The sequence below is a fragment of the Meriones unguiculatus genome, chromosome X (genome assembly GCF_030254825.1).
Source record: "Meriones unguiculatus strain TT.TT164.6M chromosome X, Bangor_MerUng_6.1, whole genome shotgun sequence".
NCBI classification, from domain to species: Eukaryota; Metazoa; Chordata; class Mammalia; order Rodentia; family Muridae; genus Meriones; species Meriones unguiculatus.
The window spans coordinates 109,629,744-109,701,832 of NC_083369.1; the positions used below are offsets into that span (position 1 = coordinate 109,629,744).

The 72,089-nt window shown below is 38.3% G+C and overlaps 1 pseudogene; it reads right to left on the minus strand.

Annotated features, from left to right (window-relative positions):
* Nucleotides 1-1,707: 1,707 nt before the first annotated feature.
* Nucleotides 1,708-53,860, minus strand: LOC110543295 (transcription factor Dp-1-like; annotated as a pseudogene).
* Between the last annotated feature and the right edge of the window lie 18,229 nt (nt 53,861-72,089).

Consider the following 72,089-nt stretch of genomic DNA (forward strand, 5'->3'; position numbering starts at 1 on the left):
AGACCTATAAGATAGGAGAAACATACCATAATCTGTACAACTAAATAAGTTAAACAAGAAGGAGGACTCGGGGTAAGAAGATCAATCCTTCCTTAGAAAGACAAATGGGATGAACATTGTAAGTAGGAAAAAATGAGAAGCAGGATAGGAGCCTACCATAGAGGGGCTCTACGTAGCAGTGTATCAAAGCAGATTCTAAGACTCATGGCCAAACTTTGGGCAGAGTGCAGGGAATCATATGAAAGAAGAGAGAGTTAGTATATCCTGGAGAGAGTAAGACCTCCACAATGACCAAATATATCTGGGCACAGGGTATTGTTTGAGACTGATTCTTTAACCAGGGACCATGCATGGATATAACCTAGCACCCCTGCTTGGATGTAGCCCATGGTATCTCTGTATCCAAGTTGGCACCCTAGTAAGCTGAACAGGGACTGTTTCTGGCATGAACTCTGTGGTTATCTCTTGGACCTCCTCACCCCCCTTGGGAGGAGCAGCGTAGTTAGGCCACAGAGGAGGACATTGAAGCCAGTCCTGGTGAGACCTGATCAGCTAGTGTCAGATGGAAGGGGAGGAGGACCTACCCTATCAGTGGAATTAGAGATGGGAAGGGCGTAAATGAGGGAGGGAGGGTGGGTTTGGGTGGGAATGAGGGAGGTGGCTAGAGCTGGGATACAAAGTAAACAAACTGTAATTAATATTAAAAAATAAAAATTTAATTAAAAATAACTATTAAGAATGACTTACACATTTGAGTTTAAAACTGTTAATATGTTCTATGTTTAATTTCACTTTTTGATTGATTACAGGAAGATGTTTATGAAACAAATATATTTGTTTCAGTACATGTCTTTAAATGGTAAACTTATAAGTATGTAAAAAACTCTTTCATAAAAAATTTCCAAACATAGCCTGTAAGAAATCAGGCAAATTTATCAAAGGCAAAGTTTCTAGATGTTTTTCATAGCTACAACAGCATAGCAGTAAACTTCTTTCAAAAAAAAAAGGCAAACAAACAAGAAAAACTGCTTTGCAATTCGTTGCTGCAATACAGAAAAAGTGTACAAGCTTGTTAGAATTACAATTGTCAATATAATTTAAGGAAAATAAAGTCATAATAAGACTTGAGGCACTTGACATTTAAAAAATAGAGCTTTGCTATTGGGTTAGTTCTTTAGATGCTGCAAGATTAATAAATGGAGAACTTCACCCTAAAGCATGGCTCTCAAATAAGTTGGTGCTGGACAGACAAGGCAGGGTAGCATTTTTTATTTTCACAGGTGTGGGTGCAGTGCAGTTCCCTAAGCAACCCCAGCAACAACTGTTAGGGACAAAATAAACTTCAAACTTTAAAGAGAAAGAAGGAAAGAAGAGAGAAAGATACACACACATGCACAGGGAGAAAGAGACAGAGATAGAGAGACAGGGAGAGACAGATACAGAGTGAGAGACAAAGAATACACAAAATCCTAAAAAATAAATACAGGCTCTGTATCAGCACACTGGTTTCAAAACACAAGCGCAGTGTGGCTCAAACCTCAGGCACAATCCTTACTGGAGCTGCACATCTAACTCCACAACTCATTGGTATTTTCTTGGGAGTAGGCCAAAAAGAAGAGAAAGCCCCACTTTAAATGTTTCTCTTCTTTAGACATTTTTTCTCCTGATGCTGAACTTGAAGGAGAGAGGGGTCTATAGGTTGAGTAATCATTCCTCCTCCTTGATCTCATTAAGGTGATCAATATCCCCATGGGAGGAAACAGGGGTGTCTACCTGGAGCCACTGTTCTGAGACCCATTGTAGTTTGTGATCAGCATCCTGTCTGAACCGTTCCTCAGATCACTGTCAGAAAGCCTTGTGCCATTGAAGTTACAACCTGTTGTCATGACAAATACTCTACCAATGGATCCCTGAGCAATTTCTGCACATATGGTTCTAGAGATTTTGGTAACAAACTACTTCCTGTCTTGATATCTTTAGTAGAACAAGTGCCTGATTCCAGCCTGCACGCCATACCCATGCACTTGAGGACCTCATTATCAACATATATTTAAAGCATGTTCTCACAGTTAAACAGATACTCAAATTTGTCATTGGAGATGCTGCAGTCAATGACACTCTTCCAGCTGATGTTAACCGTTATGAAGGGCATATGGATGACAGAGGTGTGGGAAGATGGCCTGCAGGCCTTTTGCTCAGCTTGGTGGTTACTCTGCATCAAGTTCTTGAAGGTAATTTGCTACAGGATGAGGTCCTGGAGCTTTGACTGCTTCTGTTTGATCCTCTTCCACCTCCACTGCCTCTGTACCTCAGAGTAAAGGGCTGGAAAAAATGTTTTTCAAGGAAATGGACTCAGAATACAAGCTGGGGAGGAGATCCTAATATCTAATAAAATATACTTTCAACCTAAATTAATAAAAAAAAAAGATGAGGAGGGACACTTCATTCTCATCAAAGGAAAATTTCACCAGGAGGACATCACAAATTTGAACATCTATGCCGCAAATACAAGAACACCTACATTCATAAATGAAACATTATTAAAGTTGAAATCACACATTGATCCCAACACCTTAATACTGGGAGAGTCTTTCTAAATGAGATTAATACTTGAATTAGTGAACTGCATAAATTAAACAGTCATCACTACTTTACCAACACACTATTCAACACACTGAAGGCTAAAATATTATAAAAAGCTGAGAAAGGGAGAACTCACTCATTACTTCAGTGCCTTAGAACTAGGAAATAGAGCTTCTGCTCTCAGACTTAAATTAGGAGTGGTACATACACTCTCACTTCTGTGTTTCATATTTTGGAAAATAGGTTGAAAATATGGCTGGCTATTTCTTGAATCTTCAGATCGAAAACAGTATAACCTGCACTTCTCAGACTCCATAGTCATATAAGCCATCTCCACAACATTCTTAAAATATATCCCATGGCAATTCAGTGTCCAAGTGGGTTCCATAGTAATGGAACAGGGACTGTCTCTGACATGAACTGACTGGCCTGCTCTTTGATCACCTCCCCCTGAGGGGGAACCAGGCTTACCAGACCAGAGGAAGACAATGCAGCCACTCTTGATGAGACCTGATAGACTAGGTTCAGAAGGAAGGGGAGGAGGACCTCCCCCATCAGTGGACTTGGGAAGGGACATGGGTGGAGAAGGGGGAGGGAGGTTAGGATTGGGAGGGGAGGAGAGAGGGAGCTACAGGGGGGATACAAAGTGAATAAACTGTAATTAATAAAAGTAAATAAATAAAAAACAACCAAATAAAAAATATGTCTTTCTTTTTTCAACAGTTTTGTATGCTTAAATTATTTCATATATAAATCATTTATGTATAAAGCATGCACATAGTTTATGCATGAACATGAATATAGTGTACATTAATGAACATGTAACATGATTCACATACACAAGTGGGTGCATATATATGGGGGCTAGAGATTGGTATTTGATATATTTCTCTTTTATTCTCTACCCCATCTTTTGCGACAGACTCTCTAAACCTGTTGTTCATTGATTAGCAAGAGAAGCCAATAGACGTTGATGATCTGCTTATCTATCTCTCCACTGCACTAGCATTATACGCAAACACCATCACACTTGGATTTTTTAATTTTTTATTTCTTACAATTTATTCACTTTCTATTCTACTTGTAGCCCCCTCCGTCAGCACCTCCCAATCCTGTCCTTCTTCCCTCTTCTCCGCCACCCCCCTCTGCCAGTCCACTGATAGGGAAGGTCTTCCTCCCTTTTCATCTGACTCTAGCCTATCAGGACTCATCAATACTGGCTGCCTTGACTACTTCTGTGGCTTGATAAGGATGCTCCCCACTCAGGGGAAGGTGATCAAAGAACCAGCCACTGAGTTCATGTCAGAGACAGCCCCTTTTCCCCTTACTATGGAACCACTTGGAGACTGAACTGCCATGGGCTACATCTGTGCAGAGGTTCTAGGTTATCTCCATGCATGGTCCTTGGTTGGATTATCAGACTCAGAAAGGACCCCTGGGCCCATAATTTTTGGTTATGTTGCTCTCCTTGTAGAGCTTCTGCCCCCTCCAGATCTTTCTATTTCCCCCTTTGTTCATAAGATTCCCTGCACTCTGACCAAAGTTTGGCCATGAGTCTCAGCATTTGCTTCAATGCCCTGGTGGGTAAAGTCTTTCAGAAGCCCTCTGCAGTAGGCTCCTGCCCAATTACTTATCTCTTACCAGGATAAGTATGTGGGAAATCCAAGAGTAAAAGTAGATACTTCTTTCTGCACAAGGTAGTGCTTTACCTCAGTTCAGCAGGTCAGCATAGGGAAGACACCAAGGCTCCCAATGCCTGAGGGCTGATCTCTATGTACCCAAACTTCCAAGCCTTATATGATTACCTGAGTAAGTGTTGTCAGTTTGAAACTATTTCTAGGAGGGCACACAAACTTCTTGGCTATAACTAATCATGTACAAACAGAACATTCCATTTCTTACTAAAGTTGAATTCACTGTCATGGAAAGTTCTTAGAACTTTGTAAATCAATATATAACGCTTGCCTAAGGACAAACTGCTAATCAGTCCCCTTAGAAGGCCCAAATTTCAGTAAAGGGCAGTCTAAAATAAAAAACTTCCTTAGAAAATCATAACATAAGAGAAAAGAAAAAAATTAAAAAGGAAATTATGCACAAATGACTATAAGCTCATGTTACCAGGACTATAGTGGGAGTATGCACTGAGTGACAAAAGTGAAATGTAACTAATTCTGTGTGGAATACTTAGAGAAAAGTCACAGAAAGGAAATAGTATTTAAGCTACACCTTCAGGGTTCAGTGGATGTTCAGAAGTCATGCAGAGAAAGAAGAATACATGTATTGTGAATTTCTGACCTGTGTGTCTGTATATGTGTTTGGGTGTGGGAATTTATATTTTAAAATTGTAATTAATGTTATTTTATTTCATACACCAAAACTATACATTTCTGGGTTGCATTATGATATTTTAATATATGTGTAAAATGTATAGCAGATGGAAAATATTAAATAATATTCTTTGTATGTGTTGAATAAATTTAAAGCATAAAATGAAAAGTAAATAAGGTGATAAGTATTTTTATTAGTTTGATTAACCATTTTACATTGTATGTAATGAATTTTAATTCTTGTTTGTTTGCTTCATTTTTCTATACAAATTTGGGATGATACTTTGCCACTGAAATTTTATCTAAGCTATAAACTCTTCACTGATGAGTTTTATCTCTAGTATAAGGCTTTAGCTTTCTCAATGTGTTATTTTATTTCTTTGATAATTTCATACATGTACACAATGTATTTTGATCCCATTCACTACAACTTCTGACCCCAAATCCTCTCATATTCATTCTCCATTTTCCCTGTTTTCTCAATTTCATGTCCTCTTTTCATTTGTTCTATAACCTACTATGTCCAGTTGGTTCTGCCCTTATACTCAATGATCATAGATCCAACTACTGGATAAGTAGTCAACATATAAAAAGTCACACTCTTAAAGAAAACTAACCCTACGTTCCATAGCAGCCATCACCTGTCAGTAGTTCCTCTGCTATGAGCATGGACTTGTGAGCCTTTCCCCTTTCTGTGATAGAATGTTGACTAGCTTGATTTTTTTTGTAGGTGATGTAAAGAAAAACAAGAGCTGCTATGAGTTTATACATACAATTATGCTATTGTATCCAGAAGACACTGTTTTCTTCTGGCCTTCCCTAACCTCTGCTGGTTCTTACAGTCTTTATGCCTCTGCTTTTGTAATTGTCCCTGAGACATAAGGGACAAGAAATGGTATAGGTGAGCATTGTAGCTGAGCACTCCACAGATACATATTTCTTCATTTTGATCAGTTGTGAGTTTTTATGTTAACCTCCTTCCCTTTGCCAGAGAAATTTCTCAGATGATGTCTGAGAACCACATTAATCTATGTATAGACTGTTGTGAGTTTAGTAGTAGGCCACTTCTGGGACTTATAAGCTTCCCAACCATTGGGTTTTAGTCAACTTTTCAGTACCAGTTACTCATTTCTTTCTGTGGAGTGAACCTTAAATGCAGTAAGAAAGAAGTTAGTGTCCCATAACACTTGTACCACTATTGTACCCATGGGCATATCTTCCCATAACAGTTGTTATTTCAGTTCACAAGATTTAGAGCTTAGTAAGACTGCTGATAACATATCCCTCCAGTATCCAGTATAACAACTTCCAGTGCTTTGAAAGTTAGCCACCAGGCAAGAAGACACCTACCAAGTACCAACTTAATTTCTATATGTCCCATGACCAAGCTGTAACATATTTTCAGTAATAATGTCTTATTATCAAGTTCTAGCAGGAAACCCAAAACAAGAGCAATAGCCTACATTGTTTTGTGTGTTTCCAGTACACCTCTGACAAACACTTTGAAAGGAGGTATACCATATCTGGCGCAAGGATTTTTAAATGGATTCTAGGAGGAGTATCATGCCCCCTATAGAGTAACTCTAGTTATAACTATTTGTGACCATTTTATCTTTCCCTTCCCCCAACCACACCTCTCTTGTGTGTTCATGTGTATGTGTTTAGGAAGCTTACAAAATATGTTTCCATATGTCTTTTTCAAACCTTCCTTCACCACCTCCTCTGTCCTCTTGTTTCAGCTCTTTCCTAGGTGAAACCACTCTCCCTGTTATTTCTTATTTCTTCTTTTTATTACTAAGCTATACCCCTAACTGGTTCCTTTCTTCATTCTTCTCAGGAGGGAAGCTAGTTTACCCAGAAGATGTTTGATATTTCCCCCCTTTCCTGTCTATTCTGAGCTCTAGCATGCTTTAAATGGATTAAATGCTTTAATTAGTCAGGAGACTTTCCTCTTATTTTTGCTTATATTTTTTTACTTTTCCATACCTGCATTCTTTATGACTCCTTTAAATCTCAGAGGAAGTCTAGTGACAGAAAAAGAACATTCCTCAGGGAAAAGTACATTTGAAAAATCAGGGCCAACTTCCATTTTAATTGGGGAAAAGAAAAACTTATCTTCTAGTAAGAAATTTTAAGTTTATATGGTTCGTCATTTGTTTAAATAAGTAATTAAAATTATTTTTTAATACTTGTATTTGGGTAATATGATACCCAGGAAGATAAAGTGATATATCCATGATATCACAGTCAGTTGATGTTAGTGCCAAGACTTAAAACCAATTCTTTTTTTTTTCCTCCAGGATTATTTTAATAACACAACTTTCAGTGTTGTAATACTTAAATTTATTTACCTACTTAAAAATTCTTCCAAAATCTATCTGTACTAAATAGTTGAAATGTAAAAATTATCTGAATATTTGTAAGCCATTAATATCAGTGTTTCTTCAACTTGACAAGACATTATTCTTCTGGTTATAACTTCAACAAATTTTCTATCTGTCCAGTTAAAAATAGAATGATTTTATTTATTAAACTCTTTCAGTTTTGAGGCCCCATTTACACAGTGCGCACTATCTGTGAAATGTTTTTTGAATGAACGAACAAAGGTATGGTATATTTTTTATATTACTTTCAGAGTTGACAAATGATTTTTCAGAGCTCTCATACATTCCATTTTTACAACAAATATGTACTTCCTCCCATTCCTATATATCTCTGGAGTGAGGCTATCACAAAACTAATGCCACCTTAGTATCCTAACTTTTGAGGAAGACTACAGTAAGTTAGAGCATGTAGAAAAGAGAGGCCCTGTGAAGAAAAGGTATTATACACATCCAAAAGGTAAAATAAGAGCCAATATGTGGGGCTGGAGAGACGGCTTAGTGGTTAAGCACACTGACTCTTCTTCTAGATGGACCTGGGTTCAATTCCCAGCACCTACATGGCAGCTCACAATAGTCTGTAACTCCAAGATCTGGCACCCATAGACATACATACAGGCCAAATGCCACACACATATAATAAAAATAAATAAGTAATTTTTAAAAAGAACCAACCTGTTAAATTTTAAGGAAATGTGTTTCATTGAGGTAAAAGTAATTTACCCATTATTCAGGGGTAAGAAGATAGTGGTGGGAAACACAGACACCCATGTCCCAAGATTTAGTCTGAATTTTGTCTTTTTAGTATGAAATTGAGCATGACCATCAAAGACTGCAGCAAATGACCTACTTAAGCCTCCACTTTAAGGCCTCATGTTTTAAATCGTTGGCCTTCAACAGCAGGTGTTATTTTAAGAGGTACTGTTTTACAGGCTTTGAAGGTTATGCCCATTTTCACTTTCTATATCATGCTCTTTTTGGTGCGTAGTAACATGAATGCCTCTACCACATGTTTTTGAGACCATAATCTGAACATCTCCACTATGCCTTCCTTAATGAAAATGTGAGCCAAAATAAATATTTTCTCCTTTAAATTGCTTGTGTCAGGTTCTGTGATCACAAAGATGGTGAAAAATATAATAAAGGGCTCTATGTTGATTTTAGACCAAATTAATTGTTATAGTAAACGTACATCCATTCATAAATAGTATTTTTTTGAATATGAAAAATATTTTATTTCAATAGGTACATCTCAACATCTCTATTATTCTCAAATAGCTCATTTTATCTGGTTTAAATATATACAACTGTACATTTCCCTGATTCTCCATTGAACCTACTAACTTTTATTTATTTTTAAAGGTAGCCATGCAGTATTCATAAAATACAGTTATGACGTGGATATTGGTCTAAAACAAAGTTAGTTCATTTTAGTCTTTTTTTGAGGAACCATAATACTGACTTTAAAGGCTAGTATCAATTTGTATTTATACTAGCGGTATATAAGGCTTCCTTTCCTGTCTGTATTCTTGCTAAAATTTGCTGTTTTTCTATTGTCTTGATGGCAATCACTCAGCCTGGAGTGTGATGAAATTTCAGTGTAGATTTAATTTGCATCTCTTTAATAGCTATAGATGTGGAATATTAAAATCAAATTTATTAGCCACTTACTTTTCTTCATTTGAAATGTGTATTCAGTTTATTTACAAATTTATTGAATGAATTAGCTTCCCTTTTAAAATTTAACATTTTAAATTTTTCATTTTAATGGATAATAACCTTCCATGAGATTACTATCTGGTAATTATTTTGTTCAATTTTTGTATGCTATCTCTTCATTCTCTTGAATATGTCCTTAGTTGTGCATATACTTTTTAATTTGATGCAATTCTATTTATGAAATACTTCTATTATTTTATTTTTGTCTCATTTACTTATTTTATTCACTTTATATTCTTGTAGCTCCTTCCCTACTCCCCTCTGAGCTCTACACTTTCTCCCTCCCTCTTACCTCCTTCCTATTTCCCATCCATCAGTCAAAGCTCCTAAGTTTCATCAGGCATGAGCATGACCTCTTCCTCTGTGGCTTGGCAAGGCACTCCCACCAGAGGAAAATGGTTTAAAGGCCTGCAAGTGAGTACATTTCCAATGCAGTCTCCACTTCCTTTATAGGACTACCTATTTTAAGCCGAATCTTCCCTTTTGCTCTGTCTTTGTAAGGGGCTTAGGTCCAGTTCATGCATGGTCCTTGGTTGATGCTTCAGTTTCAGTAAACTCCTCTGGGCCCTAGTTAGTTGGCTTTGTTGTTTTTCTTGTGGTGCTTCTGTAACTCACAGGTCATTTTCTCTTTCCTCCCACTATTCCCCAAGACTCTCTACTCATCAACCAATGTTTGGCTATAAGTCACAGCTTCTGTTTTGAGGCACTGCCAGCTAGAGTCTCTCAGAGGACATCTCTGACAGGCTTCTCTCTGCAAGCTTAGCAGAGTAACTTTCATAGTGTCAGGGTTGGCACTCTCCCATAGGATGGGTCTTTAGTTGGGTCAGACACTGGTTGGGCATTCCCTCAACCTCTGCTTTATCTGCTCTATCTTTATCCCTGAACATCTCATAGGAAGGATAAATTTTACATCAAAGGTTTGTGAGTGTGTTGGTGTTGCCCGCTCTGTACGAGAAGGCTAGTCTAGGTAGATGTCCTCTTCAGTCTCTATGGTCTCTACTACTAGGACTCTCTACTTGAATTACCTTCATTTCCTCCCATGAGCCTACCCAGACTTAGGTCTTCTGCTTGTCACAGAGATGTCACTACCCTAGTTTCTCTTTTCTCCTTCTGTCCTCTCTCCTTGCTCTCCTAAGGTCTGATCTCCACTTGATCTCTGTGCCATGCTCCTACCATGTTCCTTCTCTTCAGCCATTACCTCTGTCTATTTTGTCTCCCTTTCTAAGTGAGATTTATGCATCCTTACTCAGAACTTCCTTATTAATTATCTTCTTTGGATCTGTGCATCTTAGTATACTTATCTTATAAGCATGCTTATCTTGTACTATATGGATAAAACCCACTTAAAACCCACTTAAGTGAGTACATACCATATGCATCTTTTCAGTTAAAAAAGAGGCACTGCAAGAATTTTTTTTCATTTCACGTTAGCATAATGCAGCAATCAATGTGGTTTACCTTAATCAGGAAGTTCTTTTCTAGTTCCATCCATTTGCTTGTAAATTTCAAGATTTCTTTGTTTTTTAATAGCGAAGTAGTATTCCATTGTGCAAATGTACCAGAATTTATGTATAAATTCTTTGTTGAGAGACAACTAGGTTGTTTCCAGATTCTGGCTATTACAGATAAAGCTGCTGTGAACATAGTTAAGTAAGTGTCCTTGTTGTATGGCAGCACATCTTTTGATTATATACCCAGGAGTTGTATAGCTGGATCTTGAGATAAAATTATTCCCATTTTTCTAAGAAAGCACCAAATTGATTTTCAAAGTGGTTGTACAAGTTTACACTCCCTCCAGCAATGGAGGTGTATTCTCCTTTCTCCACACCCTCACCATCATGTGCTGTCCCTTGAGAATTTGATCTTAGCCATTCTGACTGGTGTAAGAAGGAATCTCAGAGTTGTTTTGATTTGCATTTCCCTGATGACTTAGGAAGTTGAACATTTCTTTATGTGCTTATCAGCCTATGTTAAGAAATCTCTGTTTGAGCAATAGTAATAAAAACTGCATGGTACTGGCATAAAAACAGAATGGTGGATAAATGGAATTGAATAAAAGACCCATAAATAAACCCACACACCTATGGATACTTGATTTTTGACAAAGAAGCCAAAACTATACAATGGAAAAAAGAAAGCATCTTCATCAAATGGTGCTGGTCTAACTGGATGTCTACATGTAGAAAAATGCAAATAGACCCATATTTATCACCCAGCACAAAACTAAAGTCCACGTGGATCAAAGAGCTTAATATAAAATCAGATACACTTAACCTGTTAGAAGAAAAAGTAGGGAAGAGCTTTAAAATCATTGGCACAGGAGACAACTTCTTGAACAGAACACCAATAGCACAGGCTCTAACATCAACTACCAATAAATGAGGCTTCATGAATCTGAAAAGCTTCAGTAAAGAAAGGACACTATCATCAGGACAAAACAACAGCCTATGGATTGGGAAAGGATCTTCATCAACCCTGTATTTGACAGAAGGCTTATACCCAGAATATATAAAGAACTAAAGAAGTTAAAAAGCAAATTTCATAATTTCTTTGGTTTTAATTTGTGAGTAGTATTTCATTGTGTAAATGTGCCACTATTTCTGTATCCATTCTTCAGTGGAGGGACATGTAGGTTGTTTCTAGATTTTAGCTATTACAAATAAATCTACTATGAAGATAGTTGAACAAATTCCATTGTTGAATGCTGGAGCATCTTTAGGGTATATGACCAGGAGTGGTATAGCTGGATCTTGAGGTAACACTATTCAGATCATACTGAATGAGGTAATCCAGAAGCAGAAAGATAGACATGGTAAATATGAACTTATAAATGGGTATTAACCATATACTATAGGATAAACATTCTAAACTCTATAGTCCTAAAGAAGCTCAACAACAAGAAGGACCCTAGGGAAGTTGCTTAATCCTCATTCAGAAGGGAAAAACAAGATAGACATCAGAAGTGGGAGAAGACAAGGAACAGGAAAGGAGCCGACCACATAAGGCCTCTAACAGACTCAACCCAGCAGGATATAGAAGCAGATACTGAGACTCATAGCCAAACTTTTGACAGAGTGCAGGTATTCCTAAGAAAGAAGGGAGAGATTGAAAGAGCTGGAGGAGAGAGGAGCACCACAAGGAACCAAGAGTGCCAAAAAAATCTGTGCCCGGGGAGGGGAGGGTTCCTGCAGAGACTGATGAATTAACCAAGGACTATGCATGGAGAGGACCTAGACCCCCTGTTCAGATTTAGCCCTGGGGCAGCTCAGTCTCCATGTGGGCTCATAGTAAAGGGAGCAGGTACAGTCTCTGTCATGAACTTGGTTGCCTTCTCTTTGATTAACTCCTTGGTTGTGAGATGGCCTTACTAGACCACAGAGAAAGAGAATCCGGAGAGTCCTGATGAGATATGATAGGTTAAGGTCAGATAGTAGGGGAGGAGGACCTCCCTTATCAGTGGACTAGGGAAGGGACATAGGGAGGGAAGAGGGAGGAAGAATAGCACCAGGATGAGATAAGGAAGGGGGTTACAGCAGGGATGCAAAGTGAATAAAGTGCAATAAATAATAATAAATATAAAAAAAGAATTTTCTGCTTAGGTTGGTATACCATTTTTTAATTGGGTTATTTTGTTTATTCTAGTTTATTTCTTGAGTTCATTATATTTTGGATATTAGCCTTTGTAAGAAGAAGGATTGGGGGAGCCAAGATGGCAGCGCCGGGAGAGCACCTCCTTTGAGAAGCAGGACAGCACTCGCCGTGCAGAGACCAGGAGACTGAACTCTGGGCCCTGAAACTACATCAATCATGTTTCCCAGGTGAGGGGAGGCTCCCACGGTGTGGGAATCGGTTGGGTCCACTCACGGCTACCCAGCCAGAACCTGGAAGAAATCCCGGGTAACGCGGGCTTTGTGTCTCCAGGCTGGAGCCGCAAGCGTCCGTGTCCCAATCACTTTCCCAGGCTGATCCGTGAGCACAAGGGTGCCTGAGGCTGGGAGTCCTAGCAGCGGGGGGACCCCACTGGGAAGCAAAGTTGCCAGACTGATCACGGGTCACCCAGTCTATCCCCGGAAGGTCTCTAGGACGGCGGGTACCCACCGCCAACACAACTGAGGTCCTGCTGCACAGAGATCTGCACGCTCAGCTCAGCGGTACAGACAACCTGTGCGCCCCAGTACAACAGGGACTGAGAACCCCTGTCCAGAGAGGACCCCATAGGGAAGGAAGAAACCGTGCTGCTGGGGTCACCTAGGGAAAGTCTAGCAGCCTGCAGATCGCAGACAGGTGAGTACGCCCAGCCATCACAGATCTGGACCCAAACAGGGAGCACAGAGTGATCGGAAACTCAGCTTCCGCAAACTAGCAGGCGAATGCACGCTCCACCAGCCCAGAGGCCTGCATTGTACCAAATACACCTTACAGGCAGAACTGTGCGCCCCAAGACACCAGAGCAGTACTCACCCGCCACAAATTACCTCTTGGGTTCTGGGGCACAGAGACCCAACCTCAAACCTACAAAAGACCAAGAACCCTGAGATCAACCCCCCAGATACTGCTCCAAGGGGCAACCAGTTATTCCTAACAAAACCAACCAAACCACGGGACACACAGGTTACAGCAGTTGATCACTAAATTTACAGCAAGAAACCCAGAAGGAGGGCAACTGTCTCCAGGAATTCTCCCAGTGAGAGGAGGGCCCTCTCGACTAATCAGGACCACAGTTACTACCCAGGTCTCTAGGCCTGAGGTGAGCTGTAGCAACTCCTGAAAAACACAGGACATCCAGTGACTATACCCAAAAAGCTGGAAAGGCTTCCTTCAGGAAAAACCATCTTCCTGCCAAAAGGATTCTCTCCATTACAAGAGTCCAGGAACAACCAGAAACTAAATTCAAACAACTAAGATAGCCCAAAGGGTAGAGGACAGCGTAAAAGTCCAACCAACAAAATCCAGAGCAATATGGCATCTCCAGAACCCAGTTATCCAGGGGCAAATAGCCCTAGACACCCCAGCATAAATGAAATTCAAGGAGTTGACCTAACATCTATGCTCATGAAGAAGATAACAGAGGAAACAAATAAAATATGAAAAGAATTAGAGGAAGATAAAAACAAACAGATCATGGCTATCCGTAAAGAAATGGAGGAAATTAAAGACAAGGAGATTATGGCCATCAGTGAAGAAATACAGGAAGCTGCAGCCAAACAGTATGTGGCCTTTAGAGAGGAAATGCTTAAATCACTGAATGAAATAAAAGAAATAGTGGATTGTTCAAACAAACAGCTGAAGGAATTGACGGAAAAACATGAAAATACAGTCAGACAGGGGAAGGAAACCAACAAAATAGCTCAAGACCTGAAGATAGAATTGGAAAAATTAAAAAAAAAAAACACAAATGGAAGAAATTGTGGAGAGAAAGAACTTAGGGAAGAAAGCAGGAACTACAGAGGTTAGCATAACCAATAGGATACAAGAAATGGAAGAAAGAATCTCAGATGTGGAAGATACAATGGAAGAAATAGATGTATCTGTCAAAGAAAATGTTAAATCTAAAAAATTCCTGAAACAGACCATCCAAGAAATTCAAGACAACATAAAAAGACAAAACCTAAGAATAATAGGAATAGAGGAAAAAGAAGATTCCCTGCACCAAGGCCCAGAAAATATTTTCAACAAAATCATTGAAGAAAATTTCGCCAACTTAAAGGAGAGACCAATAAGAATACAAGAGGCCTATAGAACACCCAATAAATTAGACCAGAAAAGAAAATCCTCCTGCCACATAATAATCAAAACTGTAAGTATACAGAACAAAGAAAAAATACTAAAAGCTACAAGAGAAAAAGGCCAAGTAACATATAATGGCAAACCCATTAGAATCACACCTGACTTTTCAACAGAGACTATGAAAGCCAGAAGGGCCTGGACTGATATCATGCAGACCCTAAGAGAACACAGATTTCAGCCCAGGCTACTATACCCTGCAAAACTCTCAGTCCTCATAGACGGAGAAAACAAGACATTCAATGACAAAAACAAATTTCAACAATACCTACAAACAAATCCAGCATTACAGAAGACATTGGAAGGGAAATTACAACCCAAGAAAGCTAGCTACATTCAAGAAAACACAGAAAATAAATAACCCCACTACAGTTAAACAAAAAGCAACCAAGCACACAAACTTATGACCACAGCCAACATCAAATTCAAAGGATCTAACAGCCACTGGTCATTAATCTCTCTCAATATCAATGGACTTAATTCTCCAATAAAAAGACACAGACTAACAGAATGGATGCATAAACAAAACCCAGCAATCTGTTGTAGACAAGAAACACACCTAAGTCAAAAAGATAGACATTACCTGAGGGGAAAGGGATGGAAGACAGATTTTCAAGCAAATGGACGCAAGAAGCAAGCAGGAGTAGCCATTCTAATATCTGATAAAATAGTCTTTCAACCAAAATTAATCAAAAGAGATGGGGAAGGACACTTCATACTCATCAAGGGAAAATTCCACCAAGAAGACATCACAATCCTGAACATCTATGCCCCAAATACAAGGGCACCCACATTTGTGAAAGAAATGTTGATAAAACTTAAACCACACATAGATCCCCACACACTAATAGTGGGAGACTTCAAAACCCCACTCTCAACAAAGGACAGGTCAACTAAACAGAAATTAAACAAAGAAACAATATCTCTAACAGAGGTCATGAATCAAATGGACCTAACAGACATTTACAGAACCTTACACCCAAACACAAAAGAGTTTACCTTCTTCTCAGCACCTCATGGAACCTTCTCCAAAATAGACCATATAGTGGGTCACAAAGCAAGCCTCAACAGATACAAGAAGATTGAAATAATCCCTTGTATCCTGTCTGATCACCATGGAATAAAGCTGGACCTCAGTAACAACAAAAATAGCAAAAAGCGTACACATACATGGAAACTGAACAACTTGCTACTAAAAGACAGCTGGGTCAGGGAAGAAATAAAGAAAGAAATTAAAATCTTCCTAGAACTCAATGAAAACGAAGACACAACATACCCAAACTTGTGGGACACAATGAACGCAGTGCTAAGAGGAAAATTCATAGCACTAAGTGCCTTCAAGAAGAAATTCGAGACAGCTCATTCAAGCAACTTAATGGCTCACTTAAAAACCCTAGAAAAAGAAGAAGCAGATACACCAAGAAGGAGCAGATGGCTGGAAATAATCAAACTCAGGGCTGAAATCAATTAGAAACAAATAAAACAATTCAAAGAATCAATGAAACCAAGAGCTGGTTCTTTGGGAAAATCAACAAGATAGACAAACCCTTAGCCAAGCTAACTAAAAGGCAGCGAGACACCATTCAAATCAACAAAATCAGAAATGAAAAGGGGGACATAACTACAGACACTGAGGAAATCCAAGCAATCATTAGGACTTACTTCAAAACTCTATATGCCACAAAATTTGGAAATTTAAATGAAATAGACAATTTTCTTGATTGATTCCACTTACCAAAGCTAAATCAGGACCAGGTAAATCGATTAAATAGTCCTATATCCCCCAAGAATATAGAAGCAGTCATCGAAAGTCTCCCATCCAAAAAAAGCCCAGGACCTGATGGTTTCAGCGCAGAATTCTACCAAACATTCAAAAAAGAGAGAACTCCAGTTCTCTTCAAACTATTCCACAAAATCGAAACAGAAGCAACATTACCAAACTCATTTTAGGAAGCCACAGTCACCTTGGTACCTAAACCTCACAAAGACCCAACAAAAAAAGAGAACTTCAGGCCAATCTCCGTTATGAACATTGATGCAAAAATACTCAACAAAATACTCGCAAACTGAATACAAGAACACATCAAAGATATCATCCACCATGACCAAGTAGGCTTCATTCTCAGATATGCAGGGGTGGTTCAATATACGGAAATCCATCAATGTGATCCACCATATTAACAAACTGAAAGAAAAAAACCACATGATAATCTCCCTAGATGCTGAAAAAGCATTTGACAAAATCCAACATCCATTCATGTTTAAAGTATTGGAGAGATCAGGGATACAAGGCACATATCTAAACATAGTAAAGGCGATATACAGCAAACCTATAGCCAACATCAAACTGAATGGAGAGAAACTTAAAGCAATCCCACTGAAATCAGGGACAAGACAAGGCTGCCCACTCTCTCCATATCTCTTCAACATAGTGTTGGAAGTCCTTGCTAGAGCAATAAGACAGTTGAAGGAGATCAAGGGAATACAAATTGGAAAGGAAAAAGTCAAATTATGACTATTTGCAGAGGATATGATAGTATACGTGAGTGACCCCAAAAATTCTACCAGGGAACTCCTACAGCTGATAAACACCTTCAGCAAAGTGGCTGGATACAAAATTAACTAAAAAAAAAAAAAAAAAAAACATTAGCCCTCCTATATACAAAAGACAAAAGGGCTGAGAAAGAAATTAGGGAAACAACACCCTTCACAATAGCCACAAATGACATAAGGTACCTCGGAGTAACCCTAACCAAGGAAGTCAAAGACTTGTATGAAAAAAATTTCAAGTCTCTAAAGAAAGAATTAGAAGAAGATATGAGAAGATGGAAAGATCTCCCATGCTCATGGCTTGGTAGGATTAACATAGTAAAAATGGCCATTTTACCAAAAGCAATCTACAGATTCAATGCAATTCCCATCAAATTACCAACAAAATTCTTTAGAGACCTGGAAAGAAAAATTCTCAACTTCATATGGAATAACAAGAAACCCAGAATTGCTAAAACAATCCTCTACAATAAAAGATCTTCTGGAGGTATCTCCATCCCTGATCTTAGTTGTACTATAGAGCAACAGTTTAAAAAGTGCATGGTACTGGCATAATAACAGAATGGCGGATCAATGGAACCGAACAGAGGACCCAGAAATAAACCCACACACTTATGGACACCTGATCTTTGACAAAGGCGCCAAAATCATACAATGGAAAAAAGATAGCATCTTCAACAAATGGTGCTGGTCCAACTGGATGTCTACATGTAGAAAAATGAAAATAGATCCATACTTATCACCCTGCACAAAACTGAAGTCCACGTGGATCAAAGACCTCAACATAAAACCTGACACATTAAATCGGCTTGAAATAAAAGTGGGGAATACCCTAGAACTCATTGGTACAGGAGAAAACTTCCTGAACAGAACACCAAAAGCACAGGCTCTAAGAGCAACAATCAATAAATGGGACCTCATGAAACTGAAGAGCTTCTGCAAAGCAAAGGACACCGTCATCAAAACAAAGCGACCACATACAGATTGGGAAAGAATCTTCACCAACCCTTTATCTGACAGAAGACTCATATCCAGTATATATAAAGAAGTAAAGAAGCTGAAAAGCAGCAAACCAAGTAATCCACTTAAAAAATGGGGAACAGAGCTAAACAGAGAATTCTCTGTAGAGGAATACCGAATGGCAGAGAAGCACTTAAAGAAATGCTCAACCTCACTAGCCATTAGGGAAATGCAAATCAAAACAACCCTGAGACTTCACCTTACACCCAGTAGAATTGCCAAGATCAAAAACTAAACTGACAACACATGCTGGAGAGGTTGTGGAGAAAGGGGATCCCTTCTCCACTGCTGGTGGGAATGTAAACTTGTACAACCACTCTGGAAATCAATCTGGCGCTTTCTCAGACAACTAGGAATAGCGCTTCCTCAAGATCCAGCCATACCCCTCCTAGGCATATATCCAAAAGAGGCTCAAGTACAAAAAAAGGACATTTGCTCAACCATGTTTGTAGCAGCTTTATTTGTAATAGCCAGAAGGTGGAAACAGCCCAGATGCCCCTCAACTGAAAAATGGATGCAGAAATTGTGGTACATCTACACAATGGAATATTACTCAGCAATGAAAAATAAGGAAATCATGAAATTTGCAGGTAAATGGTGGGATCTGGAAAGGATCATCCTGAGTGAGTTGTCCCAGAAGCAAAAAGACACACATGGTATATACTCACTCATATAGACATACAACATAGGACAAACCCACTATAACCTGTGCCTCTAAAGAAACTAAGCAAGAGAGAGGACCCTAACTAAAATGTCCAATCCCCATCCAGAAAGGCAAAGAGGATGGACATCATAAGAAGAAGAAAACAGGAAACAACCTAGGAACCTGCTACAGAGGTTCTCTGAAACCCTCTGCCCTACAGACTATCAAAGCAGATGCTGTGCCTGATGGGCAAGTGTTGGGCAGAGTGAATGGAATTTTATGTAAGAAGTGGGAAATAGTAAGAGCTGGAGAGGACAGGGTCTCCAGAAGTAGAGCAACAGAACAAGAAAATTTGAACACAGGGAACTTCCCAGAGACTCATACTCCAACCAAGGTCTATTCTTGGAGATAACCCAGAACCCCTGCACAGATGTAGCCCAGGGCAGTTCAGAGTCCAATTGGGTTACATAGTAATGTGAAGAGGGACTGCCTCTGACATAATCTGATTGGCCTGCTCTTTGATCACCTCCCCCTGGGGGGGAGCAGCCTCACCAGGCCATAGTAGAGGACAATGCAGCCACTTTTGATGTGAACTGATGGACTAAGATCAGAAAGGAGAGGAGAACCTCCCCTATCAGTGGACTTGGGGAGTGGCATGCATGCAGAGGGAGGAGAGAGGGTGGGATTGGGAGGGGAGGAGGAAGGGGCTTATAGGGGGATGCAGCGGGAGGAGGGAGGGTGGGATTGGGAGTGGAGGAGGGAGGGGCTTATAGGGGGATGCAGAGGGAGGAGGGAGGGTGGGACTGGGAGGGGAGGAGGGAGGGGCTTATAGGGGGATGCAGAATGAATAAAGTGTAATTGAGGAAAAATTTTAAAAAATGGGGGGATAATAATTTAAGAACCTTAAATGACTTTCAAAAGTGGAGGAAAACATGGAGTTAGTCAATTTACATGGAGCATGTCTCGCCCCTGGGGGCAATGGTCTCCTGAACCTACTCAGACCTCGGACACCACCACTGCTAGTTCTAGAACTTATGCAAGATGTTCCAACGAGGGGGTTAAGGCTTCTCATAATATTCCCTATAAGCCCACACCTGTTTGTTTATATCCCCCATTTTTATTCATTATTAGCCAGATAGAGCCAAGTAATTGTGGTAATGATACTTGCTTTTTTGCCCAATGTTGGAATGCTAGTAAATTTAGGTATGCCCTGGTTACTCACATGCCTCGCTGGGTGCCTGTGCCCGTTGATGCCCCTCACGCTATGACTCTCTTCAGACAGAAAAGGGATCTTGGAACTACAGCTGCCACTGTTACTGCCATCTCATTGGCGGCTGTTGGAGCTACCACCAGGGCATTAGCCATGAGTCATACTGTGCAGACTGCTCAGACCCTGAATAATCTTTTAGCCAATGTAGCTCATGCCTTAGATGTACAAAAAGGAATTAATGCTCAACTAAAAGGAGGCTTGATGGTGTTCAATCAGAGGATTGACCTCGTGCAGGAGCAAATTGATACCCTATGGCAAATGGCTCAACCGGGCTGTCAATGAAAGTATGCTGGACTTTGTGTCACTAGCATACAACATGAGAATTTTTCCTGTGCTGCAAATCTGTCTAAACAATTGTCGAGCTATATTTTAAGTAATTGGACTGGAGAATTCTATACTACGATGGAGCAGCTGAGAGTGGCCATTATCACAGTAAATTCTACCAGAGTGGACGCAGGACTAGCCACAGGATTATCACCATGGATTGCTGCAGCCATGAATCATCTGAAGGAATGGGTGGGCATGGGAGTATTAGCAGGCCTTCTGGTGTTGGTCTCCTTGGTTTGCCTGTGGTGTATATGCAAGATTAGAGTCTCACAACAGCGTAATGCAGCCATGATCATTCAGGCCTTTACAGCCATTGAAGCAGGACAGTCTCCCCAAGCATGGTTGGCTACCATAAAAAGCTAAAATGTTATGCTCAGGATGTGAGGCTAAGCACTGCACTCAGGGTCAGCCGCTTTGGACCCAGAGAAGAGCATGTCTGATTGCATGGGGGTTGATGCCCCAGGTCCCGCCTCTGAGAAAAAGGTATTGGACGGGTCTGATGCTCTTTGGGTGGATGACACCTAAATGAACATCGGTACAAAGTCCCAATTTATTTCTAATATCAGAGATCAGACCTCTACTCTTGCCTGAGGTGTGTAAAACAAAAAGGGGTACTGTAGAGAGCTGCATAATGCCCCACCTTAAAGATGGAGCTGGTTTCCGCCTTCCACCTTCCCGATGGTGAGTGCTCTCTGTCACAAACAACTCCACATTTGGCAAAGGCTGAGGATCTGGCTTGCTTCCATGTATGTGGACCTATCTGCATTGCCCACATGGCATGCTATTGTTGGCTACCCAGAGGCTATTTAAGCTGTGGACTGGCTTTCCCCAGTGTCTGATGATTGTTCAAGGTTCCTGAATAAACTGCATTGAAAATAAAAATAATAAAAAAAAAATAAGAAGGATTGGCCAATATATTTTTCCAATCTGTAGATTATCTTTTTGTTCAATTGAGAGTGTCCTTTGCCTTACAGAAGCTTTTCAGTTTCTAGAGGTCCCATTTATTAATTGTTGATCTTATAGCATGTGCTGTTGATATTCTGATCAGGAAATTGTCTTCTGTGCGAATGAGTTCTGGGCTCTTTTCCACTCTCTCTTCTAATAGATTTATTGTGTCTGGTGTTATATTGTTGTCTTTGATCCACTCGAATTTGAGTTTTGTTCAGAGGGATAAATTTGTATCTATTTGAATTTTTCTACATGTAGACATCCAGATAATCCAGATAGTCCAGAACCATTTGTTGAAGCTGCTATCTTCTTTCCATTGTATAGTTTTGGCTTATAAAAAAAATCAACCTACCATAGGTGTGTAGGTTAATTTCTGGGTCTTCTATTCAATTCCATTGATCAGTCAATTCATATTCCATTACCAACAATTTTTTTTTTTTTTTTTTTAATATTGCTCTGTAGTATATCTTTATGCCAGGGATTGTGATACCTACAGAAGGTCTTTTATTGTATAAGATTGCTTTATGTGTTCTGTTTTGTTGCTGTAGTTGTTGTTCCATATGAAGATTTGAATTGTTCTTAAAGGTCTGTAAAGGACTGTGTTGGTATTTTAATGAGAATTGAATTGAATCTGTAGATTTTCTTTGGTAAGATGTCCATTTTTACTATGTTAATCTTTCTGAGCCATGAGCATGGAACATCTTTCCGTATTCTGATCTCTTCTTCAATTTCTTTCTTCAATTTCCTTTATGACAAGATGTGAAGTTCTTGTCATAGAGGTCTTTCAGTTGCTTGGCTAGAGTTACATCAAGATACTTTATATTGCTTGTGGCTATTGTGAAGGGTGTACTTTCCCTACTTTCTAGGTCAACTTGTCTATCATTTGTATCCAAGAGGGCTACTGATAATTTTGACTTAATCTTGTGTCCATCCACTTTGCTGAGGGTGTTTATCAGCTTGGGGTATCTTATATAAAGTATCATATCATGTGCAAATAGTGATACTTAAACTTCTTCCTTACCAATTTATATGCTCTTGATATACTTTAGTTGTCTTATTGCACTAGCTAGAACTTCAAATACTCTATTGAAGAGGTATGGAGAGAGTGGACAGCCTTATCTGTTCCTGATTTTAGTGGAATTACTTTGAGTTTTTCTCCATTTAATTTTATGTTGTCAATCTGCTTTCTGTATATAGCATTTATTATGTTTAAATATGGGCCTTATAGCTCTGATTTCTCTAAGACATTCATAATGAATGAATGCTGATTTTGTCAAAGACATTTTCTGCATTTAATGTTATGGTCATGTGAATTTTTTTCTTTGAATTTGTTCGTATGGTGGATTATGTTGATGGATTTTCATATGTTAAACCATCCCTTCATCCCTGGGATGAAGCCAACTTGATCATGGTCAATGGTGTACTTGATATGTTCTTGGATTCAGTTTGTGAGAATTTTATTGAGTATTTTTGTATCATTGTTCATGAGTGAAACTGGTCTAAAATTGTCTTTCTTTGTTGAGTCTTTGGGTAATTTATGTATCTGTGTGATTGTGACTTCATAGAATAAATTTCCCAATGTTCTTTCAGGTTCTATTTTGTGAAATAATTTGAGGAGTATTGGTATTAGCTCTTCTTTGAATGTCTGATAGAATTCTGTGCTAAAACCTTCTAGACCTGAGCTTTTTGTTGGTGGGGAGACTTTTGATAACTGCTTCTATTTCCTTATGGTTTATAAGACTGTTTAAACTCTTTAACTAATCTTGATGTAACTTTGGTACATGAAATCTATCCAGAAAATAATCTTAATTATTGAGAACCTTCTAAGAAAGTAATTGCCAATGAGCATACCTACAGACTTTTTCTCTACGTTTTTCTTTAGCAGTTTCAAAATCTTGGAACTTAATCGTCATTGGTCCCTTTTGAATTGACATTTATGGTATAAGAAGCAGATTTCAAATATCAATGGGTACATTAACATCAAGTTTCCAAGAATTAATCACTTCTTAAAAGACTGCTTTATTATATTATATGTATAATATCCACTGATAAGTGAGTATATATCATGTGTGTCTTTCTGCTTCTTGGACACCTCACACAGGATGATCTTTTCTATTTCCCACCATTTGTTTCCAAATTCATGATTGCTTTGTTTTTAATTGCTGAGTAGTATTACATTGTGTAAATGTACCACTATTTATTACAACTTATTGACTTTGTATCACCATCCTTCATCCCTCCCAATCCCACCTTCCCTACTTCATCTCCTCCATTCCCCTCCTCCAGTCTTCTGATAGGTGAGGTCCTCCTCCCCTTCCCTCTGACCCTATCAATCAGGTCTCATCAGGAATGGCTGCACTGTCTTCTTCTGTGGCATGGTAAGACTGCTTCCCCCTCAGGGGGTGGTGATCAAAGAGCAGGCCAATATATATATATATATTATATATATATAATATATACATATATATATATTATATATATATTCAAAAAAAGCTAGACAGGTTGACAATAGGACAGAAAGGCTAATATGTGTGAACATGAACATAACTCACAAATATTATTTTAAGTTGCCTACTGTGAAAATAAGAATATTTTCACTTCTTTCATCCGTTAGTAAATATAGATGGCTATTTCTATTGCTTAATGATTTTTTTTAAAAGAAAATTAAAGAACAATTTCCATTATAATCACATCCATTATTTGTTATGCTGGCTGGTTTGTGGTACATGTAAGTATCGTCTATTTTTACCATGCCAAACTGTTACAGAATCTCTAGCATTTTGTATTTTATCGCCAGTTAAGTTATAAGTTCATGGCTTCAAAGATTGCAGCTTATTTGTTTGTCAAGGTCTGACACTTTGGAAATAAACAAGTCTTTATGGAGAAAATTCACTTGGTATCTTCAGGACTGGCTTCCATGTCCTCCTCCGTGGACCACCAAGGCTGTTCTTCCCTCGTGACAGGGTGGAGGGAGGTAAAGGAGCCAGTCATTGAGTTTATGTCAGAAATGGTTCCTGTTTTCCTTACTAGGGAACCCATTGGATACTGAGCTACCATGGGCTACATCTGAGCAGGGGTTGGAGGTTATATCCATACATGGTCCTTGGTTGGAGAAACAGTCTCATAGAGGACACCTGTGCCCTGAAATATTTTGTCCTTGTGGAGCTCCTTTCCTCTCCAGGTCATACTAACTCCCCTTTCTTTCATATGATTCCCTGCACTTTGCCAAAGGTTTGGTTATGAGTCTCTGCATCTGCTTTGATACACTGCAAGGTAGAGTCTTTCAGAGGCCCTCTGTGATAGGCTCCTGTCCTGTTCCTTGTTTGCTCCTGCTTCCCAAGTCCATTCCATTTGTCTTTCTAAGTGAGGATTGATCATCTTACTCTGGGTCCTCTTTCTTGTTTATCTTCTTTAGGTACACATATTTTAGTATGTTTATCCTAGCTTATAGGTCTAGATAAGTGAGTATATACCATGTGTGTATTTCTCCTCCTGGGATACCTCATTCAGGATAATCTTTTCTAGTTCTCAAAATTTGCTTCCAATTTCATGATTGCCTTGTTTTTAATTGCTGAGTAATATTCTGTTGTGTAAATGTACATAATTTCTGTATCCATTCCTCAGTTGAGGGACATATGGGTTGTTTCTAGATTCTGGCTATTATGAATAAAGCTATTACCAACATGATTGAGCAAACGTCGTTGTTTTATATATGAACATATTTGGGATATATGCCTAAGGAGTGGTATAGCTGGAAATTGAGGAAGCACTATTCATAATTGTCTGAGAAAGTGCCAGATTGATTTCCAACATGGTTGTACAAGTTTACATCTCTACCAGCAATGGAGGATGGGTCCCCTTTCTCCACATCTTCTCCAGCATGTGTTGTCACTTGAGATTTTGATGTTAGCCATTTTGATTAGTGAAAAGTGAAATCTCAGGGTCATTTTAATTTGCATTTCCCTGAAGATTGAGGACTTTGAGCATTTCTTTAAGTGTTGCTCTGCAATTTGATGATCCTCTATAGAGAATTCTGTGTTTAGTTCTGTACCTCACTTTTTATTGTATTACTTGATTTGTTGATTTTTAACTTCTTTTTTTACATTGATTACATTTTATTCATTTTGTATCCCAGCTGTAGGCCCCTCCCTCATTTCCTCCCAATCCCACCCTCTCTACTTCATCTCCTTCCATGCCCCTCTCCAAGTCCACTGATAGAGGAGGTTCTCTCCCCTTCTATCTGACCCTAGCTTATCAGGTCTCATCAGGACTGGCTGCAGTGTCCTCCTCTGTGGCCTGGCAAGGCTGCTTCTCCCTCAGCAGGGGTGATCAAAGAGCTAGCCACTGAGTTCCTGTCAGAGACAGTCCTTGTTCTCCTTACTAGGGGACCCACTTGGATACAGAACTGCCATGGGTTACATCTGAGCAGGGGTTCTAGGTTATATCTATGAATGGACTTTGGTCCTTGGTTGGAGTATCAGTCTCAGAAAAGAACCCTCTGTCCAGGTATTTCGGTTCTGTTACTCTCCTTGTGGAGCTTCTGTCCACTCCAGGTGTTACTAACTTCTTAGCCATATAATATAAAATAAACATGCTGAAATCTGTACACCTAAAGAAGCTAAGCAAGAAGGAGGACCTTGGGTAAGATGAACAATCCTCACTGAGAAAGGCAAACAGGATGGATATCAGAAAAGGGAGAAAACAGAACAGGAAAAGAGCCTACTGCAGAGGGCCTCTGAAAGGCTCTACCCAGCAAAGTATTGAAGCAGATGCAGAGACTCATAGGCATACTTTGGGCAGAGTTCAGGGAATCTTATGAAAGAAGGGGGAGATGAAAGCCCTGAAATGGACAGGAGCTCCACAAGGAGAGCAACAGATCTTAATAATCTGGACACAGGAGTCTTTTCTGAGACTGATACTCCAACCAAGGACCATGCATGGAGATAACCTAGAACCCTTGCAAAAATGTAGCTCATGGCAGCTCAGTGTCCAAGTGCATGCCCTTTTAAGGGGAGCATGGACTGTCTCTAACATGAATTCAGTGGCTGACTCTTTGATCCCCTCCTCCTGAGGGGTGAATAGGCTTACCAGGCCACAGAGGTAGATAATGCAGCCAGTCCTGATGAGACCTGATGGGTTAGGGTCAGATGGAAGGGGAGAGGACTTCCCCTATCAGTGGACTAGGGGAGGTGCAATGGAGGAGAAGAGGGAGGGAAGGTAGGATTGGGAGGGTATGAGGGAGGGGTTATAGTTTGGATACAAACTGAATACACTGTAAAAAATAAAAAAATAATAATTATAAAATAAAAAATAAGAGAGTTTTTCTCCAGATTATTTTTTGTTTTTTATTTTTAATTCATTCTTTGGTCATAAACTTTTTTTTAAACATGAAAATGGACAAGTTTATTTCTATATCAACTTCCTTTTATTTCTAGTAATCATCTAGGTCAAAAACTAAGGTACTAATCCTCAAGAACTGGTTAACAGGTGTGTGTGCATCCATGGAAACATCACCAGTACTGTTGTGATTTAAGCTCCTATAACAAACGTAGCAAAGACTTGAGAGTTTGTATAGCTGGAATTATTTCTTACTATGTGGTGGAAGGAAAGCTGAGGTCAGAACATCAATTTTGTAAAGACATGCATGAGGTCTTCCTGATTTGTGCTATTTTTTTGTTAAGGTTCTTACATTTTTTATTTTAATTTTTATTAATTACACTTTATTTACTTTGTATCTCCCCATAAATCCCTTCCTCCTCCACTCCTAATCCCACCTTCCTTCCCCCTTTTCCACACATGTTCCTCCCAAGTCTGCTGATAGGGGAGGTCTTTCTCTCCTTCCTTCTGATCCTAGTCTGTCAGATCTCATCAGGAGTGGCTGCATTATCATCTTCTGTGGCCTGGTAAGGCTGTTCCCCCCTCAGTGGGAGGTGATCAAAGAGCAGGCCAATCAGATTATGTCAGAGGCAGTCCCTATGCCCATTACTATGTAACCCACATGGACACTGAATTGCCATGGGCTACATCTGTGCAGGGGTTCAAGATTATCCCCATGAATGATACTTTGTTGGAGTATGAGTCTCTGGAAAGAATTCTGAGTTCAATTTTTTTGGTTCTGTTGCTTTCCTTGTGGAGCTCCTGGCCTCTCCAAATCTTACTATTTCAAACTTCTTTCATAAGATTTCATGCACTCTGCCCAACAATTGGCCATAAGTCTCAGCATCTGCTTTGATAGTCTGCAAGGCAGAGTCTTTCAGAGGTCCTCTGTGGCAGTTTCCTAACTTGTTTCCTATTTTCTTCTTCTTCTGATGTCCACCTTCTTTGCCTTTTGGGAATGGGGATTGAGCATTTTAGCCAGACTCCTCCCTCTTGATTAGTTTCTTTAGGTGTACAGATTTTAGTAGGTTTATCCTATATTATATGTCTATATGAGTGAGTATATATGGTGTGTGTCTTTATGCTTCTGGGATAGCTCACTCAGGATGATCCTTTCCAGTTCCCACCATTTACCTGAAAATTTCATTATTTTCTTGTTTTTCATTGCTGAGTAATATTCCATTGTGTAGATGTATTATAATTTCTGTATCCATTCTTCAGTTGAGGAGCATCTTGGTTGTTTCCAGCTTCTGGCTATTAAAATAAAGCTACTACAGACATGGTTGAGCTAATGTCCTTATTGTGTACTTGAGCCTCTTTTGGATATATGCCTAGGAGTGCTATGGCTGGACCTTGAGGAAGCGCTAATCTGTGTCCCATTACTAAGACGGCAGAATTGGCTAACACAAGTACAGGTCACCCTGCCCAGCAGACAAACAGTGGACATAAATGAGCTGATGAATCTCCTATACTCTCATTTGCCCCTGTGTGCCCAAATCTGAGAGTAGAGAACAAGGGAGAACCCCTGTGCATTCTGATTAGGCCTGCTAGCAAGAGAATGCACCATCAAGTGAGTGTGTGCAGAATGCCAGAACCAGGGTTCCTCTACGCTAGCAGCCAGACATAGAATCCCTCCCACCAACATCTCACTGTAGGCAACATAGGAATCCTTGGGTCAGCATTCTCAACATTGAAGCCCATGTTCTGTGGCTATACTAGTGGAGTCTATGCAAACAATTCCTGGAGCCCATACAGATTTTAATAGCAGGAAGACAGTAGGACAGGTCTGTAGGCCACTGTGTTCAGGGGAACTGCACATGTGCAATGCACCTGCAAACAGTGCCAGCACCTGCACTCCCTCCAGAACTTAAGCTCCACCCTTCCAGGCATCTACACTCTCTGTCACCCTCTCCCTCAAGGCATACTGCCAAGCACATGCCCACACTTTTGCAAATGGGCACCCAACCTTTCTCCCTTAGCTATAGCTGAAACACCAGCATCCAATCTCAAACTGGTGGACCTCTCTCGTCTTCCTGAAGAATTCTCTAGACACCAAGGACAAAAGTACCCAGTTTGAAGTACAGACTCCAGGAACAAACAGCAAAGGTTACTGATAAGTAGATGGCTATAGGACATCCAACAAAAATCAGGACATCATGGTTTCACCAGCAACCCCCCAAAATCAATGGATATTTTTACTGGAAACACAGGAAAATGAGGTTAAAGCTATGCTTGTCCATTTATCAGAGGCACAGAAAGAAGAAATGAACAAAGCTGTCAAAGAAAAACAGTCAAATATAGCCAAACAAATAGAGGCACAGTTAAAGGCACAAGTAGTGGCATGTAGAGGCAAACAAACAAACAAAAAATAGGGGCCACCATGGAAAGACAGTAATCCACATTCAAACAGATGAAGGAAATATACAAGACATGAAAACAGAATTAGAATAAATAAAGAAAACACAAACAGAAAAGCCTGGAGATAAAGAATGTAGAGAAAAGATCAGGACACATCAAAGGTAAACATCACCAACAGAATACAAGAGATGGAAACAGACTCTCAAGCACTGAAGATACACTTGCAGAAATTGATACATCTCTCAAAGAAAAAATAAAATCAGAAAAGTTCCAAACACAAAACATCTAAGAAATCAAGGATGCCATGAAAAGACGAAATCTAAGAATAATAGGAATAGATGAAAAAGAAGATTCCAGATTCCAAGGTCCAGAAAATGTTTTCAAGATATCAACAGAATGTTTCATTCAACCTCAAAAGAATATGCCTTCTTCTCAGCATCTCTTGGAACCTTCTCCAAAATTGACCATATACTTGGTCACATAGCAAGGTTCAATCAATACAAGAAAATTGAAATAACTCATCTTATCTTATCAGATCCCCATGCATTAAAACTAGACTTCAACAAGAACAGAAACAACAGAAAACCTACAAAGTCATAGAAACTGGATGTCTTTCTACACAGTGCTGACTGGGTCAGGGAAGAAATAATGAAAAAAATAAAGACTTTCTGGCTTTCAATCTTATGGGACACAATGAAAGCAGTATGAAGATGAAAGTTCATGGCACTAAGTGCCTTCACAAAGAAATAGGTGAGATCACATACTAGTAACATAACAACACATCTGAAAGCCCTAGAACAAAAAGAAGCAAAACCAAGCTGAAGGATTAACCAGCAGGAAATAATGAACCTCAGGCCTGAAACCTATAACTTGGAAACAAAGAGAGCAGCCAATGAACTGCCTTGGGCTACATCTGTGCAGGGGTTCTAGGTTATCTCCATGCATGGTACTTGTTTGGAGTATGAGTCTCTGGAAAGACCCCTGTGCAGCCACTCCTGATGAGACCTAACAGACTAGGATGAGAGGAAGAAAAAGAAACCCTCCCCTACCAATGGATTTGGAGAGGGGCATGTGTGAAGAAGGGGGCGGAAGAGAGGGATTGGGAGGGGAGGAAGGAGGGAACAAGAGGGAGGATACAAGGTAAATAAAGTGTAATTAAAAATAAAATAAAATAAAAAAGAATCAATGAAACCAAAGTTGGGTTTTTTTTTTTGTTTTTATCTTTGTTTTTTGAGAAAATCAACAAGACAGACAAACACTTAGCTAAAAGACATACACTATCTAATTTTTAAAAAATCAGAAATGAAAAGAAAGATATTACAAAACACACAGAGGAAATCCAGAGAATCATTAAATCTTACTTCACAAACCCATACTCCACAAAATTAAAAAAAAATTAATAGATGCCACATCAAAGTTAAATCAAGATGAGGTAAACAAGTTAAATAACACTATATCCTCTAAAGATATAGAAGTTATTTAAAACCTCCCAGCCAAGAAAAAAAAAAAGCCCAAGGTCAGATGTTTTCAGTGCAGAATTTTCCTAGACATTCAAAAAGGAGCTAACACCAATAGTCCCCAAATTATCCCATAAAATAGAAACAGACGAACATTGTCAAACTCATGTTGTGAGGCCACAGTCACCCTAATACCTAACCCACACAAAGATCCAACAAAGAAAGAAAAATTCAGACCAATTTCCCTTATGAACATTGATGTAAAAATACTCAATAAATTGCTTGCAAACCAAATTGAAGAACGCATCAAAAATGTCATCTGCTATAATCAAGTAAGCTTCATCTCAGAGATGCAGGGGTGGTTCACTATATATGAAAATCCAGCAACTTAATCCACCATAAAAATAACCTGAAAAAATTATCATCTAATTAGATACCTTTAACAAAATTCAACACCCAGTCTTGTTGAAAGTCTTGGAGAGATCAGTGATACAAGGTACTTACATAAACACAATAAGGTAATTATGAGTTTACAGCCAACATCAAATTAAATGAATTCCAAATTAAAGCAACTCCACTAAAATCAGAGACATGACAAGTTTTGCCTACTCTGTATCATATCAATGTAGTACTTGAAATCCTATAAGAAAGAAAGTAAATCAAGAAGGGAGTATAGATACACTAAAAACAGTGACTCTTAACTTTTACAAAGAATTTTTTAAAGTTTATATTTTTATATCCACAGTAGAACTTCAGAAAATCAATGGAGATAGAAAATGGAAGACCTTGTAAGGAAAGGTTTCAGGAAAAAATGGAACTTCTTTGAATATCATGTCCTTGAATTCTCAGCATATAAGCAATGGTTAATAGACTCAGTAGATTGTGTATCTATGTATATGTGTAACAATGATAATGAAGATGTCATGTATTTGACAGGAGGTGAAAATTGGAGGAGTTAGAGAGAAAGAACAAGAAAAATAATGGAAATACAGTTCTCCTGTAACAAATTCTCAAAAGTAAAGAGGGGGGTGGGGAGAGAGAAAGAGAAATACAGAGAAATAAAGAAAGGAAAAAAAAAGGTTATCTGAAAGTCCCCCAAAAGTAAAACTATAATGTATTGACAAATGCTGTTCATGTAAGAGTCTATTTAAAGTACATGGTAATTTTAAATGTAGAAAAAGAAAATTTGTGGTTTTTTATTTGTTTATTTGCTTGTTTTTTTTGGCTTATGTATAAAATTTATTTCAAGATTTCCACAAATATTTTTTATATTTTCTATATCTCAGGATTTGTAAAAGTTTTGGGTTTGGTTTAAAATTTGTAAAATTGTCAACAAAAATGTTAAAATTTGATGAAAAATGATTGATGGCTAAAAAGTACAGTGTGCTTTTGTGTGACGTGTATTCAATTCACATTTAGAAAACTAAAGCTGTCAAAGGATAGTGTATATATATTTTTTTCAATGCAGTTTATTCAGGAACCTTGAACAATCCTCGGACCCTGGGAAAAGCCAGCCCACAGCTTAAATAGCCTCTGGGTAGCCAACCCAGGCGTGCCACGTGGGCAATGCAGATAGGTCCACATACATGGAAGCAAGCCAGATCCTCAGCCTTAGCCAAATGTGGAATTGTTCGTGACAGAGAGCACTCACCATCTGGAAGGTGGAAGGCAGAAACCAGCTCCATCTTTAAGGCATAGCATTCTGCAGCTCTCTACAGTTCCCCCTTTTTGTTTTAGACGCATCAGGCAAGAGTAGAGGTCTGATCTCTGATATTAGAAATAAATTGGGACTTTGTACCGATGTTCATTTAGGTGTCATCCACCCAAAGAGCATCAGACCCGTCCAATACCTTTTTCTCAGAGGCGGGACCTGGGGCATCAACCCGCATGCAATCAGACATGCTCTTCTCTGGGTCCAAAGCGGCTGACCCTGAGTGCAGTGCTTAGCCTCGCATCCTGAGCGTATCATTTTAGCTTTTTATGGTATCCAACCATGCTTGGGGAGAATGTCCTGCTTCAATGGCTGTAAAGGCCTGAATGATCATGGCTGTATCACACTGTTGTGAGACTCTAATCTTGCATATATACCACAGGCAAACCAAGGAGACCAACACCAGAAGGCCTCCCATGCCCGCCCATTCCTTCAGATGTTTCATGGCTGCAGCAATCCATGTTGATAATCCTGTGGCTAGTCCTGCGTCCACTCTGGTAGAATTTACTGTGACAATGGCCACTCTCAGCTGCTCCATCATAGTATCGAATTCTCCAGTCCAATTACCTAAAATATAGCTCGACAATTGTTTAGACAGATTTGCAGCACAGGAAAAATTCTCATGTTGTATGCTAGTGACACAAAGTCCAGCATACTTTCATTGACAGCCAGGTTGAGCGATTTGCCATAGGGTATCAATTTGCTCCTGTAAGAGGTCAATCCTCTGATTGAACACCATCAAGCTTCCTTTTAGTTGAGCATTAATTCCTTTATGTACAACTAAGGCATGAGCTACATTGGCTAAATGATTATTCAGGGTCTGAGCAGTCTGCCCAGTATGACTCATGGCTAATGCCCTGGTGGTAGCTCCAACAGCCGCCAATGAGATGGTAGTTACAATGGTGGCTGTAGTTCCAAGATCCCTTTTCTGTCTGAAGAGAGTCATAGCGTGAGGGGCATCAATGGGCACAGGCACCCAGTGAGGCATGCGAGTAACCAGGGCATACCTAAATTTACTAGCATTCCATCATTGGGCAAAAAAGCAAGTATCATTACCACAACTACTTGGCTCTATCTGGCTAATAATGAATAAAAATGGGGGATATAGACAAATAGGTGTGGGCTTATAGGAAATATTATGAGAAGCCTTAACCCCTTCGTTGGAACATCCTGCGTCAGTTCTAGAACTAGCAGTGGTGGTGTCCGAGGTCTGAGTAGGTTCAGGAGACCATTGCCCCCAGGGGCGAGACGTGCTCCATGCCAATTGACTAACTCCATGTTTTCCTCCACTTTTGAAAGTCATTTAAGGTTCTTAAATTATTTTTTTACCTTTTTTTTTAAACTTTTCATCAATTACACTTCATTCATTCTGCATCCCCCCATAAGCCCCTCCCTCCTCCCCTCCCAATCCCACCCTCCCTCCTCCCTCTGCTTGCATGCCACTCCTCAAGTCAACTAACAGGGGAGGTTCTCCTCTCCTTTCTGATCTTAGTCTGTCAGTTCACATCAAAAGTGGCTGTATTGTCCTCTACTATGGCCTGGTAAGGCTGCTCCCCCCCAGAGGGAGGTGATCAAAGAGAAGGCCAATCAGATTATGTCAGAGGCAGTCCCTCTTCACACTACTATGTAACCCAATTTGCTTGGTTTAAAATAGTCCTTGTGCCTAATATGTTATGAAGTAAATTAGCCTGAAGGCAATATTATACACAAAGAAAAATGTCATTAAGGCATTGCTAATGTAGCTTTTCTCTGTCTTCTGCTTTTGCAAAGAGCATTCTTCTTGGGAGAATTGTTCATTGGTATGTATATAATGAGCTGGGCAGAATATGCCAGGGCAGTATGATTTAACCTGAGGAGGAAAAAGTGTGACTATCAGGTTCTATGTGTGAGTGTTCTGGAATTTGCATACTGTAAATGAGTGAGAAAAATACTAGATTTTAATGTAGATAGTACTAAGAAGAGAACTTTGAGGAAATAAGGAAATGTGAAAAGAGGATTTTTAAGCTTTGTATTTGGAAATCCATCAAATTAACTACTGGATCTCTCCAGACAGCATTCAATAAAGCCAATAAAGCAACAAAAGACTTTCACTGTAATGTAATTCTTGAAACGGAAATGTTCAGAAATGATTCTCTGGCCCAATCTTGACCCTACTGAATGAGAAATTCTGTGGGGTTGGTAGGGCACAGATATCTGAGATTTTTATTTTTTGGAATAGTTTTCTTTAATTAAATTTTTATTTTTTTATATTAGTTAGTTTATTTATTTGTATCCCAGCTATAGTCCCTTCCCTCATTCCTTCTAAATCCCACCTTTCCTCCCTCATCTACTCCCTGCCACTCTCTAAGTCCAATGATAAGGGAGGTCCTCCTCCCTTTCCATCTGACCCTACCTTAGTTTTAGAGTCAAAATGACACTAAGCAGCCGATCCAGAATTCTGCAATATACCATCACCCTAAATTCCATAGTTTATATCAGGGTTCATTCTTACTACAGCTATTATTCATGATTCTTAAAAAAAAAAAAAAAAAAAACAACCAGTGTCTTTTACAATGAGAAATCTAGTTACAATACATTACCTCCTGATTTATACTTTCTGAATTTGAAGATTTGTTCTACCACTTTCTGATTCAGAGAATTGCTTCTGACAGTCTCAGCTGCTTTATTCAGAAAGAAAGAAACAGGTAAAAGTATATCTAGTTTAGAAAACAATTTTAACAGTGGAATCAGATCTACATGTATTTTTAATTAGCATAGTACTTGACACATGATGCATGCTTTTAGTAAGTTATGTATTATTAGTAGCTTTATTATTGCGAATGTCATTTCCTAAGCAATAGAACTGAGAAAAAAAAAGTATGTTGCAGTAGGGATTTATTGCTGGCAAGTCTTGTAACTAATTATGAAGGAAGGAAAGACCATTCTAAAACATGAAGTCCACTTTGAGACTGCTATTCTTCCCTGGACAGGATGATCCAAGAAGTACTCCTTCCAGAAAATGAGGTCCAGAGGTTAATACTTCAGGACACATTCAGCTAGTGATGTGAAAGTTGGATTTGTTTGTTTGTTTATTCAAAGTTGTTTTATTTAGTTGACTTCAAATGGAGCCTAACCAAAGATCTTTGTAATACATTGGTTTGATTACTTTTATTTTTACTAGTTTTAAGTGATTATTGTTAAACTTTGTAGTATTTTCCAGTTTCCCACTCCCCTGCTGTGTCTAGAATTACCTAATGCCTTGATTGCTCACCCAGATTCAACTTTTTCCCCCACCAAATTTGAGCCTAAAGTAAGCCATGAACATCCTCAGTTAAAAGAATCAAGATGTTCAAGAGGTTGCTGGAAGCTCTAAATTAAACTAGCCTTGGCTTAGTTTTTTCCTTAAGCACTCTGTTCCTTCATGGATGCACATATGTAAAAGGTCTGCTTTCTGCTGCAATCCAGCTCAGGGAAGTGCTGCAGGGATGCAGAATTTGTCACAGTACATGTTTGAATTGGCAACCTTGGCCTTTTTTGGCTTTTCTTTTTGGAATTCTAAATGGTCCTATCTCAGGAATGGTTTAGGCTATGACTGTATTTTGGGGGTGACTACTGCTTCAGATTTTGTGAGAAAAGACAGCCTTATTATTATTCCTGGCTGTATTTTTCCTACGTTTCCTGAACTCTGTCCATTTCATGCTTGCTAGGCATTGTGCTTTTCAAATGGAGAGATACTTTCTTATTCCTTTTTGTACATTCAGAAGCTAGTTCAGTTCCACACACGTTTGGCACTTAAGTTACTATTAAATGAAAGAAAGAATTATACAGAATACTAGATTTAGATCAATGAAAGATGCCATAGAAAATAAATAAGTCATTCATTGTTTTTGGTGCAGTATCACTTACATAGAGAGCCACACACATTGATTGCTACATTATGCCCACTTGAAATGAAAAAAAAAAAAATTAACTTGTTGCAGTGCCTCTTTTTCACCATAACTACGATGAAACAATGGAAAGGACCCAGAATACTTTCCTAAGTACATGGCACTCAAAAACTATTCACAAGCTCTTTGAATATGGTCAGTGTCTACCTGCTACTCATTAGATACAAATGTTCTAGTTTTTCCCTTTGTATGAACATGCATTTTTGAGAATGGAATGGAGAGGATTTCTTTGTCTATATCGAAACCTCTTTGAACTGCTTCTTGCCTCCTTAAGGTCAGGAAATGCACTATGGGCGGGCCTCATTGACATTTCAGAAGATTCCTGAAGTTTATTGAGGGCAATATGTCTTTCTTTATTGTTTTCAGGGACTGTACAGGTGTTTGAATTTTCTATTTAAATTACATGGAAAGCTGATGGAAAGAAAACACTAAGGAATTATATCATAGGAAATGTGACACACAAGCAAAGCAAGAAGAAGATATGCTCACGTTGCAGGTAAGCATCACTGATCCTGGCTAATTGTGCATTACCAACAGTTTAAAGGCCTCCTGCTTCTGTTTAAGTAAGCATTATAAGTTATCTGCTTTTTAAATTACTTTAGAAGAAAACTCAAATAGAGAGCATCATCATAGCTTGGGTCTAAGGTAGCACATTAGCTTTGCCATTGCCCTGCTGATTTAATTGGCCCAGTAAGCATGCTTGAGGTATTTGGGACTGTAATTAAAGTTGTGGTGCCTGGAAAATCCTCCGTCTGTTATTATATTCTTCTAAAATAAACTATCCTAGCTCACCAAAACTTGTGGGGCTAATTAGAGCCTAATTAAACTTACTTGTTTCTATTTTAAAATCTGCCCACTGAGAGAGCCTCGAGGCAGGAGGGAACATATTTTTAAAGTGACAGTTCTGAAAATGTTTGCCACTATGGTCCCTGAGCTGCATTGCACTGATTCATGCATTGTTTTATTTCCAATGAAATGAAGACCTACCTCCTTTTTCCCTTGTAGTTCTGCACTGCTCTCAGCTCCTTCAGATTCAGTTGTGTAAAAAAAATTGTTTGATGAACAAACAAGCCTTCTTTGTTATGAATCTTCCATCTGGAGAGGCTGACCTCTGCACTCAGATGGAAAGTAGTGCAGGAAAATATTTCTGATAAAAATCAGGGCAAGGAAGCACAAGAATCAGTACAATGGTGAATCCGTAAAGAAAAAGGGCATAATGCCTAGAGAGGACTTACTTTACTCTAGATGTGTTTCTGGGTTCTATGAACCTGATTTTACTTCAGTATAAAGGATAAATTGATAGACTAAGTATCTTGTATCACAGATTGTACAAATGAAAAAGCAAGAAGCAATGGCATCTCAAATTATGTCTCTGAGTTCCAACCTTTATTCCTTGAGCACCTTTCTATTCAAAATAGAAGCGATAATACCTAGGCTGCCCCTTACCTGAGTTGGTATGTATATATAGATGAGGGATCTGAAAGCTTTTTTCAAAATGTAAACTGACTTCATAGATTAGTCTCAGATGAACTGTGTTCTTTTTAATGTATTTAATTATTATCTTCATTCAGAATAAAGCTTTTATACCCTTTTATGCCAAAGCCAACTAAAACAAAGGGCTTAATCTACTTTTATGTTCCATGTATTGTTTTTATATGAGAACACTCTGATTTGTGTTACTAAAATAATGTTATAAATGAAGTGAACCATTGTGGTTGGAGCTTGTACCTTATTTTTTTTTTTACTGATTGCTTTTTCTATGACCTTACTCTTACATGTGTGATTTATACTTATATATATGTACATTTGTGTGCATGTGTGCTTATGGGAGTATGCAGACATATGTGTACCTACAGGAGGCCAGAGGTCACCACAGGTTGTCCTTCTCAATTATTGTCCACCTTTTTTTTTTTTTGACAAGCTCTCTCAGTAACCCTGAACTTTACTAATAGAGTTATACTGGTTGTCCAGAAAGCTCTAGGGATTCTCTTATCTTTGAATCTCAAATCCTGGGATTACAGATGCATATAGATGTGCCTGACATTTTTCCTGGGTGTTAAGAATCTAAATGTAAGTTTTTAGATTTGTATAGCAACAGCTGAGATTTTGCCATCTTCCCAACCCTGTGTGATTACTTATAACTTAGGCAAGATGTGGTGTTTTAATAGAAGTGTCTCTCATAGGCACATATATTGAACACTTGGTGTCTAGCTGTTGTTTGGAGTTTTCCTAGTTATTTTTTCTATTGGCATGCTAAAATGCTACAAGCAAAACAACTTATAAAATTAAATGTTTAATTTGGAGCTTACAGTTTCAGATGGCTAGATTCCATGATCATCATGGCAGAGGGCATGACAATAAGCAATCAGGCATGGTGCTGGAGCAGTAGTAGAGAACTCACTTCTTAAGAGATAATCATGAGGCTTAGAAAGCTAACTGGGAATGGTATTGGCTTTTAAAATCCCCAAACCTTATTCCAGTGACTCACTTCCTCCTATAAGGCTACACTTCCTTACTTTTCCAAACTGGGAATGAATAATTCAAATATATTAACCTTGGGAGCCATTCTTATTCAAACCACTACAGAAAACTATGGAACCTTTGAGATGTAGGGCCTTGTTGTAGAAAGTAAGTCACTGAATCCACCTTGGAAGGTTTATAGCATCACCTCACTTCCTGTTCTTTGCTTTTCTTGTGTAGATAAAATATAAGCAGCCAGTTTCCTGATCCTACCACCATGTCATGTTTTCCTTGCCTTGTTAGACTCTAAGGTCCTTTGGTTATGGTATTTTATCTCAGCAACAGAAAAGTAACTAATACACTAGCAAATTCTCTTCTAGGCTAATTTGATTTCTTAAGCCTTTTCATATTACATACCAAATTATGTCTGGCTTTATTTTTCTTTTTGGCAAATACAATACAGTCAGAACAGAAACAGGGCCTGTATGAGAGTAAGAAAAAGAAAATATCTTGGACATAAAATTCAAGGAAGCTTCGATTCTCAGTGTTGTACAAGTGCAGAACTGGCATCTGAAAATAAGTCCCTCTTTAAGTTTTGTTCTGTTGGTACACTAGTCAACACTACTCAAATTACAGTCCTTATCTGGAACCCATATTCATGTATTGTATAGGTAATAGATGCCACATATATCTTAAAATGTATTTGCCAACATTCTCAGAAGGGCTATTACTCCTCATTACAGTCCCTGGGTATGGCCTTATTTAAATTTAGATATTTATTCCTTATGTAAATCATGCTACTTTTATATAGTATATACCAGCCTAGTACAAAATTTAAACCATAAACAAAATAAAAATAGTTACTTACAATTTATTGATTGCATACTAAAAGTGAGATCTGCAATTAGCAACTGTGCATATATCATTTCTAATCATAACATCTGTTTCTTAATAAGAGAACTGATACTCAGAGAGGTTTAGTTAAGTTTAGAAAAGTCAACATTCATTTTAGCTTAGAATACATGGTTTGATTAATGGTAGCAGGTAGCACATGTATGAAATTCCCATTGTCTTCATTAATTTGTGCAATTATGTAAAGTGTTAAAAAATAAGAAAAGAAAAAACAAACAAAAAACAGGAGTTTTTAGTTACAGTGAATGATCTCTGATAATGTAAAGAGGAACAGTGCTGAAGATTGAAGGCCCCATGCAATATGGTTATTGCTACAACCGTGGATCGGAGCATGGACTGACTCTCATCATAGAAACTTTATTGTGCTGTAGAAAAAAAGGAATAATTTTATTTACAAAAAAAGTATCTTATTGCAGGTTTGGCTTTTTTTACCATAGGAAAGTACCTCTTTCATGTTCATTTGTAAAAGGCACCATATGTTGGGAGTGGATCTGGGAGAGAAGGGAAGTAGTAGCTACTAGAAAGAGTGGAGGGAAGGGAAATTGTGTTTGAAATATGTTATATGAGAGAAGAATCTATGTTCAGTTAAATAAATGAAACAACAACAACAAAGGCATCTTATGTTAACAGGATAAAGAAAATAAGAAACCAAATCAGAGACATTCTCCGTAATTACCTTTCTCTACAAGTGTGTGTGTGTGTGTGTGTGTATGTGTGTGTGTGTGAATAAAGGCAAATATATTTCTGTGCAAAATACCCCCAATGAAAACATAATATATGGTGACTGGACAGTCCAAGTAGCATTCCTCAGGAAGATGTGGAGATGAATATATTTTCACTACTATTGTAGTGCCAAACTTGGGAATCTCATAGTATCTTACTTTTTATTTAAAAGTAATATTATGGATATTTTTCATATAATTATTTCGAGAAGACAATTGAAAAATGAGATTCAGTAGATGGAGGACAGGTGACAAGCTTTTTTTTTTAGGATAGAAAGTTAATCTTTTTGTATGTGTTTATTTTTTAACACTAAAACTTAATTGATGTAGATAAACAGTGTTGAAAATTAAAATGAAGGACCTCGTATTCAGCTTTATTCCAGTTATGATTCTTCTTAGAATAAGTTACTCAAATTCATTAAGTATACTACGTATTTCTCTTTAGTTTGGAGTATAAATGATGTCATAAATGGATGTGAATCCAATGTTTCTTACTGGGAACCTGGAAATTCTCACCTAAACTGATTAATTAAGGAATCTGTGCTCTAGATGCAGCCTTCCTACTTTAATTTTAGGCTTCTCCCCAAAAGACTTCATTACAATGTGTCTCTGGCAAGATCCTTACCCTCTTTGTCACTCATTCCTCACAACAAAGGAGAAAGATTATAGCAATGATTTAAATCCTGCAGTCACTCTCATAATTAGAAGTGCAGAAATAGATATCTTTTGCATTTATATACTAATTATAAAAACATCTATATAAGTACTTAAATGGTAAGACCTCAGATTCATTCGGATGTTTTCCTTTAACCATAAAAACAATGTTAAGTAACAAAGATTGAATGCTTAAACCTTACAAATGTTTTAATATCCTGCATTAGCACATTGTAGCCTCTTCCCTAATCTCATCCTGGTTCCACTCTCCCTCCTTCTTCTCTCATTCCCATTCCCCTCCCCTAGTCCACTGAAAGAAAAAGTCTTCCTACTGTACTATCTGACCCTAGCCTATCAAGACTGCTGGATCCTCTTCCTCCCTGGTCACCCAATGAGGGAGAAGTGATGAAGGAGCAGACAACCGAGTTCATGTCGGACACTGTCTTCCTCCTTGTTAGGGAACCCACAAGTAGACTGAGCTGCCTATGGGCAATATCTGAGCAGGGTCCTTCCATGCAAGGTGCTTGCTTGATGCATCAGTCTCTGCAGGTCCCCCTGAGCACACTATTTCTTTTCTTTTTTTTTTTTTTTTTTTTTTTGGTTTGTTGGTCTACTTGTGGAGCTCCTGTACTCTCTAGGTATTTCTTTTTTTTTCACTTTAAAAATATTTATTTATATTTTTATAAATTACAGTTTACTCACTTTGTATCCCTGCTATATATTTGTTTATTATGAAAAAAAATGATCATTTTCTTTGGAGTTCTAGATTTCTTTTCTTTTAACAGAGTGGCTGATATTTTAAAATTAAATTATTTTTTATTGATTACATTTTATTCATTTTGCATCCCAGCTGTTGCACCTCCTTCATCACTCCCCAATCCCACACTTGTTCCCTCTTCTCCTCCCATGCACCTTCCCAAGTCCACTGACAGGGGCCCTCTTCCTCCCCTTCCATCTGATCCTAGCCTATAAGTTCTCATATGGACTGGCTGCATTGTCTTCCTCTGTGACCTGGTAAAAAGCTGCTCCCCGCTCAGGGGAGGTGATCAAAGAACCAGCCATCGAGTTCATGTCAGCTACAGCCCCGATTTCCCTTACTAGGGAACCCAATTGGACACGGAGCTGCCATGGGCTTCATCTGGGCAGGGGTTCTAGGTTATCTCCATGCATGATCCTTGGTTGGAGTATCAGTCTTAAAAAAGAACCCTGTGTTCAGAATTTTTGGTTCTGTTGCTCTCTTTGTGGAGCTCCTTTCTCCTCCAGGCCTTTCATCTCTCCCTCCTTACATAAGATTCCCTGCACTATACCAGAGTTTGTCTATGAGTCTCATAATCTGCTTTGATATCTTGCTGGGTAGAGTCTTTCAGGGGCCCTCGGTCATAGGTTCTTGTCTTGTTCCTTGTTTTCTCCTTCTTGCAATGTCCATCCCATTTGCCTTTGTAAATAAGGGTTGATCATCTTACCCAGGGTCCTCCTTCCTCCTTAGCTTCTTTAGGTGTGCAGATTTTAGTATGTTTATCCTATTTTATATTTCTAATATCCACTTATAAGTGAGTATATACCATGTGTATCTTTCAGCTTCTGGGATACCGCACTCAGGATGATCTTTTCTAGTTTCTTCCATTTGCCTGCAAATTTCATGATTTCCTTGTTTTTAATTGCTGAGTAGTATTACATGGTATAAATGTACCTCAATTTCTACATTCAGTTCTTCAGGTGAGGGATATCTGAGTTGTTTCCAGAATTGTTTTTTATGAATAAAGCTGCTACAAACATCGTTGTGCAAATGTTCTTGTTGTATACTTGAGTATATTTTAGATATATGCCTAGGAGTGGTATAGCTGGATCTTGAGGTACCATTATTAGTAATTTTCTGAGAAAGCACCAGATTGATTTCCAAAGCAGTTGTACCAGTTTACATTCCTACCAGCAATAGATGAGTATTTGCCTTCCTCCACATCCTCTCCAGCATATCTTGTCACTTGACTTTGATGTTACAGGTGTAAGGTGAAATCTCAGAGTTGATGTGGTTTGTTTTTAGCTGATGAAAAAGGATATTGAGCATTTTTTAAGTGTTTCTCTGGCATTCGATAATCCTCTATGAGAGTTCTCTGTTTAGCACTGTACCCCATTTTTTAATTTGATTATTTGATTTGTTACTGTTTCACTTATTGAGTTCTTTATATATTCTGGATATTAGCCCTCTGTCAGATATAGGGATGGTGAAGATCCCTTCCCAGTCTGTAAGCTGTTGTATTGTTCTGAAGACAGTGTTGTTTGCTTTACCAAGCTTTTCAGTTTCATGAGGTCCCATTTATTGATCGTTGATCTTACATCCTGTGTTGTTGTTGTTCTATTCAAGAAGATGTCTCCTGTGCCAATGAGTTCAAGGTTCTTCCCCAATTTTTTCTTCTAAGAGGTATAGTGTGTCTGGTTTTATGTTCATGTCTTTGATCTACACTAACTTTGATTTGTGAGGGTGATAAATATGGATCTATTTGCATTTTCTACATGTACACATCCAGTTAGACCAGCACCACTTATTGAAGATGCTATATTTTTTCCAGTCTATGGTTTTAACTTCTTTGTCAAAAATCAAATATCTGTAGGTGTGTGGGTTTATTTATGGGTCTTCCAGTTGATTCCATTGATCCATTATTCTGTCTATGCCAGCACCATGGAGTTTTTATTACTATTGCTTTGTAGCAATAGTAATAAAATTTGAGATAAATAAAATTTGAGATCAGGGATGGAGATACCTTCAGACAATATATTGTTGTAAAGGCTTTCTTTAGCCATTCTGGGCTTTTAGTTTTTATATATGAAATTGAGAATTGTTCTTTCAAGTTCTGTAAAGAATTGTGCTTGTATTCTGATGGGAACTGCATTGCTTTTGGCAGGATGGCCATTTGCACTATGTCTTTCCTACAGATACATGAGCATGGAAAATCTTTCCCTCTTCTGATATCTTCTTCACTTTCTCTCTTCAGTGACATGAAAATTTTTTCATCAGGTCTCTCTCATATTTGGTTAGAGTCACACAAAGCCACTTGATATTATTATTTTATATTGTGAAGGTTGTTGTTTCCCTCATTTCTTTCTCAGCCCTTTTTTCTTTCATTTACAGGAGGGCTACTGATTTTTTTTGAGTTAATTTTGAATCCAGCCACTTTACTGAAGGTGTTAATCAGTTGATGGAGTTCTCTGGTTGAATTTTTGGGGTAACTCATGTTTACTATCATATCGTCTGCACATAGTGATACGTTGAGTTCTTCCTTTCCTATTAGTATCATCTTGATCTCCTTTAGTTGTCTTTTTTCTCTAGCTAGGACTTCAAGTACTACATTGAGTAGATACAGAGAGTGGGCAGCCTTGTGTTGTCGCTAATTTAAGTGGGGTTGATTTAAGTTTCTCACCATTTAGTTTGATGTTGGATTTGGGCTTATGTATTGTCTTTATTGTGTTCAGGTATGTTCCTTGTATCTATGATCTTTCCAAGAATTTGAACATGAATTGGTGTTGGATTTTGTCAAGTGCTTTTTTGGCATCTAAGGGGATGATCATGTATTTTTCCCCTTCCGTTTGTTTATATGGTGGATTACATTGATAGATTTCCCTATATTGAACTATCCCTGAATGCCTGGGATGAAGCCTCCTTGGTCGTGGTGGATAATACCTTTTATGTGTTCTTGGATTCTTTTTTTTGCAAGTATTTTATTGAGCATTTTTTCATCAATGTTCATAAGTGAGATAGGTCCGAAGTCCTCTTTTTTGTTCTGTCTTTGTGTCGTTTAGGTATGCAGGCGACTGTGGCCTCATAGAATGAGTTTGGTAATCTTCCTTCTGTTTCTATTCTGTGGAATATTTTGAAGAGAATTGATATTAGCTCTTTGAAGGTCTGATAAAATTCTTCACTGAAGCCTTCTGTACCTGGGATTTTTTTTTTTTTTTTTGGAATATTTAGTCTATGTAACTGATCTTGATTTAATTTTGGTAAATGGATTCTGTCAAGAAAACTGTCCATTTCATTTAGATTTTCAAATTTTATGGCATATGGGCTTTGTAATAAGACCTAATGATTGTTTGGATTTCTTCAATGTCCGTTGTTTTGTCCTCCTTTTTGTTTTTGTTTTTGCTGATTTAGAGAGTTTTCTTGTTGTTGTTTTTGTTTTTGTTTTTTGGCTTTTTAGGTAGTTTGCCTAAGGGTTTTTCTATCCTGTTGATTTTCTCAAGAACCTTGATCAAGAACCTTTTTCTTGGTCTCATTGATTCTTTGAATTGTTTTCTTTGTTTCTAATTCACTGATTTTCAGCTCTGATTTTAATTATTATTATTATTTTTTTTTTGCAATTGCAAGAGAGTTTTATTACGAGAGTGATGGAACTCGGGACCCAAGTCTCACTGGCGCAGCAGTAGAGAAGTGGGACCAAGAGCTCTTAGTGAGCAGGACTTTTAAAGGGACGGTCTGTGAGCAGGAGGTTTCCATGGCAGCAAGCAGGGGGGCACAAGTCTTGGTGTTACAGAATTGGGTGAAGTTTAGCAGGGTGGGGTGATTATATGTCAGGTGAGCAGTTAAGTTGCTTGTATGAACTGTCTCAAACTTCTCTCTGGAGGCATTAGTACTATGAATTTTCCTCTAAGCATTACTTTCATTGTTTCCCTTAAGTTTTGATAAGTTGTGCTTTCATTTTCATTGAATTTTAGGAAATCTTTGATTTCTTTTTTAATTTCTTCCTTGAGCAAGCACACATTGAGTACAGAGATGTTTAGTTTCCATATATGTGAAGGCTTTTTATTATTTCTGTTGTTTTTGAAGTCTAGTTATAGTCCATGGTTGTCTGATCAGATACAAGGGATTACTTTTGATATTTTTATCTGTTGAAACTTGCTTTGTGCCTGACTATATAGTCAATTTTTGATAAAGTTCCATGAGGTGCTGAAAAGAAGGCATACTCTTCTGAGTTTGGGTGAAAAGTTCTATAGACCTCTATTAGGTCCATTTGATTTAGGACCTCTTTAAGTGTCATTATTTCCCTGTTTGGCTTCTGTTTAGATGATCTGTCCCTTGGTGAGAGTGGAGTGTTGAAGTTTCCCATTATTAAGCTATTGGGATTGATGTGTAATTTAAGCTTTCATAGTGTTTCATTTACAAATGCAGATGCTCTTGTATTTGGGGCATAGATTTTCTGTATTGTGATGTCTTCTGGTGAATTTTTCCTTTGCTGAGAATGAAGTGCTCCTCCTCATCTTTTTGATTAATTTTGGTTGAAAGTCTGTTTTATCAAATAGTAGGATCACTACCCCAGCTTGTTTTCTGGGTCCATTTACTTATTAAAACATTTTTCCAGCCCTTTACTGTGAGATAGTATTTATCTTTGTTGCAGGGGTGTGTTTCTTGGATGCTGGAAAATAATAATAATTATAATAATAATCAAAACAGTAGGTATACAGAACAAAGAAAAAAATACTAAAAGCTGCAAGCGAAAAAGGCCAAATAACATATAATGGCAAACCCATCAGAATCACACCTGACTTCTCAACAGAAACTATGAAACCCAGAAGGGCCTGGACACATATCATGCAGAGAACACAGATGTCAGCCCAGGATACTATACCCAGCAAAACTCTCACTCCTCATAGACGGAGAAAACAAGATATTCAACGACAAAAACAAATTTCAGCAATACCTACACACAAATCCAGCATTACAGAAGATACTAGAAGGAAAAATACAACCCAAGAAAAATAACTACTTTCAAAAAAACACAGGAAATAATTAACCTCATTACAGCAAAACAAAAATTAGCCAAACACACAAACACATGATCCTAGCCAACATCAATATCAAAGGATCTAAAAGCTACTGGTCATTAATCTCCCTCAACATCAGTGGACTCAATTCTCCAATAAAAAGACACAGACTAACAGAATGGATGCGTAAACAAGACCCAGCAATCTGTTGCATACAAGAAACACACCTAAGTCACAAAGATAGACATTACCTGAGAGTAAAGGACTGGAAGAACTTTTTCCAAGCAAACGGACCCAAGAAGCAAGGAGGCATAGCCATTCTAATGTCTAATAAAATAGGCATTCAACCAAAATTAATCAAAAGAGATAGAGAAGGACAATTCATACTCATCAAGGGAAAAACCCACCAGGAAGACATCACAATCCTGAACATCTATGCACCAAATACAAAGGCACCCACATTTGTAAAAGAAACATTGATAAAAATGAAACCACACATAGACCCGCACAGATTAATAGTAGGAGACTTCCACACCCCACTCTCAAAAAAAGAACCGGTCAACAAAAGAGAAATTAAACAAAGAAACAACAACTCTGACAGACATCATGAATCAAATGGACCTCACAGACATCTACAGAACCTTTGACCCAAACACAAAAAAAAATGTACCTTCTTCTCAGCACCTCATGGAAACTTCTCCAAAATAGACCATATAGTTGGTCACAAAGCAAGACTCAACAGATACAAGAAGATTGAAATAATCCCTTGTATCCTATCTGATCACCGTGGACTAAAGTTGGACCTCAGTGACAAAAATAACAAAAGGCCTATACACACATGAAAACTGAAAAACTTGTTACTAAATGACAGCTGGCTCAGAAAAGAAATAAAGAAAGAAATTAAACACTTCCTAGAATTCAATGAAAATGTAGAAACAACATACCCAAACTTATGGGACACAATGTAAGCAGTGCTAAGAGGAAAGTTCATAGCACTAAGTGCCTTCAAGAAGAAATTTAAAACATCTCATGCAAGCAACTTAATGGTTCCCTTAAAAGCCCTAGAAAAATAGAAACCACACACCAAGGAGGAGTAGACAGCTGGAAATAGTCAAACTCAGGGCTGAAATCAATCAATTAGAAACAAATAAAACAATTTAAAGAATCAATGAAACCAAGAGCTGGTTCTTTGAGAAAATCAACAAGATAGACAAACCCTTAGCCAAACTAACTAAAAGGCAGAGAGACACCATACAAATTAACAAAATCAGAAATGAAAAGGGGGACATAACAACAGACACCGAGGAAATCCAAACAATCATTAGGACTTACTTCAAAAGTCTATATGCCACAAAATTTGAAAATCTAAATGAAATGGACAATTTTCTTGACTGATTCCACTTGCCAAAGCTGAATCAGGACCAGATAAATCAATTAAATAGTCCTATATCCCCCAAAGAAATAGAAGTGGTCATCAAAAGTCTCCATTCATGGAAAAATTGTACCATCTTCAACAAATGATACTGGTCTAACTGGATGTCTACATGTGTAAAAATGCAAATAGATCCATACTTATCACCCTGCACAAAACTAAAGTCCACTCTCAAGGCCTGGACACGGCAAGAGGTGACCTGGATCTAAACTGACTCAGCTCCCATGTTGTCTCCTCTCTCCTAGGAAGCCTCAATGTTGTTGTTCTGGCTTCAGCTGCTCCTCCCAATGATCACCACCACCAATTTCTGTGTTTCAGATCCTGTGCCCCACAGATAAGGTGCACACTGTTCCCCTCCATGTTGTATTCCATTCCGAGTTCTAGATTTCTAAGAGTCCATAAGATTAGATTGCTTATCTCTGTGCCCCATTTTTAAATTGGATTAATTGTTTTTGTTGTTGTTTTGTTGTTTTTTGTTTTGTTTTGTTTTTGCTGTTTAACTTCTTGAGTTCTTTACATATTCTGGATATCAGCCCTCTGTCAGATATAGGGTTGGTGAAGATCCTTTCCCAATCTGTAGGCAGTGGTTTTGTTCTAATGATGGTCTCCTTTGCTTTGCAGAAGCTTTTCAGTTTCATGAGGTCCCATTTATTGATTGTTGCTCTTAGAGCCTGTGCTGTTGGTGTTCTGTTCAGTAAGTTGTCTCCTTTGCCAATGAGTTGAAGACTCTTCCCAATTTTTTCTTCTAACAGGTTAAGTGTATCTGATTTTATATTAAGATCTTTGATCCATTTGGACTTTAGTTTTGTACAGGGTGGTAAGTATGGATCTATTTGCATTTTTCTACATATAGACATCCAGTTAGACCACCACCATTTGTTGAGGATGTTATCTTTTTTTCCATTGTATGTTTTTGGCTTCTTTGTCAAAAATTAGGTGTCTCCATGGCAGTTGAGTATCCATGTGGGTTTCATAGTAATGGGAACAGGGACTGCCTCTGACAGGAACTGATTGGCCTGCTCTTTGATCACCTCCCCCTGATGGGGGAGCAGCCTCACCAGGCCACAGAGGAAGACATTGCATCCACTCCTGATGAGACCTGATAAACTAGGATCAGAAGGAAGGAGAAGACCTCCCCTATCAGTGGACTTGGGGAGAAACATGGGTGGAGAGAGTAGAGGGAGGGTGGTATTGGGAAGGGAAGAAGGGGGAAACTACACAGGAGATACAAAGTGAATAAACTGCAATTAATAAAAATTTAAAAAATTGTCAAATTCATAAAGTTTTAGTAATGAGCACAGATACAATCACCAATATTATGATTTGTTCAATCCTCAAAATATTAAAAAATGAAAATCTTAATTCAGAAAATATAGACCTTATTATATATTTGAAGCTTAAAGCATAATTAAATATTATAACTATAGCGAAAAAAAGATTAGATAGCTTCCCTTTTGTTCTACCAACTATATAAAATTCTCATCAATTATGTTGCTGAAACCTAAAGATATAGACAATGGTTATGTGAAAAGTCACTTCTGAGATTATCATACACTATGTATACTCCACTGTAGCATAATAGAGCTTTATATTCCCATTGAATATTTGAGAGTAACTATGTTGAACAAAGTCTAGAAGCTAGTGTATGGAAGTGGTTTTTAGAACCTGAGAATGGATGACAGCCAAAACAAACAAACAAATAAAAACAAAACAGACAAAAAATAAAAGCAAAAACAAAAATAAACTAGGCATTTGGTTTCTAGTGTAATGGAAACTCATGGAATATACAAGGGTAACACTAGTAAAAGCTCCTAGTAATGGGCGACGGATGTGGAGACAGAACAGGCCATCCTCTATATCTAGATAAAGCCTCAAGTGGAGAAATTGGGACACCAACCCAGTTTGCCTACAGAGTGTTCTAGGACTGAAGCCTAGTATAATCATTATCAGAGTGACAGAGAGACTTTATGAATCCAGCATTATTCATCTGATGGGGGCAGATGCAGATTGTAAGAGTCTGATTTTGGCCCTCTGCATATGTGTTATGGTGTTCTTGTGGGAATCTGAATAGTGGGAGAAGGTACTGTCCTTGAATATTTTGCCTGCTTGTTGGATCTTTTTTTCTCCTACTGGATTGCCTTGTCTCGGTATGTGCCTGGTTTTATTGTGGTTTCTTATGACATATTTGGTTGGTGTCCCTGGGAGGCTTTCTTCTTTCTAAAGACAGATGTCAGGGAGGATCTGGGGAAAAGAAAAGGTGACAAGGGAAAGGGGTTGTGAGTGGAGAAGGCTGGGGGAAAGAAAGGGAGGGAAACGACAACAGGGGTATAATATTTGAGAGAAAAAATAAAAAGAAAGACAAAAACTAGACATCTATGCCCTACAACTCTTCAGAAGTGAAATTCACCACTAATCACAGACTGCTTGAAAGCAGAGAGGTATAATCCCAGAGTAATATTTTATTTAACCTTTTTGAAACAGAGAAAATATCAAACACATATTGTCATATATGACTCACAGAAACTACAAACATATTTGTGTTTTTTCTCTGCTGTGCCATTTGTGAGAACTTCTCACTACCAACAGAAAATGCACACCAATTTCGGTATTTAGAAATAGGGTACTGCTATAACTTATCCACAAACTAAACAAAGTAAATTGTCAGAATCAATACTGACAAAAAGAAAAGAAAGGCTTAAACTACTTTGAGCATATATTAGTAGAGTTCTGGTAGTTGGAAATATTCACGAGAGAACTCAGAAGAAATTGAGGAAAATGTTGTTAGAAACTGGAAGAAAGATGAAATAAAATTAGTTAAATCTACTGTGTATCATATAGTAATGCCATTCCTCAGTTTAAACCACCATTTTTCAACCTGTGGGTCATTACCCCATTAGCAAACCTCTGTCTCCAAAATAATTACATTATGGTTCATAACAGTAGCAAAAGTACAGTTATGAAGTACCAAAATAATTTTATGGTCACCAGAACATGAGGAACTGTATAAAAAGATTGTAGCACTAGGAAGGTTGAGAACCACTCACTGGCTTAGACTAACCACAGTTCAGGGGCTTGAAAACACCACTAAATAGCAAAGCTCAGACATGGAAATGTTGCTGGCTCTAAGCACATGTCTTTGTGGCTTTTTAATTCTAGCAAAAATTTCATCCATTAAGATAAACTGAGTTCATAATGACAATAAAAATTCCCTGACTTTCCAATATACCAGGTAGCATGATTAAATGTTTTTTTTTCTACATTTACTATATTAGCCTTTAGGGAGAGGAGTAAGACAGAGGAGAACAAGGGGATACAAATTAGAAAGGAAGAAGTCAGAATATTTTTATTTGCATATGATCTTATAGTATACATAAGTGACCATAAAAGTACCACCAGGACACTCTTACAACTGATAAATACATGAAGCAAAACAGCTAGATACAAATTTTTCTCACAAAAATCAGAATCCCTCATATATGTAAATGCCAGACCAAAAATAAATAAATAAATAAATAAATAAATAAAAACAGGGATACAACTTTCACTACATCCTCAAATAATTTAAAATATTATTCAGCCCAATTCACATCAAAATTTTTCCAATGCAATACTTTACAGATCTTGAAATAAAATTCTGTGCTCCGTATGGAAAAATTAAAAGCCCAGGATAGCTAAATCAATCCTGACAAATAAAAGAACTGCTCGAGAGGAAACTCAAATGGCCAAGAAACAAAGAAATGTTCAACATCCTTAGCCATCATGGAAATGCAAATCAAAACTATTTTGAGATTCCATCTTATAACTGTCAGAATGGCTAAGAACAATAACACAAGTAATAGTTTATGATGGAGAGCATGTGGAGCAAGGGAGACACTCTTCTGTTGCTGCTGTGAGTACAAACTTGTACAACCACTGTGGAAATCAGTATGCCAGATCATCAGAAATATGGGAATTGATCTACATCAAGATTCAGGTATACTATTCTTGGGTATGTATGCAAAGAGCAATTTATCCCACCACAAAGACACTTGCTTAATCATGTTAGTTGTTTTATCTTATTACACTTTATGCCTTGTTACCTCTTAGAAGACTATTCCTTTCTAAAGAGAGACATAAAGTGTGGAACTGGGAGGAATAGAAGGAACAGAAAGTCTAATCAGGATATATTATGTGAAGAAAGAATCTATTTTCAACAAAAGAGGAAATACTAGATTATTTTCTTTTTTTGTTTTTGTTTTTGGAATAACATAATTACATCATTTTCCTTTCCCTCTTTTTTCTCTCTTCCTTTCAATCCCTCCCATGTACCTATCACACTGTTTCAAATTCAATCTCTCTTTTTTGTTGTTGTTTAGTCATTGTTGTTACTGTTGATGGTGGTGGTCATGGTGGTGTGTATAATTATTCCTAAGTAAATAAATAACAACTTAAGAACAATATTCTTCTGACAGTTGCTGGGTTATAAAGATTTAGATCTCATGACCAAAAAAATGGATTTGTGGTTCCTAAGTGCAAGTTCTTTGTCCATTGAAACATTTCCCCCCAAAGATCCAGAAATTCTCTCTGGTTCCTTGTTTCAGAATACCTGAACCATTTGTAGTACCTGACATTCTCTTCAGTGATTTTTAGAGTAATTTCCTTTTATTGAACCTTATCATTCAGATTATCCTCTGTATTTTTTTCTTTCAACCTGTGATCTTTGCCTTGATTTCTGGTTCTCAATTTGACCTGTATCTATTGAAAGGGGAACTGTATAGGTGAAATGTCTGGAAGCTTGTTCCTATTCCTGATATTTATCTTAGTTCAGTTTTATTGGTTCCTCAATGATAATATTATGCACTAAATTTAATCTTTAAAAAGTATATTCAAGGAGACGGGAAGATGGCGGCACTGGGAGGACACTGTGTCTGAGGAACAGGACAGCAGTGTTGGCACAGTGACCAGGAGACTGAACTCAGGGACCTAAAACACCAGCATTCGTGATTGCCGGGTGAGAGGAAAGCCTAAGGTGTGGAAATTAATTGGGACCGACCTCAGGTCACCCAGTCAATACCTGGTAAAGGTCCTGCGGACCGGCAGGCGCACCCGCCACCTGAGATCGGCGCACACAGCCTCGTGCGGCCCCAGCCGCCATCCAGGACCGGGACACACAGCCTCTGACCCAGAGTGAGGTGCCAAGCCTCCGACGCAGAGCAGAGCCTTCAGTTGCCAGCCTAGAGAGGCATGCACAGCCTCTGGCCCAGAAGAGGACACACACTGCCAGCCCAGACCAGAGTGTAGAACCTCTGGGCCAAAGCTCCATCTGCAGCTGCCATTCCAGACCCAGGCGCACAGCGTCCAGACCAGAGCGACGTCAGCAGCCGCCATTCCAAACAGGGACACACTGCTTCCAGCCCAGAGTGAGGCGCCCAGGCTCCTGACCAGAGTGGAGCCCTCAGTTGCCAGCCGAGAGAAAAGTGCACAGCTCCTGATCCAAAGCGGCACCCCCAGCCACCATCCCAGATGGGGGTGCACAGCGTCTGGACCAGTGCGGTGCCCACAGCTGCCATCCCAGACAGTAGCACACAGCTTCCAGCCCAGAGTGAAGTGCCCAGCAACTAGACCAGAGTGGATCCCTCAGTTGCCAGCCTAGACAGGAGTGCACAGCCTCCAGACAAGAGCAGCGCCTCCAGGCGCCAACGCAACCTAGGTGCACATTCTCCAGGCCCAGAGCAGAGCACTCAGCCACTGGCCCAGAGACTTGCTGGGAGCTCCTCTCACTTTTCCGGACAGAACTGTGTGCCCCACTATAACAGACTGAGTTTCCCTGTTGGGAGAAAACCCCACAGCTAGGGAATCAGCAGGTTCTTCAAGAGGGCTGTACTTGAAAAACTGTAACAATAGCAGCAGCTCACTAAATTTATAACGAGAAACCCAGCAGTGGGGCAGCTGTCTTGAGAACTTCTATGGGTGAGAGGAGAGCCCCATCCCCCCACCCCCACCTCACCTCCCCGCCTAACAAAGACCACAACTACTACTCAGGTCTATACACCTGAGGTGAGCAGTGGCAATTCCAGAGAAACACGGGCCATACAGTGACCATACCCAAAAAGCAGAGAAGGCCTCCTTCAGGAAAAATCATCTTCCACCCAAGGGGATTCTCCCTACCTCAAGACTCCAGGAAGCACAGAAACTAACAGCCAACACCTAAAACAGCCCAATGGGTAGAGGACAGCGTAAAAGCTGAAACAACAAAAGACAGAGCAATATAGCATCTCCAGAACCCAGCCATCCAGGGGAGAGCAGCCCTGGACAACCCAGCATAATAGAAAAACAAGAAGATGACCTTACATCTATGCTGATGAAGAGGATAAGAGAGGAAACAAATAAAATAGGTAAAGAATTAGAGGAAGATAAAACCAAACAGATCATGGCTATCCATAAAGAAATGGAGGAAGTTAAAGACAAGCCGATTATGGCCATCCGTGAAGAAATACGGGAAGATGCAGCCAAACAGTTTGCAGCCTTCAGAGAAGAAATAATTAAATCACTGAAGAAATAAAAGAAACAGAGTTGAAGGAACTAAAAGAAAAAGAGGAAAATACAATCAGACAGGTGAAGGAAGTAAACAAAACAACTCAAGACCTGAAGATAGAACTAGAAAAATTAGGAAATGAAGGAAATAATGGAAAAGAAGAATTTAGGGAAGAAAACAGGAACTACAGAGGTAAGCATAACCAACAGACTACAAGAGATGGAAGAAAGAATCTCAGGTGTAGAAGATACAATGGAAGAAATCTATGTATCTGTCAAAGAAAATGTCAAATACAAAAAATTCCTGTCACAGACCATCCAAGAAATCCAAGACAATATGAAAAGACAAAACCTAAGAATAATAGGTATAGAGGAAAAAGAAGACTCCCTTCTCCAAGGCCCAGAAAATATTTTCAACAAAATCATTGAACAAAATTTTCCCAACATAAAGGAGAGACCAATAAGAATACATGAAGCCTACAGAACACCCAACAAATTTGACCAGAAAAGAAAATCCTCCTGCCACATAATAATCAAAACCGTAAGTATACAGAACAAAGAAAAAATACTAGGAGCTGCAAGGGAAAAAGGCCAAGTAACATATAATGGCAAACCCATTAGAATCACACCTGACTTTTCAACAGAGACTATGAAAGCCAGAAGGGCCTGGACGGATATCATGCAAACCTTAAGAGAACACAGATTGTCAGCACAGGCTACTATACCCAGCAAAACTCTCAGTCCTCATAGATGATATGAGACAAGATATTCAATGACAAAACAAATTTCAACAATACCTAAACACATATCCAGCATTACAGAAGACACTAGAATGGAGAATACAACCCAAGAAAACTAGCTACGTTCCAGAAAACATAGAAAATAATTAAACTCACTAAAGTAAAACAAAAGGCAACCAAGCACACAACCTTATTACCACAGCCAGCATCAAAATCAAAGGATCTAACAGCCACTGGTCATTAATCTCTCTCAACATCATTGGACTCAATTCTCCAATAAAAAGACACAGACTAACAGAATGGATGCATAAACAAAACCCAGCAATCAGTTGAATACAAGAAACACACCTAAGGCACAAAGATAGACATTACTGAGGGTAAAGGGTTGGAAGACGGCTTTCCAAGCAAATGAACCCAAGAAGCAAACAGTAATAGCCATTTTAATATATGATAAAATAGTCAGCCAAGTTGAGCGATTTGCCATAGGGTATCAATTTGCTCCTTCACGAGGTCAATCCTCTGATTGAACACCATCAATCTTCCTTTCAGCTGAGCATTAATTCCTTTTTGTACAACTAAGGCATGAGCTACATTGGCTAAATGATTATTCAGGGTCTGAGCAGTCTGCCCAGTATGGCTCATGGCTAATGCCCCGGTGGTAGCTCCAACAGCCGACAATGAGATGGCAGTAACAATGGTGGCTGTAGTTCAAAGATCCCTTTTCTGTCTGAAGAGAGTCATAGCATGAGGGGCATCAACGGGCACAGGCACCAAGCGAGGCATGCGAGTAACCAGGGCATACCTAAATTTACTAGCATTCCAGCATTGGGCAAAAAAGCAAGTATCATTACCACAATTACTTGGCTCTATCTGCCTAATAATGAATAAAAATGGGGGATATAAACAAACAGGTGCGGGTTTATAGGAAATATTATGGGAAGCCTTAACCCCCTCGTTGGAACATCTTGCATCAGTTCTAGAACTAGCAGTGGTGGTGTCCAAGGTCTGAGTAGGTTCAGGAGACCATTGCCCCCAGGGGCGAGACGTGCTCCATGCCAATTGAGTAACTCCATGTTTTCCTCCACTTTTGAAAGTCATTTAAGGTTCTTAAATTATTTTTTCCCATGCTGGAATTGAGTCACTAGCATATAACATGAGAATTTTTCCTGTGCTGCAAATCTGTCTAAACAATTGTCGAGCTATATTTTAGGTAATTGGACTGGAGAATTCGATACTACAATGGAGCAGCTGAGAGTGGCCAATGTCACAGTAAATTCTACCAGAGTGGACACAGGACTAGCCACAGGATTATCATCATGGATTGCTGCAGCCATGAATCATCTGAAGGAATGGGCGGGCATGGGAGCGTTAGCAGGCCTTCTGGTGTTGGTCTCCTTGGTTTGCCTGTGGTATATATGCAAGATTAGAGTCTCACAACAGCGTAATGCAGCCATGACCATTCAGGCCTTTACAGCCATTGAAGCAGGACAGTCTCCCCAAGCATGGCTGGCTACCATAAAAAGCTAAAATGTTATGCTCAGGATGCGAGGCTAAGCACTGCACTCAGGGTCAGCCGCTTTGGACCCAGAGAAGAGCATGTCTGATTGCATGCGGGTTGATGCCCCAGGTCCCGCCTCTGAGAAAAAGGTATCGTTCGGGTCTGATGCTCTTCGGGTGGATGACACCTAAATGAACATCAGTACAAAGTCCCAATTTATTTCTAATATCAGAGATCAGACCTCTACTCTTGCCTGATGCGTCTAAAACAAAAAGGGGGAACTGTAGAGAGCTGCGGAATGCTATGCCTTAAAGATGGAGCTGGTTTCTGCCTTCCACCTTCCAGATGGTGAGTGCTCTCTGTCAGGAACAATTCCATATTTGGCTAAGGCTGAGGATCTGGCTTGCTTCCATGTATGTGGACCTACCTGCATTGCCCACGTGGCACGCTGTGGTTGGCTACCCAGAGGCTATTTAAGCTGGCTTTCCCCAGGGTCAGATGATTGTTCAAGGTTCCTGAATAAACTGCATTGAAAAAAAAATCTGATAAAATAGACTTTCAACCAAAATTAAAAAAAGAGATGGGGAAGGACAGTTCATACTCATCAAAGGAAAATTCCAACAGGAAGACATCACATTCCTGAACATCTATGCCCCAAATACAAGAGCAACCACATTTATAAAAGAAACATTGAAAAAACTTAAACTACATATAGATCCCCACATATTAATAGTGGGAGACATCAACACCCCACTCTCAACAAAGGACAGGTCAACAAAACAGAAATTAAACAAAGAACAATGTCTCAATCAGATGTCATAAATCAAATGGACCTAACAGACATTTACAGAACATTACACCCAAACACAAAAGAATTTACCTTCTTCTCAGCACCTCATGGAACCTTCTCCAAAATAGACCATATAGTGGGTCACAAAGCAAACCTCAACAGATACAAGAAGATTGAAATAATCCCATGTATCTTGTCTGATCACCATGGAATAAAGCTGGACCTCAACAACAAAAGAAATAACAAAAAGCCTACACACATATGGAAACTGAACAACTTGCTACTAAATGACAGCTGGGTCAGTGAAGAAATAAAGAAGGAATTTAAAGTCTTCCTAGACCTCAATGAAAATGAAGAAACAATATACCCAAACTTGTGTAACACAATGAAAGAAGTAAGAGGAAAGTTCATAGCACTAAGTGCCTTCAACAAGAAGAAATTCGAGACAGCTCATTCAAGCAACTTAATGGCTCACTTAAAACCCTAGAAAAAGAAGAAGCAGACACGACCAAAAACAAGTAGACGGCTGGAAATAATCAAACTCATGGCTGAAATCAATCAATTAGAAACAAATAAAACAATTCAAAGAATCAATGAAACCAAGAGCTGGTTCTTTGAGAAAATCAACAAGATCGACAAACCCTTAGCCAAGCTAACTAAAAGGCAGAGAGAGACCACCCAAATCAACAAAATCAGAAATGAAAAGGGGGACATAACTACAGAAACTGAGGAAATCCAATCAATCATTAGGACTTACTTCAAAAGTCTATATGGAATAAAATTTGAAAATCTAAATGCAATGGATAATTTTCTTGATCAATTTGACTTACCAAAGCTGAATCAGGACCAGGTAAATCAATTAAATAGTCCTATATCCCCCAAAGAAATAGAACCGGTAATCAAAAGTCTCCCATCCAAAAAAAGCCCAGGACCAGATGTTTTCAGGACAGAATTCTACCAGACCTTCAAAGAAGATCTAACTCCAATTCTCTTCAAACTATTCCACAAAATAGAAACAAAAGGAACATTAACAAACTCATTCTATGAAGCCACAGTCACATTGGTACCTAAACCTCACAAAGACCCAACAAAGAAAAACAATTTCAGGCCAATCTCCCTTATGAACATTGATGCAAAAATACTCAACAGAATACTTGCAAACCGAATGCAAGAACACATGAAAGATATTATCCACTATGAGCAAGTAGGCTTCTTTCCAGGTACGCACGGGTGGATCAATATATGGAAATCCATCAACGTGATCCACCACATTAACGAACTGAAAGAAATAAAAAACCCATGATAATCTCCCTAGATGCTGAAAAAACATTTGACAAAATCCAACATCGATTCATGTTTAAAGTCTTGGAGAGATCAGGCATACAAAGCACATATCTAAACATAGTAAATGTGTTATACAGAAAGCCTATAGCCAACATCAAACTGAACAGAGAGAAAGTTAAAGAAATCCCAATGAAATCAGGGAAAAGAAAAGGCTGCCCACTCCCTCCATATCTCTTCAACATAGTTCTGGAAGTCCTTCTTAGAACAATAAGACAGTTGAAGGAGATCAAGGGGATACAGATTGGAAAGGAAGAAGTCAAATTAAGACTATTTGCAGATGATATGATAGTATATGTGAATGACCCCAAAAACTCTACCAGGGAACTCTTACAGCTGATAAACACCTTCAGCAAAATGGCCGGATACAAAATTAACTAAAAAAAAAAAAAAAAAAAAATCAGTAGCCCTCCTGTATACAAAAGACAAAAGGGCTGAGAGAGAAATTAGGGAAACAACAACCTTCACAATAGCCACAAATGACATAAAGTACCTTGGTGTAACCCTAACCAAGCAAGTCAAAGACTTTTATGAAAACAAATTCAAGTCTCTGAAGAAAGAATTAGAAGAAGATATCGGAAGATAGAAAGATCTCTCATGCTCATGGCTTGGCAGGATTAATATAGTAAAAATGGCCATCTTACCAAAAGCAAACTAAAGATTCAATGCAATTGCCATCAAATTGCCAACACAATTCTTTACAGACCTGGAAAGAAAAATTCTCAACTTTGTATGGAATAAGAAGAAACCCAGAATTGCTAAAACTATCCTCTACAATAAAAGATCTTCTGGAGGTATCTTCATCCTTGATCTTAAGCTGTACTATAGAACAACAGTTATAAAAAGTCCATGGTACTGGCATAGAAACAGAATGGTGGATCAATGGAACCGAATAGAAGACCCAGAAATAAACCCACACACGTATGGATACCTGATTTTTGACAAAGATTCCAAAACCATTTAATGGAAAAAAAAATAGAATCTTCAATAAATGGTGCTGGTCCAAGTGGATGTCTACATGTAAAAAATGAATATAGATAGATCCATACTTATCACCCTGTACAAAACTGAAGTCCAAGTGGATCAAAGACCTCAACATAAAACCAGACACATTAAATTGGCTAGAAAAAAAGTGGGGAATACCCTAGAACTCATTGGCACAGGGGACAACTTCCTGAACAGTACAGCAACAGCACAGGCTCTAAGATCAACATCAATAAATGGGACCTCATGAAACTGAAAAGCTTCTGTAAATCAAAGGACACCATCATCAAAACAAAACGACTGCCTACAGATTGGGAAAGAATCTTCACCAACCCTTTATCTGACAGAGGGCTAATCTCCACAATATATAAAGAACTAAAGAAGCTGAAAAACAGCAAACTAAGTAATCCAATTAAAAAATGGGGAACAGAGCTAAACAGAGAATTCTCTGTAGAGGGATTTCGAATGGCAGAGAAACACTTAAAGAAATGCTCAACCTCATTAGCCATCAGGGAAAGGCAAATCAAAACAACCCTGAGATTTCACCTTACACCCATCAGAATGGCCAAGATGAAAAACTCATGTGACAGTACATTTTGGAGAAGTTGTTGAGAAAGGGGAACTCTCCTCCACTGCTGGTGGGAATGTAAACTTGTACAACCACTCTGGAAATCAATTTGGCACTTTCTCAGACAAATAGGAATAGCGTTTCCTCAAGACCTAGCCATACCATTCCTAGGCATATATCCTAAAGAGGCTCAAGTACACAATAAGGACATTTGCTCAACCATGTTTGTAGCAGCTTTATTTGTAATAGCCAGAAGCTGAAAACAGCCCAGATGCCCCTCAACTGAAGAATGAATGCAGAAATTGTGGTATATCTACACAATGGAGTATTACTCTGCAATGAAAAACAAAGAAATCATGAAATTTGCAGGTAAATGGTGGGACCTGGAAATGATCATTCTGAGTGTGCTCTCCCAGAAGCAGAAAGACATGCACGGTATATATTCACTCATGTAGACTTATAGGATAAACCTACTAAAATCTGTACATATAAAGAAACTAATCAAGAGAGAGAACCCTGAGTAAAACGCTAAATCCTCATCCCAAAAGGCAAAGAGGTTGGATATCAGAAGAAGGGGAAAGCAGGAAACAACCTAGGAACCTGCCACAGAGGGCCTCTGAAAGACTCTGCCCTGCAAACTATCAAAGCAGATGCTGAGACTTTAAGGCTAACTGTTGGGCAGACTGCATGGAATCTTATGTAAAAAGTAGGAAATATTAGTTTATGGAGAGGACAGGAACCCCTCAAGGAGAGCAACAGAACCAGAAAATTTGAACACAGGGGCCTTCTCAGAGACCCATAATCCAACCAAATACCAGGCATGGAGATAACCTAGAATCCCTGCGCAGATGTAATCCATGGCAGTTTAGTGCCTAAGTGGGTTACATAGTAATGGGAAGAGGGACGGTCTCTGACACAATCTGATTGACCTGCTCATTAATCACCTCCCCCTGAGGGGGGAGCAGTCCTACCAGGCCACGGAAGATGACAATGCCGCCACTCCTGATGTGATCTGATAGACTAAGATCAGAAGGAAGGAGAGGAGGACCTCCCCTATCAGTGGACTTTGGGAGGGCCATGCGTGAAGAAGGGAGAAAGGAGGGTAGGTTTGGGAGGGGAGGGGGGAGGGGCTTATGGGAGAATACAAAGTGAATAAAGTGTAATTAATAAAAAAAGAAAAAAGTATATTCAATATGAATTCAGTAATTAAACAAATATTTAGTGCATACATTCTATATTTTAGGTCTTTGAAGAATATCAGTCAAAAACACTTGTGTCCATGTGGTTTAATTTTACTAGAAAGCAGTGTAATAATTAGTAAGCAAATGATACAGTATGGAAAATAATGATAAATGGTTTGAAAAACTAATATAGCAAGTAAGGGGTTAGAGTCTGCTGAATCAGTCTTGCTATTTTGTATAGGTTATGGAATGACTACATAATAAAGGGGAGATTAACTGTAGAACTAAAGTAACTGAGACATTAAATGATGTAGATATTTGAAAGACAAATACAAATAGAAAAACAATTAAGGGAAAGAGCTAAAGCATGACTATGATGACAGCTTTTTAAGGATAGAAATATTCAAAGCCCTTCAATACAATGAATGACAAAGGCCCATTAAAAACTAAGGTTCCTGAACAGGCCATGTACAGTCATACAGGTAATTTTTTTTCCTTTTCCAATTAAAATAAACTTTGATTAAAATCTAATTACATTATTTCCAACCTCCCTTTTCCTCCCTCCAACCCCTCACATGCCCTACAAACTCTCCCTCTCCCATTTTTTCTCTATTATTTTTACACATACATATAAATAGAAAGAGAGGGGAAGAAAGAGAGAGAGAGAGACAGAGAGGAACACGTATACACATTCAGGTTAAAATATATTAAAACAACCTGCTGATCTGTCTGGCATTGCTTGTGTATATATTATTTTAGGACTGGCCACTTTGCATTGGATAATTGGAATTAAGGGTCTCATCCCTGAAGCAAATAGAAACAATTACAGGAAACCACAACTGGCCAAGATGCAGAGATCAAGAGACTATGTAGAATCTAGCAGAGTAAATAAATCTATAAACAACTGCTGTACCTGAGGCTCAGGAAATGTCTTGTAAGAGGGAGCAGAAAGAGTATAAAAAGCCATAGGACCAGGATGTCTGCTGTGTGAGTGAATCTTTTAGAAATGACATGGGTGATACAAACATGATACCAAAGAATATGGCAGTCTAAACAAGACCTGGACAATGACAGCACCAAAAGAAATGCTAATGAGGAAAGAGGAAATCTTATAAGAGACTCAACATTAGTCAAAAATCTATAAGCAGCAATTGACTATAGAGAGAGGGGACTTTGGCTTTTACTCTAAGAATACACTATTGTAAAGCAAACACTGAAACGAATACATTATTTAAGAAGCACTTGGAATAATCTGTGAAAGCAACATTGACTGCAATCAAAGTATTCACAGTGAAGATGATACTTCTGAAAAGAATTAATATCTCTTTCAAACTATATTCAATTGTGCTCTTTGTGATCCTCATGTTATGGACATGCATTGGATAAATGTATATGCATCTTTGTGTGTATATGTATTATAAAGTGAAAGAATGAGTCTAAATATAAAGGTTTCTGGATTGTGTTGTCAAGCCAACTGACAAAAATAGCTGCCTCAACCCTGAAATTTGGTAATAGATAAAATATTTTATGAGGCCTCCACATAACAGTTGAACACAGCAGGCAAGAACAGTTTATTATTTCTATTACAAAGATCTGTTTGGCACAGTGATTCAGTAAATAAGTAGAAATAGATTTCAGCATTGTTAGAATTTTGGAAAAGTTTAAAAAATATGTTATGGCATTTCTATTTGCGAACTTTGCTAATAAAGTGAATCATTGTTTTCTAAAGAAATATGTTCATCTGAATGAAATTTTTAAAATCCCTGGATTTGAAGTTGATTGAAGTTACTTTGATTCAGTGTTTTGATCTGTTGCCAACAATACCACGGAAACCCCCCTTTTTTTCTTCAAAAATGTGAAACCCGTTACTGAAAACCCTCTTTGATGTTTAAAGTACTATAATTCAAAGGTGGAAATTGAACAGTAGCTCTTTCACATTTTAGGAAGAGAATGAGTAGTGGGGAATCCTTGAGACCTCCATATTGATCATCAAGTCATTTTAAATACTTTCCACTAAGCTCTAACTACAGCTCTGACTTACCCACAAGAAAGGCCGTGGTAAGAATTTATCATAATATAGCCATTATTGAACCCATTGCATCTTTCAACCTTGAGCTAATCTACGGAACTGGAAAGGAAAGCAATAAAATGAAAAAAAAATGGCAAGCGATAACACAGAATATGAGTAGCATAGAAAAACAAAAACACATTTTAGAAAACAAAAATCTAAAAACAAAACATGAGTTCATGATAATCACAATTTTAATAATTTTTAAAAATATTTATTTTTTTATTTTATATGAATAGGTATTTGGCCTACATAAATGTCTATGTATCACATGCATGTTTGATACCTGTGGAAGCCAGAAAAGCTTTGGGATCTCTTGAAACTGGAGGTACGAATGACTGTGAGTTACCACGTGGTTGTGGGAAATGAAATTTCATATTCTGGCAGAGCAAACAGTGCTCTTAAACACTGAGCAAGTTCTTGAGCATTGATTTTACTAAATTTAACGATATTAATATATATATAACTATGTAGCAAAGCTCACCAAAATACAAACAGATAAATACAAATACTTAAATTTGAGAGGAACTTAATCAGTTCTTACTATTATGCACTTTTGTTCATATATAGAGACATGACAAAGAACATATGAAACCACTCCATATATGTCAGTAACTGTGTTTAATCACATACAAATTTTAAATGATCTGATCATTTGGAGAAATAAACTTTGATTTTTTTTTCACTTAATAGATATTGTTTTACAATTATTTCACATTGTATGCATGAATATTTGCCTGCATGCAAGAGCAGTGTATATGGCTATCTTTGGAGCCTAGAAGAGAATGCTGGATCTCCTGTACTTAGACTTACAGTGGACTGTGAACTACCATGTTGATTCTTAGAAATGAGTACAGGTCCCTTGGAAGAGCAACAAATGCTCACCACTAAGTCATCTATCTAGAACAAACTTGGAAGAAATTTATAGTCTCTATTTAACAACTTAGTGTTTATACCATGCAATGTGTATTAGACTTCAGGATAAAATATAATGTCCAACTTTTAAGTTTCTTTTTTTAATTATTTTTAATTAATTACAGTTTATTCACAATATCCCAGCTGTAGCCCCCTACCTCATCCCCTCCCAATCCCATCCTCCTTCCTTCTATTCCCATGTCCTTCCCCAAGTCCATTGATAGGGGAAGGCCTCCCCCCCATCCCTCTGACCCTAGTCTATCAGGTCTCATCAAGAGTAGCTACAATGTCTTCCTCTGTGGCCTGGTAAGGCTGTTCCTCCATCAAGGGGCAGGGATCAAGAGCCAACCACTGAGTTCATGTCAAAGATAGTCCCTGTTCCCCTTACTAGGAAACCTGCTTTGATAGTGAGCTGCCATGGGCTACATCTGTGCATGGGTTTTTGGTTATCTCCTTGAATGGTCCTTGGTTGGAATATCTGTCTTAGAAAAGACACCTGTGCCCAGATATTTTGTTTCTGTTGCTCTCCCTCTGGAGCTCCTGTCCTCTCCAGGTCTTTCTATCTCTTGCTTCTTTCATAAGATTCCCTGAACTCTTCCCAAAGATTTGCTATGAGGCTCAGCATCTGCTTTGATACCCTGCAGGGTAGAGTGTTTCTGAATCCCTCTGTAGTAGGCTCCTGTCCTGTGCCTTGTCTTCTCTTCCTTCTGATGTCCATCCTCTTTGCCTTTCTAAATGAGGATTGGGCATCTTAGCTAGAGTCCTCCTTCTTGATTAGTTTCTTTAGGTGTACAGATTTTAGAATGTTTCTCCTATATTATATCTAATATCCACTTATAAGTGAGTATATACCCTGTGTGTCTTTCTGCTTCTGAGATAACTCACTCAGGATGATCTTTTCTAGATCCCACTGTTTAACCTCAAATTTCATGATTTCCTTACTTTTTATTGCTGAGTAATATTCCATTGTGTAGATGTACCACAATTTCTGCATCCATTCCTGAGTTGAGGGGCATCTGGGTTGTTTCCAGCTTCTGGCAGTTACAAATAAAGCTGCTGCAAACATGGTTGAGCAAATGTCCTTGTTGTATACTTGAACATCTTTTGGAGATTTGCCTAGGCTCTAAGAGCAACAATCAATAAATGGGACCTCATGAAACTGAAAAGCTTCTGTAAAGCAAAGAGCACTGTCCTCAGAACAAAACAACTGCCTGCAGATTGAGAAAGGATCTTCACCAACCCTGTATCTGACAGAGGGCTAATATCCAGAATATACGAAGAACTCAAGAAGTTAAACAGCAACAAATTAATTAATCCAATTAAAAAGGGGGGTGTACAGAGCTAAACAGAGATTTCTCAATAGAGGAATATTGAATGGCAGAAAAACAGTTAAAGAATTGCTCAATGTCCTTACTCATCGGGGAAATGTAAATAAAAACAACCCTGAAGTTTCACCCTACACCCATTAGATTGGCTAAAATCAAAAACTCAAGTGACAGCACATGCTGGAGAGGATGTGGAGAAAGATAAACCCTCCTCCACTGCTGGTAGGAATGTAAACTTGTACAACCACTTTGGAAATCCATCTGGCACTTTCTTAGACAATTAGTTATAGTGCTTCCTCAAGATCCAGGTATACCACTCCTAGGCATATATCCAAATGATGCTCAAATATACAACAAGGACATTTGTTTAGAAGCTTTTAAATTTTAAGAGTTTCCATTTACTGATTGTTGATCTTAGAACCTGTGCTGTTGTCTCCTGTGCCAATACTCCTAAAGAAGTTAAACAAGAAAGAGGACTTGGGGAGGAACCTGTGTGAAGAAGGGGGAGGGAGCGTTAGGTTAGAAGTTGAGAAGGAAGAGAGCTACATGGGGAATACAAAAATGAAAAAAAAATTAATTATTAAAAATAAAAAAATAAAACAAGCTTTAGTAAAGCAAAAGATACTGTCATCAGAACAAATAAACAACCTATCAACAGACTGGGAAAAGATCTATACCAACCCTATATCTGACAGAGCGCTAATGTTCAGAATATATAAAAATTCAAGAAGTTAAACACCAAGAAACCAAGTAATCTAATTAAAAATGGGATACAGAGATAAACAGAGAATTCTCAATAGAGGAATAGCGAATGGCAGAAAAACACTTAAAGAAATCCTCAATATCTTTAATCATATATCAGAAATATGCTCCACTATAGAACAAGAATTTTTGCTCAACCGTGTTTGTAGCAGCTTTATTCATAATAGCAAGAATGTGGAAACAACCTAGATGTCCCTGTACTTAGGAATGGATACAGAAATCTTGGTACATTTACACAAAGGACTACTAATAACCTATTACAAACAAGGAAAACTTTGCAGGAGCCCCTATTCCCTAGGCTCAGATCTTTTAGTTTTGTTGATTTCTTTGTGGGACTTCTGTTCCCTCCAGGCTGCTCTATTCCCACCCCTCTCTTCCTCCATAAGACTCCCTGCACTCTGCCCAAAGTTTGACACTGAGTTTCAGCATCTGCTTAGATCCTGTGTTGGTGAATACTTTCAGAGGACCCTGTACAGTAGGCTCCCATCCTGTTTCCTCTCTTCCATGGCTTCTGGCGTCTATCCTGTTTGCCTTCCTGAATGATATTTAAGCATCCTCCCTTGGATCCTCCTGTGTTTATTTTTTTAAGTCTGTAGATGGTTATCCTATATTATATAGTTAATATCAGCTTTTAAGTGTGTGCATGCCAAGCTTGCCTTTCTGTTTCTGGGTTACCTCACTCAGGATGCACCAAGGGAGAACCATGCATGGAGAGGACCTAGATTCCCTGCTCAGATGTGGCCCATTGGCCTCTACGTCTCCATGTGGATCTCTGAGTGAGGGGAACAGTGGCTGCCTCTATCCTGAACTCAGTTGAGTGCTCTTTGATCACTTTCTCCTGGTGATGTGGCCTTGTCAGGCCATGGAGACAGAGGATCCAGGCAGTCCTGAAGAGACTTAACAAGCTATGGGCGATGGCAATAGTGGAGAACTCTTCCTTTCAGTGGACTAAGGGGAGAGTATAAGGGGGAGAGGGTGGGACAACTGGACTGTGGTGAGTTGACGGAGGGAGCTTCAGTTGGGATATATAGTGAATAAATTGTGAAGAAAAAATTAAAATTTAAAAAAGTGTTGTTATGCAGTCCTGCTAGGCCACAGAAAAGGACTTTGCAGCCAGTCCTGAAAATACCTGACAAAACAGGGCCAGAGGAAAGGGGAGGAGGTCCTCCCCAATCAGTGTACTTGGAAAGGGGCAGGGAGAAGCTGAGGGAGGGAGGGTGGGATTGAGAGGAAATAAGGGAGTGGGATACAACTGGGATACAGAGTTAATAAAATGTAACTAATAATAATAAAAAGGTGTTGTTATATTTTATTTTCTGTAGAGTTTCTACATTATTTCTACAAGTCAATGCAAAGAAACATCTATGTTACATACATGCACATATACTGCACCTAATTTGCATATGCCATATGCATGCAAATTTTAGGGACAATTTTAAATACTTAAAGTGCACTTAATTTTATATGTTTGCTTTATTCAAAGTATTTAATAACCTTAATATGACTACATGTAGAAAATGCTATACTTAGGAAAGTAACTCATTTGGTTAACATATTTGAAAAAAATGCGTTCATTTTTTTCACACTTTCGTTGTTAATTTTACATATGTGTACTGTATTCCATCATTCACCTCCTTTCCTCTTTTCACTCTCAAATCCATGGCCCCCATTTGTTTAATTATTATTGTAATATAAGAGAAGTAAATTACATAAGTACAAGAAGAGAGCACATGAAATTTTAAGGGTTAAGTGATATGGCAGTATGGGTTATAGTCGGATTGGAGGGGAAAGTATGATAGGTGTTGGAGGGGAGGGAGTTGCTTATAGATTAGATCAATACTCAATATATGGACTCCTCTAACAATAAATTTAAAAAATATATTAATATTTCCAAATAAAAAATCAACATTATTCACCTACCTGTCCTTCATTTTGAATGAAATCCTCTTAAGGCTATTTCTATTGCTGAGATCCTTTGCTTATATGAGACTCAATTTCTTTATTTATTCTATGTAGAACCAGTCTGAGCAGCTCTCCAGATAGTGCCCAGGAATTTACTGCCACATTAGGACTCCTGGGGCATCTACTTTTTCTAGGATAAGAAACTCCCATATTTTCTGATTGTTCAGTATCCAGACAACCACTCTTATACATACATACACACACGAACAAAGACACACACACACAGACATCCACAAATACACACATATACAGAGACACATAGACACACACACATACATACTGATAGTCTTTTCTTACTTCTGTTTCATAAAATCAATTAAGTTTCTAAATTACTCTGCAGCAAACGTAATTCCATAGCAATCACCTTGTATTTTTTGCTAAAACTGGGATTCGAATTCAATAGGTTTTGGATGAGCTTTGAAGATTCTCTGTCAGGTATGCTAATACTAGCCCAGTAATCACACGTTAACAGACAAGAATCAGTGTTAATCAATGTTTGATCACAAATCTAAAAACTTATATAGGTATTTAATCAGACCCATGTAATCCTGGAAATTTTATGCTCTTATGATCCTTGAAGTGGAGCAAAAATCAGAAATTTGAGGAAACTAGGAAATATAATATATGAAAAACTACTGAACAAATTTTTAGCATGTTACAATATCAAAGACAGATTGCCTAGAACCCAGAAGAATTCATGATTGCCATCTGTTTCTATTTCTACATATATTTTATTTTGTCTCCTAAATTTCATAGAATTCTAATGTCAAGGAAGTGTGGTGAATGTAAATTCCAATCCTCTAAACCCTAAGAAAGAATTTATGGGAACTGAGTATAAAAAACTTTGCTATATTATATTTCCCTCTCAACGTTTTATCTGTCTCTATTTAACTCTCTCTGACTTTCTATCTCTGTCTTCTATGTCTCTGTTTCTCTCTGTCGCACACAAACACACATTTCAATCTTTCTAATAATTTGTCTATTTAATAACTTGCGAGTCATCAGTAAATCTTTTTTTCTTTCTTTCAATTCACATTGGCATTTTTTTCTGCCAGTTATTATTTTACATTCGAATAATACCAGTAGCATTTTTAGCTATTTGTGGTTATTAGGCGACAACTCCCATTCTTCATCTTAGCTGTTTTATTTTTATTTTCCCCAGTACTACTACTAGAAAATAAAACAGCTACTAGAATCTGAGTTGATTCTGCCAATGACATCATCAAATTTACATAGTGACATTATAAGAACATTGTTTAAAACAACAGCTCAAAGAGAAAGAGACACAGAGAGAGACAGACAGAGAGGGAGAAAGAGAAAGAGAGATCTCATAAAGATCCAGAATAGAGAGAGAGCTCATAAAGACCCAGAATAAAGGAGGGACAACTGGGACCAACATGGGGCAGTGAACATAATGCTTATGTTTTTATTTCCCATTGTGCTAACTTACTGGGTGACTTTGAACAAGTCACTCTCCTTCTCTGAGCCCAGTAAATTAGCAAAACATAAATCCCATTGTAAATAAAAATACAGAAATAATCACTGTCTTTGTCTTATATAAAATATATAAGACACTTTATTCAGTTTTCTCATAAAGATAATAAACAGTTATGCTCAAAGCATGTGTTTTCACTACATATGTATTTTGAAATAAATTATCATGGAAAGTGTACCTGTGCTAGAACTTTTCTCAGTTTAACAGCTACCTTATATAAAAACCTTAAGCCAAGAAATATTTGTCTTAGTTCATGTTTTGGGGGATTTTCAAACAATACTGCTTGGCTCTTTCGATTCTGAGTTTGTGGTGAGGCAAGAACATCATGCTGCCATGAGTATATGTCAAAGGCTACTCAGGTTGTAATAGATACAAAGAGCATAGGCAGAAAATGGCCTAGCCCCAGAAACAGCCAGCAAAGACATGCCCAGATTTTTTATTAATTACACTTTATTCACTTTGTATCTCTCTCCCCCCTCCCATTCCAATCCCTCCCTTCCTCCACCCTCTGCATGCATGCCCCTCCCCAAGTCCACTGATAGGAGATCAAGGGGGTACAAATTGGAAAGGAAGAAGTCAAACTATCACTATTTGCAGATGATATGATGGTATACCTGAGTGACCCCAAAAATTCTACCAGGGAACTCCTACAGCTGATTAACACCTTCAGCAAAGTGGCTGGATACAAAATGAACTAAAAAAAATCAGTAGCTCTCCTTTATACAAAAGACAGAAGGGCTGAGAAAGAAATTAGGGAAACAACACCCTTCACAATAGCAACAAAGGACATAAAGTACCTTGGTGTGAACCTAACCAAACAAGTCAAAGACTTGTATGAAAAAAATTTCCAGTCTCTGAAGAATTAGTAGACACTATCTTCTAAAGCTTCTCCAGTCTTCCCAAAGAGCACTACACACTCTCATGTTGATCAACCCTTAACTGGGCCTTATAGTTTTAAAATTCATATCCAGTCTGTAACTAAGCCATATCCAATTGTTTTACAAAATTATTAGCAGAGAACTGGCAATGGATTTTTCACTGACAAAAAGAACTTATGCAATAACGTGATTTTTTAGACTGAGAGCTGAACTTCTTCGAAGGTGTATGGATTACTGATTGATTAATATGCCTTGTAAATGTTTCCTTCATGCTAACTAACAAATTTCTTTAATTTTCATAAAGCATAGTGTTTTTATCAGCATGGATAATGGTGTGTTTCAGGCTTGTATTTGAAAGCATTTCTCCACAAATAACAGTGGAGATACATTCTATTCCTTATAAATGAACAAATACAGTAATTATCCACTTCCATATAAGGCTGACCTTTGACGTCATACTATTCATGTTGTATAGTTCATGCTAATATTGATATAGTAGATTACAGATTACCTAATGCAAATAGGAAAATTTCTATAATTTCTAGAATCTTTAGTCACATATTGCATCCCAGTATGAGTGTTACCTGCGTTTTTCATGAACTGGTGTGTTAAGGGTAATAATTAATTATACATTAATGGTCTAATTATAAGTGTCTTTCCCAGGTTTATGCTATTGTATTAGAGATGAGACTATTAGGTTGTTAGTAATAACTTTGTTACAGAGGCCAGAGAAAACAGGCTTACTTTTCCTAGCACAT